Source organism: Cibotium barometz, chromosome 25 (assembly GCF_041138505.1).
Source record: "Cibotium barometz isolate CiBa-2024 chromosome 25, ASM4113850v1, whole genome shotgun sequence".
NCBI classification, from domain to species: Eukaryota; Viridiplantae; Streptophyta; class Polypodiopsida; order Cyatheales; family Cibotiaceae; genus Cibotium; species Cibotium barometz.
In genome coordinates, this window is record NC_141070.1 from 35,295,412 (window position 1) to 35,367,500 (window position 72,089).

At 40.3% G+C, this 72,089-nt stretch overlaps 2 protein-coding genes across 4 annotated transcripts; both read left to right on the forward strand.

Moving 5' to 3' along the window:
• The first annotated feature begins 1,767 nt into the window (after positions 1-1,767).
• Positions 1,768-5,758, forward strand: LOC147624502 (beta-glucosidase 25-like). Its single transcript, XM_086819522.1, has 13 exons — positions 1,768-1,961; positions 2,084-2,150; positions 2,234-2,292; positions 2,458-2,533; positions 2,648-2,719; positions 2,811-2,904; positions 3,461-3,722; positions 3,875-3,990; positions 4,134-4,351; positions 4,442-4,479; positions 4,649-4,772; positions 4,903-5,008; positions 5,188-5,758. Exons 1-13 carry the CDS (start codon positions 1,818-1,820, stop codon positions 5,609-5,611), a joined length of 1,800 nt encoding a protein of 599 aa, XP_086675648.1. The 5' UTR covers positions 1,768-1,817; the 3' UTR covers positions 5,612-5,758.
• Positions 5,759-24,459: 18,701 nt separating this feature from the next.
• Positions 24,460-28,899, forward strand: LOC147624503 (beta-glucosidase 25-like). 3 transcript variants are annotated; one of them, XM_086819525.1, is made up of 13 exons: positions 24,460-24,693; positions 24,802-24,868; positions 24,955-25,013; positions 25,179-25,254; positions 25,369-25,440; positions 25,539-25,632; positions 26,464-26,725; positions 26,877-26,992; positions 27,175-27,392; positions 27,481-27,518; positions 27,677-27,800; positions 27,936-28,041; positions 28,226-28,899. In XM_086819525.1, exons 2-13 carry the CDS (start codon positions 24,835-24,837, stop codon positions 28,632-28,634), a joined length of 1,608 nt encoding a protein of 535 aa, XP_086675651.1. In that variant the 5' UTR covers positions 24,460-24,693; positions 24,802-24,834; the 3' UTR covers positions 28,635-28,899. The 3 variants fall into 3 exon arrangements, with proteins under 3 accessions (XP_086675651.1, XP_086675649.1, XP_086675650.1); XM_086819523.1 differs by having other exon boundaries at positions 24,460-24,671; XM_086819524.1 differs by having other exon boundaries at positions 24,460-24,671; positions 26,515-26,725.
• The last annotated feature ends 43,190 nt before the right edge of the window (positions 28,900-72,089 follow it).

Consider the following 72,089-nt stretch of genomic DNA (forward strand, 5'->3'; position numbering starts at 1 on the left):
ATTTTTATTACGACCCGGATATGTTGGTTACAACACACACTGGCCAAGTTACAATGGAGGAGACGTCCTTGGCAAGACCTCTTCACTCCTTGGCGATCTTCCTTCTATTTTGAAAAAGTTGAGAAGATTATTTTGGGGGGGTTGATGGGTTGTAGCGTGTCCATCGGTGGTTGGTTGGAGGTGGTCCATGCCACAAGAGTCTACTGAAAAAGAAAGGTGCACGCAACCTTCTCGTAAAGTGAACCGCTCCTTTGAGAAGAAATAATTTATCCTACTACATATAAATATATATATTTTGAGGGTCTGTCCGTGTAGTGATGGCCTTGCTCTGCGTGTTTGCCATCGACCCTTTCTCTCATGAGAACAGTATTGTGATAAGCTTGGGAGCGGTAACTTCTCTAATTTTGCACACGCAAAAGAGACGGGTGATCTTAGGCCTGGAGCAGCGGGACATCCCCACCTCCCCCTCGATATCCTTCAACCCATATCCACACGCATAACATTTGACATATTAGAGTAAAGATGACATAACCTCATAATAGTTGACATGTTATATTATGACATAAATCCAGGGTTCGGAAAAGACGGGTTCGCTTTAGCCTAGAACTTGTTCAACTTCGGGAAAATCTTTCTTAAATTCTTCTATGAGAAGGAAATAAAACCCTTTCAAATTTTACGAGTTTTAGTTATATTTTCTAAGTTCACATAGAAAATACCATCTCAAAAATAACAATTTCCTTCTCATTTAGTGGTGAAAAGGATTTAGTTCATTTTCCCTAAAATTGTTTTCCTGAACCCTGCATAAATCTGTTCCAACTCATGGGATTGAGCCCTCCATGTGGGTCCTCTCGTGAATTCTTGTGGATTGTAGGTCTTGACGGGCCTCCCAAAAGCGTCTCTGTGCATCTAGCGGACGGGCAAGGTTGTGGGGGGGTTGCCCCCTCCCGGGCCAGTGTTTATTTTTGAAGGTTGCTAAGCTGCTAATTTTAGCTTTCCATAGAAGGTGCTGAAAAATGTAACCTTGCTAAAGATTTAAAGAAATTGACTTTCACATTGAAAGGGGGTAGGGGTCCGGGTCATTGAGATGTCGTGTGTCAGCATACACAATGTTGTCAAGGGGGGGAGGGGGTTGGGTGGGGGGTAGGGTCATCTAGAGAACGTTTGTCAGCATCCTTTTTAAGGGGTCACTTAGAAAAGAAATGTGTTCAACAGAAGAACATTTTTAATTCATGTTTTTCACACAAATATATTTAGAGAAGGGTGCCTACAATTACAAAGTTTATAGCTTGTATAGGAAAAGTGTGCATTCTAATCGTGGAAAATTCACAGATAAGGCATTTTAAATATAGGTATTGAATGGACGCGATATACATGGTTTTCATATAGTGAACCCCTTGAGATATCCCTTTTAAGAAGGACTCCGAAAATATTGAGCCCAAGGACAAGGACCGCACTCATCCTACCAATGGCATCTAGAAGCGTAAGCGAATTTGGTCAAACCCCTTTAAAGGCGGGCTGGGGGCTTCACCTATTCGTGGTGGACACGTGTGAAGCCCCTAGTGCTCGGGTAAAAAGGACGAGCACGAAGGGAAAGCCCAATCAGGATTTGAGGAAATTCCTGTGAGGTTGTAGATTCAGACACGCGTCCCTGCTGGCCGCAAAACGTGCCCCGCAAACAGTTGGATCAGACAATCGCGAACGGTAGTGTTTGCCTTCTTTGTCGGCCCGCCCCCTCCTATAAAATACATCGCATCTTCATCTTCATCCTCATCCGATCACATTTACCTGCAGCCTCACACATTCAGCCTCACCCATATATGGCTCCCTCGTTTCTTACTTCGAAATCGGTTGATCAATATACTGATCAACCGCCAACTCTCAATAACAACGAGCTTATGACAATTACCCGACGCGACTTCCCCCCTGGATTTCAGTTCGGCGTCGCAACCTCTGCGTATCAAGTACTGATTACGCTGTTTCATCGTTTAATCTGTATTCCCTTGCACACACTTCGCCCATCGATAAGCTTTATCACACATTTTTCTTTGTGTTAATTAATCCTATCATCGCCGTGTTTCCGCAGGTTGAAGGGGCGGCTCTTCTGGATGGTCGCGGGATGAGCATCTGGGATTCTTTCTCCCATATACCAGGTTGCTATTTAATCCTTCGACGAACCCCCTTGATATTTGTTGATTAACATGAATTAAGCTTTGACAAATCGACGCCCGCGCAGGCAATATATACGATGGAAGCACCGGCGACGTCGCATGTGACCAATATCACAAGTACAAGGTTGATAATTAACAACCCTGCAACTAAATATATATATGGCATGTATACTAATGCAAGCAATAGTTTTTCGACACATTGAAGCCTGTGTTTATAAGTGCATGATTGAAGGTTTAATTTTCCGTGTAAAATTGTAGCTCTAATTATCATGAGTCTGACATTGTACAGAGTGACATAGAGCTGATGGTGGAACTTGGCGTCGATACCTATCGTTTTTCATTATCTTGGTCTCGTATTCTTCCAGGTTTGTGGTGGCCGAGTAAAATAATTAATTAATCGCTCTCTACCTCTTCTCAACTTTAATTAGCTTCGTTACATGTTTCATCGAGCTATTTACACACCTAGTGTTGGTTCCCAGGTGGAGCAGGTGAGATCAATCAACAGGGTGTGTCCTACTACAATAAGCTCATCAACGATCTACTAAAAAATGGTCTGTTTCTGTCAGCACAACAGTTTATTAAGTGAATTGGACTTGCAAAATGAGAATATATTTGCTGATTTTGAAAATATGACGATTCCAGGAATCGAACCATACGTGACCTTGTACCATTGGGACATGCCCCAAGCTTTAGAAAACGATCCTGACATCAAGGGATGGAGAACCCGAGAAATCATGTAAGTCGTGAATTGAGAAATCAAAAAGTTAATTTGAATATGTATATTAATATCTATGTAAAGTTAACTAAACGCTAGATTCCTTACTCTCGTTCTTCCATAATATTTCCACTTGTTTATATACACTCTCCTTCTTCCATAATTTTTCCACTTGTTTATATACACCTTGAAAACCAATTCTATCAAGGGATATCTCTTTCTCTTATAAGGCTCTTTACACATAGCGATGATTGCCAATCAAAAGACTTGAATTCATAGCTTGGGCACTAGCCCTTGACACACAAAAAAAGTTGTACTCCGTATGTCACCTAGAGCCCATTGAAGGTTGGGCAGCCAGAAGTGGCTCGACATGGATGGGTATGCTAGAAAAGGACCAATAACCATAAAGCCCCCTTAGGTTTCATTGTCCCACTTTTTCCATTTTAAAACTTGCCTGACAATGATGGCTATGTGTAAAGGGCCTAAGATAAAATAAAGCATAGAACTTGTCTTGAAAACCAATGTTGTCTAGGGTTTTATTGTATTGACCCCTCTCACTCTGTCTGTAATTTTACAGACATTATTTTGCACACTATGCAGAAACTTGCTTCCGGTTGTTTGGAGACAGAGTTAAAAATTGGACAACTCTTAACGAGACCCAGTCGTTCGCCTATGAGGGCTATGGCGTTGGAACGCAAGCACCTGGGCGATGCTCTGCAATTAGTGGCACCATCAAGAACTACTATGTGGGAGATTCTAGTACCGAGCCCTACCTTTGCACACATCATGCTCTCCTCTCACATGCAGCTGCTGTTAAGATCTACAAATCAAAGTACCAGGTATAATCAAAGTAGTAGTATTATTATCTTTTGCATGTCTTAATGGATTGAAAATAATCATTATAAAATCTTAACTTGATTGTTGATGTGATTGCCGTGTGTCATGTTATGGTATTGGCCTTGAGTTGCTCACTCCATTAGTGTAAATACAGGCAGAGCAAAGAGGTAAAATAGGCATAACTGTTAACTCAAGGTGGTATGAGCCATACACTGCTACAAAAGAGGATGCGGGTGCAGCACAGAGATGCATCGAGTTTGAATTGGGATGGTATGCATGGTTTCAATAATTGTCTGGGCAATCTTTTATAAGTGTAACAGATTTGGTTTGATTATGGATGAAAACTTACATAATCAAGGAGCGCAATATTCTAGTCATGCCAAGGAGATAATTAATGTTGCTCTTACAATTAGGTTATTGGATCCCATTTTACTTGGAGACTACCCAGAGTCTATGAAGGCAGGAGCAAGAAGCAGACTCCCTGTGTTCTCTGAGGAGGAGAGGGTTGATTTAGTTGGGAGTTTAGATTTCGTGGGTTATAATTACTACACCGCCTACTATGCTAAAAATACCCCGCCCGTTGAGCCTTCCAAGAGATGGTACTCCACAGACCGACTCGCTGTGCAAGAATGTATGTAATCTTGGAGAACAATTACAAGGACTATAGCATGAAATTCTAGTCCATCTTTATATTTACTTGATGCATGCAATCGATTTGCAGATGCTGGTGTTGACGGACAATGGATAGGAGAGCCTTATGTAAGCTTTAATTACCATTAGAAATATTAATAGCTCCACTCTCCCTCTTTTGATTCATACGTATCCTTGATTTGTGATCAAACACTTTGATCATTAGTTTATAAATCCCTACAAAATTAAAAATGACCTGAATTTTGATCAAATGTCTCCTAATTATTGTTTTCATCAGGGTCCCATAGCTCTACGATGGATATATAACTGCCCTTGGGCACTTCCAAAAATGTTACAATGGATGGAAGATCGATATGGCAAGGAGCAATTTCAAAGAACTCCCATCCTTATCACTGAAAATGGTAATATATTATATTACATCTTTATCACTCCTTATCTTTGAAAATGTCAATATTTAGTTAGCATATTAGAGGTTTGAATCTTCATGCCTAGCTATACAATACTTATATTCTCGATTTTATATGAGAACAGGCACTATGGACATGGAAATTAATATACCTATGGAGGAAGCTTTAAATGACTCTTGGCGAGTGAGATACATGAGAGACACGCTAGTGCACCTGGCTGCTGCTCTAAGGTTCCAATTTTAAAGTGTACACAATAACTTTTCAGTTGACACATTTTAATTGTAGTTGTGAAACATTAGATGATCCTCCTTAATGTAAACACTAAATTGGTGTGTACAATTTTAGTAGCTGTGCAACATTAGATGATCCTCCCCTTAATGTACGTACTGAATTGGTGTTTTGTATACAGGGAGCACAAATACAATGTGCAAGGGTACTTTGCTTGGTCGCTGTTGGACAACTTTGAGTGGCATTCGGGCACATCGTGTCGTTTTGGGCTACACTATGTGGACTACACAGACAAGGAATTGAAGCGATATCCCAAAACCTCTGCCCTCTGGTACCGCGCCCTCATCATGCAGCAACAACAAGAAGAAAGACTGCTTAGGAGCCAATGTTGCTCCCTTGATGCATCCAATTATGATGTGCCCTACAAGACGAGAATCAAGTTCAATAGGAGTTGCAGCCTAATGGCAGGTTCCATGATTTTATTGGATCAAGCCTTTACTTCCATCACAAGATTGCTCACTTTTCTCACGTCCAAGGAGCCATCTGCTCAACTTTTACACACAATCCCTCTTCTTAAATCTAAGGGAAAGCCTCCTTCTAAATAATCATGACTCATGAGGCCAATTCAAACATAACAATGACTCATGAGGCCAATTCAAACCATCTGCTCAACTTTTACACACAATCCCTCTTCTTAAATCTAAGGGAAAGCCTCCTTCTAAATAATCATAACTCATGAGGCCAATTCAAACCATTCAATTTGTGAAGTTATGATAAACATGGGTATATTTTTTATTCCTCTACCTTGCAAAGGTAGTAGGTAATAAATACATTTATTTATCTAACCTTGCAAAGGTAGGTATATAGATCAAACATATTAGTTCTAGACTTAGATAGAGCACTAAGCCTCCAAGTTATGATAATGAGGTTTTATTATTCGTCTACCTAGCAAAGGTAGGTAATTAGTATAATTATTGTACATTTATTTGTCTACCTTGCAAAGGTAGGTATATGGATCAAACATGTTGGTTATAGCCTTAGTCAAAGCACTAACAAAATGGGTAAATTTTCTTTTAATTTTATCTATCTTTCTCTTGTGTAATGGGTTCACTACACCATGTTTGATTTCCCTATATGCCACTATATTGTTTTTTATCCATAGTTATGATTTTACACAAATGCATTTTTGGCTAAGTTAAGGACAAGTCAAGGTGGACCTAGAATTCCTCTCGTATCTAAGGATTTGTAGTATGTTTTTAAAATTGTGATCAATATTAGAAAAAGATTTGTAGGATGTTTTAAAGACTGTGATCCATATTAGAAGAAAATGAATAATATAATACCTTTATCAAAATATAAGTGAATAGGGGTATGAGAGGTTGATTCAGTGCCCTTATTCCCCTTACATGGGCAAAGGGAGGTAACCAATAAAATACACTTTAACCAATCAAATGCATAGACACTAATCGAAGATGATAATGGCTAAGATTGTGCTTAATTAAGCCATCTGAAAAAATGTTAAAACAAGCCCCATCTGAAAAATCTTAAAATTTCAAACTATTGGAAAGTGCACAGCTGCACAGCTGCACGCTGTTCTCCCCTTTTTTGACCGAGTTACTGTTGAATAATGTTTCAATTAAGTTATTTTCTCTTTTTCTAAGGCACCATCTAATCACTAAAATAAGCCTCGATCAATCAGAATTTTTCTAAACAATATAAACATGTTGCTAATCCACTTCCCCTCCTGTAGTGACCACCCAAGTCCGTATATACAAGAAAAATAGGATAGCAACCCTACTCAATCAAGAACCAAGATGACAACTAAAAAAGCAAAAGCAATATAAAAGAATATTGATAGTCATAAGTCCTAGCATGTGCTCCCCCTCATGGCACCCCACGTCGCTTACGCACCCATGGAAAAATCGCCTTGGGGAAAAATTAACTACTACAAGAATCTACCACCCTAGGTTAGTCCACGTCTATTGCATGCATGGAAGCCTTGCTATACTGATCCACAGCCTTGAGCCTCATTAAGAACAAGATGTTTGAAATAAACATGATTAAGATAGAGGAGAGAGAAGAAGAGAGAGATAGTTGGCATTAGGGTTTTCTTGTATTAATATGGTACAAAAAGGTGACATGAAAGTATGTACATAACTTAGGCCCTTGGTACAAAAAGGTGACATTAAGATAGACGAGACAGAAGAAGAGAGAGATAGTTGGCATTAGGGTTTTCTTGTATTAATATGGTACAAAAAGTTGACATGAAAGTATGTACATAACTTAGGCCCTTGGTCAACCCCTAGGGGTGACCTCTGGCCCCTTCTACATGCTTCTCTTGATGTCTACAATGATGAATGATTGAATTGCTAGATGTGCAATGCTTAATCATGACTTTAGGTTTATATATGTGCAAGGAGTGTTGGTCGGCTAGCCGATGCTGCTGTTGGTCTGCTACTTGGACTAATATTCATGAAATTCTTCTATAAATGTTGAGCAGGTGGCCACAGTAAGGGTTCTAGGCGGCAGGTGGCCAGATACTATACAGTGGCGGCATGTTAGCCAGATATTATACAGTGGCCAACATGGCATTAGAATTGTTAAAAAAATATACTATTTTGTCCTCCCACCACATCTACCATTTAAAATGCTTAGTTTATATGGATTTAGTGATGATTAGATTGGGGAAGATTAGTAGAATGTGGATCTAAGGTAAAATTACAAATCTAACGGTTGGGATTTTGTAGATTTACTTTGGAAAATTTGTTATGATTGTTAAACGCCCTATTAAATCAATTGTAATTTAATTCTAGAAAATAAACTATTGAATCTTTCAATATAAAAACTCTAGGGATCAATATACTTGTTACCATGAGTTTATTAAAAAAAAATCTTAATTTGAGTATAGGAAGGTCCATTTTCCATCATCCCAAGTGAAAATTCCCATATTTTTTTCACTCTCCCCTTTTCAAGTCTAAAACCAATTCTAGTTAAGTTTGGAAATCTAGGCTTGGTAAACTTCAAAGCCTAGATATCATGCCACCTTGCCACCTCCACCCTCCATGTCAACATGGTCAACCTAGTTGACTTTCCACCTCATCATCCTAGTCATCATTAATGCCACATCTTCTTGCCACCTTTGCATGCCACCTCGCACTTGATGACATCGCATGCCACATCATGGAATTGCCACAGCAGCCACCATAATAGTGCCACATGTTAAGAAAATGCCACATGGCATGCACGCTTGTGACACGTGGCACTTTCTTCCCACCTTCCTATTTTTTTCAAAAACATATTTTTGAAAAAGTTAATTTAGTATATTTTTAGTATTTTTTTTAAAAAAAGAAATAAAATATAAAATTTTAAATAATAAAATATACATAACTTATTAATATAAAAGAATTTAAAATCACTAGTTTTAAAGGATTAAATTTTAAAATTAGATAAATAATATTATTTTTAAAGTTCATGTTATTTAATTTAAAAAATTTATTTTTTTTAAATTTAATATTTTTTGAAAATATTTTATGTGTAGCAAAAACCTTTGAATAAAATTTAAAAAAATACATAATATAAGAAAATATAGTTATATAATTATAAAACAAAAGATAAATTTTAAGATATATTTATATATATCTAGTAATGATAAATATTTAGACTTATAAATATTTTTTATTAATAATATTGATTTTTAAGTGGATAATAGTTTTCTTTTTATCTTAGTTATCCAATCAATCTTAGGTAGGAAATCCAATGAGATTTGAAGTGGATAACCTATTTTTTCTATATAAACACACATTTCTAATATTATCCCATCATTAAGCCTTTATAATTTTTTCCATCATTAAGCCTTTATAATTTTTTCTCTCTTGCCTTCCTTGAGAACGGGTTCTCAAAGTCGTTGGAGTCGGAAACGTGATAGGACTAGACTTCCTCCTGTCCACCAAGTTCAAGAGGAGGAGAGGAAAAGGGTAGCTCGTGAAAGAAAGAGAGACTGGAGAGCACGTTAATGAGCAACACCTTCTGTTGTTGGCGATGATCTAAGCCTTGCTTCTCCTCTTCCACTTTCACTTCCACTTCCTCTCCCCCCGCCCTCTTCACCCCCCACTATCCATTAGTTTAGATAATCCACATGAACCCGCTCTTTCTAAGCACCCTTCTCTTCCACAAGAACCCACCCCCCTCCTTTGGGCGCCCATAGTGTGGATAGGAAAGCACTATCAAAGTCAAGGGTACATCGTCGTGCCCACACGATCTTCCAATCCTATTTCAAAGACCTCACGCCTTCATCAGAGGCATGCGTGCTTGATGCTTTGATCGATCTGTCCAACATGGCCAACTGTAGGGTGCTTTGTGACATTGAAGATCGAATAGAGAGGGGAGCTGGCATGGTGGTGCTACAAAGTGTTCGTCATTCCTATACAGTTAACAAGAAGAGGAACTCAGCGGACGCTTTGCCTGTTCGACGGGCTATTGTGGTAGCCATAAGTAGCTCCCAAATGAAGGGTAAGGTGAGTGCCACATCTTGCATCCTTTCCATAGCACCACACGTACTTAGAGTGTGGGGTCTATTAGACAACAAAGTTTAGATGCCAATGAGGTTGGTGCTTTGTGGGCGAGTAGTGGTCGTGTAGCTAGGCATGATCTCCTACTAGATGAAACCACTAGAGCCTTGATAGAAAATTTTTGGGAGGAAAATTATCGTGCCTCACCAGTTTTCAAGAAAGCTTTGCGTAAGAGAGCGACAAGAGGAGTGTTCATTGAGCATGGTGCTTGCTTTCTTGAAATGACCCAAACAGATTTGTATTCTCAGTTTGTCGCATCATATCTAGACCTTAAAATTAGGCAAAGGTCATTTGAGGGGTGCAAGACTTGGTTTGTGAGGTACTCACGACAACGTGACACATGTTGTTGTCGCTACCATATTGAGTTCTAACTTTTTTATGATGTGTTTCGTTCTCTTAGTGGGCATAGAGAGTTTTCTCGTAGTCCTTGTGGTTTCATCCACTCTCTTTTGTGTGCACGCATGGAGGATGCCCATTTCCATATGGTGCCTTTTGTGGAGAGCAATTGCACATCTATAGATGGTAGATCTTGATGCAAGTGACCAAGAGATAGTGCCATGGCGACGTTATGAGTATGTGACACACTAGCTCCAGAGTGGTGGGCAGCAGTCCAGGAAGTTGCACCTCATGGACAAACATACACAACGTTGTCACTTCACAGCCACATTTAGGGAGCAAATCTACCCCTATATATTGCACAGTCATTGTGCCAAGTGGTAGGATTGTCAGTTCCGAGCATGCGTGGCAGAGTTTCCTATTGGTGTGGTCGTCTTTGTGGTCGATTTTGCAGAGAACTACACCTTCACATCTTTTCAAGAGATACAATCCGAGTATTACTTCTCTAAGCAGGTAATGGTTATATTTCATAATATTTGTTTTGTGTTTGAGCTATATTGCTTATTTGATTTTTTATGTCCTAATCGTCTCTCTTCCTTACCTCACTTGGTTTCTATTATGGTCCACATTAGCTATCGACATGTAGAGGCCCATGTAGATGGGATAGCAAGTACCCCTAAGGCCCATGCCATTATTTGAGAGCATCATTTCTATATCAGTTGATGATCATTCACATGATGCACATTTTGTGCAACACTATTTTCATCTCCACGTTACGACATTTTGGAGATCATTTGTAGGGCCTTCTAAGAAATTCACGAATTCCTATTTTCTCTCTCTAGAAAAAATGTACAAATATAAAACAACTGAATTTTAAGATGTGATTATTCTACTCTTGCATTTATGAATAGCTGCAAGCTTTTCATAAATTTCAATCCTAATATAACCTTATTCTAATATAATTCTTGTCAGCTTGTCATAAAGTAGTTATACGTATCTTATACACCAAAATAGGGCTCTTTAATGAAGCATTTCACGCTTAGAATTGAAATTCTAATAAACCCCTTGATAGTATAAGCAAGATATTATCACCCTATCTTCACCCTTACACGTAGTCCATGGAGAGCAATAGTGTAAGCAACCATTCTACTAACATGCTTAACAAAGTAGATAATAATAGAAAATATCATCTTCACATTGATCTTGATAGTGAGTATGAGCCCATTCCTCGGGGGGGTCACTATATGTGAATCCTCTATATCACGTGCGTTCAAGGCCTATTTAAAAAGTCCCTTATCTGTGAATTTTTTAGTGAATATAATGTATCCTTTCCTATTCAAATCTGTAAATTTTTTTTAAAATATAATAAATAAATCCCCTCTGTAAATATATTTCTGTAAGTTTTAAATATTTAAAATGTCCTTCTGTTGAACCCACGTGATACTTACATATTTATACGAGTGACCCCCCCGAGGCCCATTCAAAAGCGCAGAAAACAATTTGCAACGCTCTCATCAAATGATAAGGCAAACATGAGAGGGTCTGGTTTGTAGCACATAGATCTTTGGTGTGATGGATCAGTCTATCCTATCAACCCTACAACCGCTTCCCATCCTCCATTCTCTAATCCCACAACTATTACATTTTACAGGAGATGGAGTCAATGGATTGCTAGGATATTGTCAATCCATTACTGCCTATGCAAATAGTGAAAGGCAATACTCTCAATACCAAGTAGCTCAACTTCTTCGTTCAACAGAAGAATGCAAGGCACTAAAATTGAGATGGGAGAAAAATGATATTGAACTTGCAAGACTATGGAAATAGTTGAGGCAAAAGGAAACAAGCGTTAGACTACGACCATGCGGGGGTGGGTCCCCCCCACATGCTCGCAAAGTTTGATCACCAGCGGAGCATGTTTGGGTATGATGGTATGAGGAAGGGTGGGATTTTCCATGGCCTCTCAAGCACTAAGAGACTTCAAAAATCCGCACTAGGTGCTAATTGCTAATCCAAACATGCTCTGATGGGGTGACCAAACTTTTCGAGCATGTGGGAGTGGGCCTCCGCACATGCTTGCAAAGTTTGGTCACCACCATCAGAGCATGTTGAGGTACGGTGTCATGGGATTGTCAACAAACAATATGATAGCCAAAGTATTTAGAAAGACCCAAAAACCATGAATATCAACTAAAATACAATGATCCTCAATAATGAAAAAACTCATAATGATAAGAACATCAACTAAGTACATCAGAAATGATGCAAACTAGACTTTGCGAGCATGTGGGGGCAGGACCCCCCCACATGGTCGCAAAGTTTGGTCACCATCGAAGCATGTTTGGGTACGATCGCATGGGGAAGAGCAGAATTTTCCATGGCCTCTCAAGCACTAAGAGACTTGAGAAATCCACATTGAGTGCTAATTGCTAATACAAACATGCTCCGATGGTGACCAAACTTTGTGAGCTTGTGGGGGTGGGTCCCCCCCACATGCTCGCAAAGTTTGGTCACCATCAGAGCATGTTTGGGTACGATGGGATGGGAAAGAGCGGGATTTTCCATGGTCTTTCAAGCACTAAGAGACCTGAAAAATCTGCACTGGGCACTAGTTGCGAATCTAAACATGCTCGGATGGTGACCAAACGTTCTGAGCATATGGGGGCGGGTCTCCCCCACATGCTTTGCAGAGTTTTGTCACCATCAGAGCATGTTTGGGTACAATGGTATGGAGAAGAGCGGGATTTTCCATGGCCTCTCAAGCACTAAGAGACTTGAGAAATCCATACTGGGTGCTAATTGCTAATCCAAATATTCTCCGATGAGGACCAAATTTTGTGAGCACGTGGGGGCCGGTCCGCCCTACATGCTTGTTGCAAAGTTTGGTCACCATCAGAGCATGTTTGGGTATGATGGCATAGAGAAGAGCGGGATTTTTCGTGGCCTCTCAAGCACACTGAGACTTGAAAAATTCGCACTGGGTGCTAATTACTAATCCAAACATGCTCCGATGGTAACCAAACTTTGCACGTATGTGGGGACAGGTGACCCCCACATGCTCACAAAGTTTGGTGACCATCGGAGCATGTTTGGGTACAATGATGGCATGGAGAAGAGCGGGAATTTCAATGGCCTCTCAAACACTGAGAGTTGAAAAATCTGCACTGGGTACAATTGCTAATCCAAACATGCTTCTATGGTGATTAAACTTTGTGAGCATGTGGGGGCGGGTCTCCCCCACATGCTTGCAAACTTGGGAACATTAGAGCTTGTTTGTGTATGATGGCATGGAGAAGAGTGGGATTTTCCATGGCCTCTTAAGCACTAAGAGACTTGAAAAATCTGCACTAGGCACTAATTGCTAATCCAAACATGCTTTTAGTCACTAACTCAATACATCAAGGCATAATGAAAATAAGCTACCCTAGCTAGTCTGAGGTTAGTCACTGCCAAGAAATCTAAGTACAATGTAAGTGAGCTAACCCCCAGCTAGTCTGAGTTTAGTCACTATCAACGGGAACCCAATCAATATCATCATCTTTGACTGGTGGGGTCAACGTGCATGTCGAGGAGGTTATGCCGGTGTTGCGTCAGGGATTGTCAAATATCTGTGGGGAGGTCTACCTCAAAGGCAGGATCATAAGCTAGTGCTGGTGTACTCGGGAGCTCACGTCCCATAAGCTGCTACAACCCTCTTCCTCTCTCTACGTTGTGCTACTGCTGTAAGATGTCACTATCAGTAAACCCAAAATCTATAATCAACAATGGTACGTGCCTTCCACTGCGCGTGTTTAAGCTCCTCTATTATAAGGACACGCTGCTCATATGAAGCAGCACTGCTGCCAGCACCATCACCCGAGGTGCCACTAGGAACAGCACCACCCACATGCTCATGTGCTATAAGCTGGCTCTCTTCTTGAAGGACTCTCTGGTATGCATCAAACTCGTGTGCACTCCACTCAATCTTTGGAGGCACCTTAGGCTCTTGATCTCTGTCATTGGCGACGTCGAGTCCTAAGTCAGTAGATGATGTAAAATCAAGTGGCTGCCAGTCCTAGCATCTACTTGAGCAAAGCCTGGGTGAAGATCGTCAATGCCAAGAACTCTGTATGTCGCTAGGTTGATGCGTGCTCGGCGTGAGGGACATGCCGAGAAGCGTACCAGCTCCAGGGTGATGCAGGATAAATGAAAAAAATGTCCACATCCTAGAGTATATCCACCAGTATTGTCAATGTCCTTGAGGCATAAAGCGCAGCAGGCCTCGCGGAGCAATGGTGGTGCATCCTGAGAGACAGGTTGTCGAAAAACCTCTGTATGGCCATGGATATAGAGGTAAGTAAGGCACTATCACATCACAAGATCTATAGAACTCCCGAACATGCAGCATCAACTGCTCTACCCTATGCTGCGCAATCCTCTCCATAATCATGTGTTGCTTTGCCTTAGCTCTAGGACTCTCTACCTTAGTCCGGGCCTACTCAAAAAGTAAATCATAGAAATAATTGATTAGTCTCTCTTATTAGGTATTACTTAAAGAAATTTATAACTTTAGACCTTAATTATAACTCTTTTACTCCTTAATCATGTGCTGCTTTGCCTTAGCTCTAGCACTCTCTACCTTAGTCCGGGCCTACTCAAAAAGTAAAGCATAGAAATAATTGATTAGTCTCTCTCATTAGGTATTACTTAAAGAAATTTATAACTTTGGACCTTAATTATAACTCTTTTACGTACAAGAGAGACCTACCTACTGGATGTCAGACTCTCTCACATAGCATGCCTCTGCAGTGGTTGCCTCTGCCGTCTGTAATGCTACTCTAAGATAGTCGATCTCCGCTCTCACCTCTCTCAAGTCCTGAGCGAGTCTCTCACTACCCTACGTGACACAATCAATCATGTCGCTCATTTTAAAAATATAGAAAAGTACATATAAACATGTAAACAAATGACTATGAAAAACCTTAAGAAGTAATAAATATGTGTAAATACCCACCTGGGCGCCTAGTGCCTCAACCGCCGTCGAGACAAAGGCACAAACATAGGATTTGTAGCAGCTACATAAGGCCTGGTGGAGGCTGTGTACCCTGGTCCTAGAGGCGACCTCGACTAGCACTGCCGTCGAGCCGATGGATAGTGTAATCCATATGCTCCCGTAAGACAAACTCTACATATAACTCGCATATAATTGCTTTGTGAAGTATATGGGAATCTGGCGGAAGTTCAGCATCCTCCCATATGCGGCAACATATCGACTATGGATATGTGCCGCCATACGCGGATGCGAACACCATGAAATAGTAAGGGGCTTCCCTGCCCCAGGCTACATCCCACGACTATTAAGGAAAAGGTCTAAGTAGGAGCCATCCCTAATCGGACCAAGCTCACAGACCTCACGATATGTCAGGCCATGTGACACAGGAGCAGTGTGATGGTGAGCTATCCACTCATCTACATAAACAATATCGTGAAGGCTATGAAGGGATGAGAGCATTGCCTCCAACACGGTGTGTCTCTACCTGATAGCCGCTAACTCATAGTCTATCTCCACGATGAGATTCACAATAGACGAGAACGACCCTCCTCGCATGACTCCATGCTAGAACCTAAGCCTAACACAAACAGGCAGGTTAATGTGAAAGGCCAATGTGAAAGGTCCAATGCTTAGTGCTAAGTAGCACTAATAAAGTTATAAAAAAATACTATTAATGAGCCCACTAATTACTAATCCAAATGAAGAGAGCAAGGAGAGCGAACACGACATATGAGAACGAGGCGAAAAAAAACTTTTTGATTTTATAAGGGTGGCATGCATTTTAGGGTTTGCAAGATTAATGCCCCAAATGTACGCACGGTTTTAGGGGTAGTGAGACAAACGGCCAAGATACGCATTTGATTTTGGGGTTGGTGGTGATCGACGGTGGCTGCGATTTGAAATACCTATCTCGTTCGAGATACATGGATGGATTAGATTTTGAGTGAGTACCACGATCGAGGTATGTTTGATGGTCGCGATTAGACTTCATACCTCGATTGAGATATGTAAACGACTTGGAATGGGCGTGAATAGATGAGTCAAATTGTGTAGACGTATCTCGATCGAGGTGTTTCAACTTTGATTACCTCTTGGTATCTCAAACGAGATATGTGGACGCATGATATCACATCTCTATAGCTCGAACGAGATTTTTTAATAGTCGAGATGATATTTCCTTATCTTGTTTGAGATACGTGGATGGTGGAGACGACATTACTGAATATGCTGAATGTACATCTGAGCAGCAAGTCGAGGGGGATCCACTATGGCATTGACGTGGATCAGAGTGGCCTACATATCGCGATTGAGATAACGTGGTGACGGTGACATGTAGTGACATGGATGGTGACTTGAAACCTGGACCTGCTGGCATGGCGTTAGTTGGTATCTCGTTCGAGATATGGGGCTTAGGCTCAAGAGGCACGTGTCGTGTTTTAATTGTTGATGGCGGTATCACGAGATCGAGGTACTCTGCCCGAGTTATCGACGATGTCCCAATTTTAGAGAGTGAACGAAAGTGAGTACCCTCATCTTGCAACCACCCTCCCCATGATTGCTATCCCTTTCTTTTTACACAGTCGTGGGTCACCTACCCTGCTGGAACTGATCATGCTTGTTTCTAGGCCTTTGGAACTTATTCGAGAGCTTAATGATGTACTGGTTTTGAGTACATACCCTTAGGGAATGCTTTCCTCTATCTTCGCATGTTGTTACAAACCACTCCATCTGCTACCCTGTTGCATTCTTCTGATGTATATGTGCACCTCCTTGGGACCTATGCTCCTTAGTGGGGCTAAGCTTGAATACTCTGATACCAATGTTGCATACATGGAAGCCTTACTATAATAATCAACATCCTTAAGCTTGATTAAGAATAAGATGTTGAAATAAACATGATTAAGATAGAGGGGAGAGAAGAAGAGAAAGATAGTTGGTGTTAGGGTTTTCTTGTATTTATATGGTACAAAAAGGTGACAGGAAATTCTGTACATAACTTAGGCCCTTGGTCAACCCCTAGGGGTGACCTTTGGCCCCTTCTACATGCTTTTACAGATGGTTGAACTACTGAATGTCCAATGTTGAATGATGACTTTAGGCTTATATATGTGCAAGGAGTGATAGCCGGCCAGCTAATGTTGTTATCGATTTGCTGCTTGGAAAAATATTCATGAAATTTTTCTATAAATGTTGCTCCTGCTTGAATGTCTTGCCCACACATTTTGGCCACTATCTAGCATCTAACCATCTGCTTCCTAGGACCCCTGAGCTGGCTGCTTGAATAAGGTCCGGGACTCTCAAATGGGTCCTCAAGCCCTTCAACGGTGTTGATGCTGCTGATGATGATGCTCATGATGATGGTGCTACTACTGATGATGCTTTAAATGATGTCATAATTAGGGATTATGTTGTTCATGATGTTGGAGATTAGCCATGGCAGGAGCGTGCACTTTGACAACTTTCCTAGCTAACCCTAGGCCTGTCAAGATTAAACATAATTCCCTCATCATGTTCAATTCACGTCCTTGTAATGAATAAGGAGACAAGACTCAGTAAGCCGGATTCGAACATCCATCCCTAGCATCTCTGCCTCTTACCTAGGACAATGTAAGACTCCTCTTGTAGGCCCTGCTACTTCTTTCTCTCAATCCAACTCTCATCCAAGAGAGTTAAATCCCAATAGGACATCTATTCTTAAAGTGCACCAAGCTCTACCATAACAACCCTAGCATAGACACACAACACAACTCAACTGTCATACCAAATGGAATCTTGCTTAGTTGTTAGCAAACACTAGTTCACTTAATGTCCTAGTGCCATGTACTTCCAATACAATATAAGATCTTCCTTGTCCATTCCTCTGCTATCTAAGACTGAACGGAGATTATATTTTCACATATAACTTGTAGATACTTACGTCTACTTTAGGGAAAGCATAAAAATCCCCATCAATTTCAACGTATGTCCCACGTCCTCGAACAGCCCTTGAAGATAATATACGGCTTCCAACTACATTTCACCTACCAAATTGGAATGAACTTAAACTTGCAATCCCATTAAATCGAGATCTTAAAAAAAGGATAATGGTTATAGCATATTCCACCATTGACATGTCCATGGGTTACACCCCACGTGGAAAATCTACATGACTCAAAAGTCATGTGAATAACCTGAGGGCACTACAAGAGAAGCAAGTATTGACGATGTTTATTTATGGCATTTTAGCAGCATTCACATTATGTTGCTTTAAGCGCCGTTACAAGTCTTGCTGAGCGACGGATAAATGCCGATATAAGCATCGTTGTATAAACATCGCTATAACTATGGATGTAAATGCTGCTCGACGTTGTAAAAAAAAAGAATGTTTAACTTGAGTGGAAATAAAAACATAAAATAAATTAAACTCCAAAAAGCTTGATAAACATCCAAATCTTTTTGAAATAAAACAACAAAATCACCAAATCATTACGAACTGATCAAGTTTACATATGTTATGATGATATACATTTAATTAGTACCACCATCAAATCCATCTTCCAATAAATCCATGCATGCTAATTCGTCTATCTCTAAATCCATCATTTCGATGCCTCCTATATCAATACAAAATCTTGTTCCACTACTTACTTAAAGAATATGTAGAGGTATTATCATCATGGTTTATGACACATAGGCTGGTTGATTTCAATTGATAAAACCAAAGGTAGTAGATCTTCATTTGTATTGCATTCGTCAAATTTTGAATGGGTTTGTTCCATTTCTTGGTCCTCATGGTGGTGATATTTACTATTCATTGCATCTTCCATTGATTGTCCACCATGCATTTCTTCTTCAACATCTTGATCTTGAAATATATGTTTAGATCGAGGAGTGACTTGTATTACATACGACCAATTAGGATCTCTTTGGTTTGGATGAAACATAACCTAAAAAGAAGAACCACAAAATATTTACAAGAAAATATATACAATGCCTTTCTTTTATCTATGGATTCATTAAAATTGGAAATCAGGTGCAAACCTTTTCACAATGTTGTGGTAGAACGTATGTGTCTCTTGAATCTTGCCATAATTTAGTTTTGTCAATTGTAAAAAATCCGCTTGGATTCTTCTTGACGGTTGCTTGAGTACCTCTATATACCACTTTCAACCACTTAACATCAAAGATGAACACTTTGAAACCAATCTCCAAGATGTCTTAAATTGTTCCATAATATTCAAGTTTCTCCGCTATAATATTATTATCTCTTCTACTCGCTTGACTATCTTGGTCAAAACTTGCCATTACACCACAATCATATGTGATTCTCTTGTGCCCACACATTGAGTGGTGCGAAAATGTTGACTTTTTGACCACATTGCATTATGTACTTTATACTGCAACCCAATCAAAAATCTTAAATATAGCTTATATGTAAACAATTTAGTATTCAACATTATATATCTTGGTAAAATACAATCTTAAATATAGCTTATATGTAAACAATTTAGTATTCAACATTATATATCTTGGTAAAATACAATATATGTTAGTTTAATATTAAAACATCTTTACTTACATCATGGTCGCATCCCCTTGCATACTCCCATTCTTCTCTTGTAATCTCCTCTTCCGTCCTTTTGGCATGCTCTAGGCCATCTCTAAGCCATTCAATATTGAAATCCTTTGGAAGAGCCTTTAGGCTGGGTAGGTATGCCATGTGCCTTTGTATTGATCTCTTAAATGCTCTTCTCTTCTCTATCCTTATCTTTCTTGCATCTTCATATTTCTCAATCCACTTTTCCATCACAGAAGTGTTAAGAAGACAAAATGTAATGACCCTTTTGTGCATGGACTCATCCATCTTTTGAATACGTCCTTTTCCATGTGGCACATGTGACACCATTCGTTCATCGTCATCGTTATGCATGAATCTAGGCATAAATGGATCAATTTGTTTCAAATATTTTGAGATGTATACGAGGGATTCTCACACCAACCATCCCTCTGCCATGCTTTCTTCTGGCCTTGCCCTTTGCCTCATAAATCCCTTCAAGGTTTTCATGAAGCGTTCAAGAAAGAACATCCTGCACCGACTATGAACAACGCCACATATAGCCACCTCATCTGCCAACAAATGTACTAGAAGGTGAAATTGAGTTGTGAGCATACTTCTTGGAAAGATTTCTTTAATCATACACACCGCCTCAATTGACTCAACTCGAGCCTTCTCAATGGAAAGCTTTATGCAAAGAGCTTAATGTATGTCTTAGGACATGCATAGACCTTATGCGTTCCTTATCGCTTATGGATAGAGCTTAGAGTGGTAAAAAAGGTTAGAGCGTTCTTGTGTTATTTAAGCTTAGTTGCATTCTTATGTTATTTAAGATTTAAGTATTCTTGTGTTAGAGTGGTAAAAAAGGTCTACGTCCTATCTACATATACGATGACTTGAGTATCCCGAGGATCATTCCATCTCTTAAGGTGAACTCCAATGTTCTTATTCTTCTCATTTATTTGAATTTCACCCTTGGGTGCTGGGGTTTCAAATTTTATATGCATTAAGCTTTATTTGGATTGCAAGCTTTAAGCATATGCATAGAGCCTATGCAAGCCTTATGCAAGTTTTATGCATAAGGATTATGCAAGTTTTATGCATAAGGATTATGCAAAGAGCTTATGGCTTATGCATAGAGCCTTATGCACTCTTGGGTGATGAGCTCATAGTAGTTCCCTAGCCAAAATGTGGTTAGGAACTCATGTACAAGCATCACCCAATTGGGAAAATGATTAGCGACAAACATGCTATAATACTATTGGTCTACCCTCTCATAAATAAGTGTGGGGAGGAAGAGCACCAGAGCCATATTAGTCTACTCCCTCATCTAGATTTGTGGCTATATATCATCATTCTACTCCCTCGTCTAGATGAGTAGGGAAGAGTATGCACCATCCCAATTTTAGTCGGGGGTCCCAAAACATAAGGAAATGCCTAACATGATCTTCAGCCTACTCTTTCACCATGCCTTTGAAGATAGGCAACCTTTCCTTCCTACAACAACCAGAACTCATTAGTGGCCACTATACCATACTCAAGATAGTGTCTATAGGCTTGGTAGCTTAAGGAGCAGCCACGGTAGGAGAAGAAGGGGGTGTGGGGAGAAGAGTATGGGGAGATGGGGGTATGGGAGGAAGAGTAAGGCAACGAAGAAGAGTAGAGGGGAAGAGAATGAGAATAGAGAAGAACTGTGGACTTTGACCTACACCTTACGACAAGATTTCAAAGCCGGAGGTGACAGATCTAGTCTTCTTTAGGGACATGCACTATTAACAAAATCCAAACACATAAAATAGAGGCAATGCAAACATGCATGTTTATGTTTCAAAGTGCTTGGCATGCATTTGATAGACTCCACAAATTTTTAGATATATCCAAGTAATATCTTTTTCTAGCTATGCAATGCAAACGTGCATATATATGTTTCAAAGTGCTTGACATGCATTTGATAGATGGCTATGCACATGCTAACACGTATGCTAACAAGAGTCTACATTTGTTGTGGCTTTAGGTGACCTAGACCATTCAAACCCTAATGGGGATATTACTACTTAAAGAAAACACATTTTTCAAGACAAGGCCGTGGAGGGAAAGAAACCAATGGTTCAAGTGGATACTCATTATGGTCAAATATCCTTTTCATGAAAGTGATGATATAGATAAAACTAGCAACCATGGAGGTTGAGCAAGTGACATGGAACATAGTTCCAATCTATTACATCCTTAAATTATTATATAAGGTTTTTGTTTTTCTTGGCATGGTATATACATGAACAACATTATTTATGAGGATTTTGATTTCCTTGGCATGGTATACACATGAATGACATTATTTATAAGGTTTTTGTTTTCCTTGGCATGGTATACACATGAACAATATTATTTATAAAAACGTACATGTGCTTGTTTGATGGTAATTGAGATAGGTTGTCCATATTGATCCATGATACTAATGAATTGAAGGGGCATTTGATCTTAATTTTTACAAGTAGAATTGAGATAGGTTGTCCATATTGGTCCATGATACTAATGAATTGAAGGGGCATTTGATCTTAATTTTTACAAGTAGAATTCTAATAGGGAGTTTGAATTAAATTGATATAATTCTAATAGGGAGTTTGAATTAAATTGATATCATATACACTTTTAATACATAGCATGTGAACATTGTGCCAATATATAAAGAAAGTCTTGGTAAGACCTTTTCGTTGCTTAGCGTTCTCCTTTCTATTTTGAAAAGGTTGAGGGTGAAATAAATCTTGCAAATGTTGAAAAGGTAAAGGTTTTTTGGGTGGTTGATGGGTTGCACAACGACGAGTCCATGGTTGAATTCTTTTGGTTTTTGGGGGGAGCTAGTGGGTGAATTGCCGTACTGAAAGATAAATGTGAGGCTTGTTGAAATGTGTTACAAGGTAGCAAGAAATGTAGCTCTCAACAATAAGCAAATTTCAAGTGAAACGCTTCTCTCTTGAGAGGAAAATATCACTTCTGTGAGAGAATTTCCAAAAGAACAATTTATCTTACTATGTATGAAGATATATGTAAATACATACACATGTATATCCATATATATATATATGTATTATACACACTCACACATATACATGTAATTATATATGTAGATATATGTATATATATATATAAACGTATATATATATACACACACACATACATATATACATATGTACATATATATATATATATACATATATATATATATATATATACATACATGTATATACATATATATATATATGTATATATTTAGTAGTAAGTACAGTGAGAAAGATTCAAAATGTGAAAAAAAAAAAGCCTTTGTTTTTCCTCCAGTTTTTCCCATTTGAGTGTCACGTCTGGTGAGAATCCCTGGCAGTTAAGCTCGTCACGAGAGGAGCACCGTTTGTAAATCTTTCAAACGCATTTAATGAATTCCGTGTGAGGGGTCCCTGCCTCCGCCGACCTAGTCTGGGAAAGTGTTTGCCATCGCACGAGAACAGTGTTGTGATAAGCGTGGGTAGGCCCTGTTGAGAAGAGACGTGGCCCGTGGGGTGATCTTAGAGGGGCCTGGTTCTCAACAGGGCCCCGCCTCCTTTAAATCCTCCAACCCCTCGACTACACATGTTATAATAAAGTTGACATAAATCTGTTTCACCCAATGGGACGGATGGGTCCTCTCGAGTTTCGTGAATGCTCCTGGATTTGTAGATCCGAGGGCCCACGGGGCTTCACACGCGTCCACGGACAAAGTGTCTACTTGCATCCAAACAGACGGACAACGTTGTAGGGTTCGGAAAAAGACGGGTTCTCTAAAAAAATCCACCTCGTTTTTAGAGAAAAAAGTATCTTCCAAATTGTAGCTTAATGTATCTTTCGAATTATTAAAATTAGTAGCTAAATGTATCTTGTCAAAATTAGTAGCTAAATGTATCTCCCAAATTGTGAAAAATAGTAGCTATGAAGAAAATGCTTGTTTAAAATTGCTTGAAATTGTATTTTTCTCTTCAACCCATGGCGAGAATTGCATTTTCCTCTTCTATCCATGGTGATCCGCATTAGGTTCACTCAAAAATGTTCTCAAATCCTTGGGAGGAGGGGGGTCAATGAGAATTGCATTTTCCTCTTCAATTCATGGTGATCCATGTTAGGTTCACTCAAAAATGTTCTCGAACACTTTGGGGGAGGGGGGGTCAATGAGAGGACATGTGTCAGCATCCTTTTTAAGCAGATAAAATGCACATCCAATAGATAGACAAGGTTGTTGCAAGGGGATGGAGGGGGAGGACATGCGTCAGCATCCTTCTTAAAAGGGTTGCGTGGGGAGCTAGGGTCAATGAGAGGACATGAATTAGCATCCTTTTTAAGAACCACAAAACTGCCGAAAATATTGACCCCAAGGAGGGTTGAACAGAAGACCTTGCCCTACATTTTACACAATCATCTTCTATCTAGAGGACAAAGCTAAAATGATAACCTTGAACCATCCTACATGGTCAAAGTTCAAACCCCTTGTGGGGTGGATGTGTGAAACCTCCCTTTGGAGTTATTTTCGGTAAGATAAGTGGGTACCAATGTGGGAAGCTATTTCCACCTCCGGACATATTTAAAGCTAACCATTTTTTTGGGGTGGCCACTGGCGACTCAGATATGCAAGATGTTACTGTAGTAACAATACGTGGTTTGTTTCCTTTTTGACTCAGGACAAGGAAGAAAAAAAGGGCCACTCACAAACAGATCAACTGTTGACAACACTTGCAAACGACGTAGATTGACAAAGTGTGAGTCCTAACCTAATAAGCCTCTACAAGAGTCCGTGCCCCGCAAGTTCGGGGAAACAGTTGGATCAGACAAACGCCGGGAAACAGTTGGATCAGACAAACGCTCGTTAGAGTCGGCTTCTTGCAGTGGGCCCGCGCCCCCCTATAAAATAAATCGCCAAGAACACACATTCGTGTAAGCATCACATTCTCGTCCTCATCCTCATCCTCATCCTCTCACCTCACAACACCACCCACCTTCCACACACATACATACACATACATATGGCTCCCTCGTTTCGGCATCTGCTTAATTCCAAATCAGTTGATCAATATATTCATCAGACTCCAACTCTAATTAACAACGAGCGTATGACAATTAGCCGAAGCGACTTCCCCCCTGGATTTCAGTTCGGCGTCGCAACTTCTGCATATCAAGTTAATATACCAATTACGCTAGGTGTTTGATTATTTAATCCGTATTCAATTGCACACACGTCCATTCATAAGCTTTATCACACATTTTCTTTGTGTTGATTAATCAGATACTATAGCCGTGTTTCTGCAGGTTGAAGGGGCGGCTCTTGAGGATGGTCGCGGAATGAGCATCTGGGATTCTTTCTCCCATATACCAGGTTGCTTTTCGATGACCCCCCTCGATGTTTGTTGATTAATAACTAGATAAGATAAATTAAGCTTTGACTAAGCGACGCCCGCGCAGGCAATATATACGACGGAAGCACCGGCGACGTCGCATGTGATCAATATCACAAATACAAGGTTGATAATTAACAACCCTGCAACTAAATATATATATGGCATGTATACTAATTCAAGCAATAGTTTTTCGACACATTGCAGCCTGTGTTTATAAGTGCAGGATTGAAGGTTAAATTTTCCGTGTAAAATTGTAGCTCTAATTATCGTGAGTCTGACATTGTACAGAGTGACATAGAGCTGATGGTGGACCTTGGCGTCGATACCTATCGTTTTTCATTATCTTGGTCTCGTATTCTTCCAGGTTTGTGGCGGCCGAGTAAATAATTAATTAACTATTAATTAATCGCTCTCTACCTCTTCTCAACTTTAATTAGCGTTTCATCGGACTATTTACAAACCTAGTGTTGGTTACCAGGTGGAGCAGGTGAGATCAATCAACTTGGCGTGTCCTACTACAATAAGCTCATCAACGATCTACTAAAAAATGGTTGGCTTCCGTCAACATAATTATTTACTAAAGTTAATTAGACTTGAAAAATGAAAAAATACATATATTTGCTGATTGTGAAAATATGCTGATTCCAGGAATCGAACCATACGTGACCTTGTACCATTGGGACATGCCCCAAGCTTTAGAAAACGACCCTGACGTCAGGGGATGGAGAACCCGAGAAATAATGTAAGGCGTGAATTGAACATATAGAAATTTTATTTTAAAAAACGTTGGAAAAAATAAATCTGAAAGTTACAAGTATAAGAAACAAATATCTGAGTTAGGGTGCCTCTCCACTTTGAGCGGCTCCTCTCATCGTGACCGTCATCGCTTTTTTCAAATTACTCTAAAAGAGACTTATGAAGATAGAAACTAGAACAAAGAGCCCATAGACAGTCAAAACATATGTTTTATATAATTGTTTCAAATAATTGACATAAAAGTGGGCTTAGAATCTCAAATAAAGGGTGTTTGGTTTCTTTCTTGTGCTATAGGTAAGATATAGTGATGTCTATCTAGGCCCTGAGGAAAAATTCAAACTCCTCTCTTTTCTCCTTCTTCCATAAGGTTATGATATTTTTTTCATTGTTTCCTTATATGCCTTGAAAACGAATTCCATCTAGGGGTATAAGGCATAGAGATGATTGCTCAACATTTTGGTTTGAATAGCCAATCAAAAGACTTGAATTCATACCTTGGGCACTCACCCTTTAAAGACGCGCAAAAAAAGATTGTACTTCCTACCCATGGAGATGAGGATGCCACCTAGAGCCCATCAAAAAGAGAATCTTGGGGAGGCAAAAATGGCTCCACATGGATAAAGGACCAATTAAACTCCCTAAGGTCCCATTGCCCCACTTATTCTTGAGAGCATTTTGGCTTAGTGTAAAAGGTGTTGGACTAAGTTACAAATTTATTTGAAACTTGCTTGACAATGATTTTATGCCTGAAAACAAATGTTGTCTACAATTTTATTGTATTGAGTGCTCTCTCTCTATCTTTCTTAAATTTTTACAGACATTATTTTGCATACTATGCGGAAACTTGCTTCCGTCTATTTGGGGACAGAGTGAAACATTGGACGACTCTTAACGAGACCCAGACATTCGCCTATGAGGGCTATGGCATTGGAACACAAGCACCTGGGCGATGCTCTGCAATTAGTGGCACAATCAAGAACTACTATGTAGGCGATTCTAGTACTGAGCCCTACCTCTGCACACATCATGCTCTCCTCTCACATGCGACTGCTGTTAAGATCTACAAATCAAAGTATCAGGTATAATCAAAGTTGCAACGTTATCATCTTCTGCATGTCTTAATGGATTGGGAATAATCATTATAAAAGCTTAACTTGATTGTTGATATGATTGGTTGTATCATGTTATGGTATTGGCCTTGAGTTGTAACCTCCATTAGTGTAAATACAGGCGGAGCAAAGAGGTAGAATAGGCATAACTGTTAACTCAAGGTGGTACGAGCCATACACTGCCACAAAAGAGGATGCAGGTGCAGCTCAAAGATGCATCGAGTTTGAATTGGGATGGTATGCATGGTTTGGATAATTGTTTGGGAAATCTTTATAAAGTGAAATGCATTTGGTTTGATTATGGGTGAAAACTTGCATAATCAAGGAGCACAATATTGAAATGTTTCTGTGCACATTCGAATGTGTATGCTATATTCTAGTTATGCTAAGGAGCTAATTAATGTTGATATTACAATTAGGTTATTGGATCCCATTTTACTTGGGGACTATCCGGAGTCTATGAGGGCAGGAGCAGGAAGCAGGCTCCCTTTGTTCTCTGAGGAGGAGAGGGTTGATTTAGTTGGAAGTTTGGATTTTGTGGGTTACAATTATTACACGGCCTACTATGCTAAAAATATCCCGCCTGTTGAGCCTTCCAAGAGATGGTACTCCACAGACCGATTGGCTGTGCAAGAATGTATGTAATCTCGAAAACAATTACAAGGACTATAGCTTGAAATTTAGTCTATCTATATATTTACTTGATACATGCAATTGATTTACAGATGCTGGTGTTGACGGAAAATGGATAGGAGAGCCTTACGTAAGCTTTAACTACCATTAGCCCCTCCACTTCCCCTCTTTTGATTCATACATATCCTCAAGTTGCGATCAAACAATTTGATCATTAATTTATAAAACCTTGTAGAATTACAAATGACATGAATTTTGATTAGATGTCTCCTAAATTGTTTTCATTAGGGCCCGGTAGCTCTACGGTGGATATATAACTGCCCTTGGGCGCTTCCAAAAATGTTGAAATGGATGGAAGATCGATATGGCAAGGAGCAATTTCAAAGAACTCCCATCCTTATCACTGAAAATGGTAATTTATTAAATGATTATTAGCATAGTATATCCTTATCATTGAAATGGAAATATTTTATGATTTGGCATAGTAGAGATTTGAATCTTAATGCGAGGCTAGAACACTTCTATTCTTGGTTTTATATGGGAGCAGGCACTATGGACATGGAAGTTAATATACCCATGGAGGAAGCTTTAAACGACTCTTGGAGAGTGAGATACATGAGAGAGACACTAGAGCACCTAGCTGCTGCTCTAAGGTTCTAGCTTTAAGTCGTGAAGTACATTGGAATTTGTGAATTGACACATTTTAATTGTGGTTGTGTAGCATTAGATGATCCTCGTTAATGTAAATACTAAATTTGTGAATACAATTTTAGTAGTTGTGCAATATCAAATGATCCTCCCCTTAATGGATGTTCCAAATTGGTGTTTTGTGTATAGGGAGCACAAATACAACGTGCAAGGGTACTTTGCTTGGTCGTTGTTGGACAACTTTGAGTGGCATTCGGGCCTAGCATGTCGTTTTGGGCTGCACTATGTGGACTACTCAGACAAGGAATTGAAGCGATACCCCAAAACCTCTGCCCTTTGGTATCGTGCCCTCATCATGCAACAACACGAAGGACCATGTCACCAATGTTGCTCCCCTACACCCACTTATGATGCACCCTACAAGACGGGAATCAAGTCCAATAGGAGTTGCAGCTTGATGGCAAGTTCCGTGATTTTGTTGGATCAAGCCTTTACTTCCATCATAAGATTGCTCACTTTTCTCACATCCAATGAGCCAACTACTCAGCTTTTATACACAACACCTCATCTCAAATCTAAGGGAAATCCTCCTAAATAATCATGACTCATGAGGCCAATTCAAACCATTCAATTTGTGAAGTTGGGATAAATAGGTATATTTTTTATTCGTCTACCTTGTAAATGTAGTAGGTAATTAATACAATTATTGTACATTAATTCTTCTACCTTGCAAAGGCAGGTATATAGAAATTAGGTACTAAGCCTTAGATGGAGCACTAAGCCTCCAAGTCATGAAATTAGGTACCTTTTTTATTCATCTACCTAGCAAAGGTAGGTAATTAATATAATTTTTGTACATTTATTCATCTACCTTACAAATGTAGGTAATTAATATAATTTTTGTACATTTATTCTTCTACCTTACAAATGTAGGTATATGGATTACATTTTGTTATTTTTAGACTTAGTTGGAGCACTAAGTCTCAAAGTTTAACAAGAATGGGAGGTGAAAAATTATTTTTTTAAATCCATCTTTTGGGTTCACTACACCATGTTTGTTTTCCTAATAAGCCACTATATTGTTTTTTATTTAATGCCTATTTATGATTACCAAATGTATTTTGGTTGTGTTAATAAGGACAAGTACTCAAGGTGGACCTGGCATTACTCGCGTATCTAAGGCATGCCTCCCCATCCCCACCCAAAACCTGCATACCAACTTGCATCTCTCTCTCTCTCTCTCTCTCTCACTCACTCACACACACACACACACACGCACGCACGCACGCGCGCACACACACACACACACACAACATCACCTTGTTGCTCTTCTCACCTCTAGCCCCTTCCCCATTCCTCTTTCCACCCTCACACAGATAGATGTGAGGTGGCTGTGCCACTTGGCAACATGGGAGACTACCGGTTGCAACCCTTCCAAAATGGCAAAAGATAAGGATTGGAATTTGGGGCAACATCTACATGGCTTTGGCCTGGTTCATTATTATTATTAATAACTATATTTTGCAATTGTCAACATAATGCAGAATATTTATTGGCTATAACTTTAGCCTTCTAGAATCTATGTAACATATCACAAGGTGGCGACAAAGGTTGGGCAATCCATAGACCTACTTAAAGGTCCCATAAACCTTACTGAAGCCATTCTTCTTCTTACATTTTTACAGGAAGAAATCATTAGATTCAGCTTCTTTCTTACTAAAACAGGGTAGAAAATTCAAAAAATCTGATACCCTGCATGCAATGATGTTCCACCTCTTAGTTACCGTTTGGTCACCTCCATCTCCTAGCTGTGGATGAGCTAACTCGTTCAGTGATGCAAGCCCTAATATACATCAAAGCCTTCTCTACATTCCACATTAGCGAGCCCAATCTATCCTGCAGGCCAGACGGCATCAATCCAGAGCTCCATGACCCTGCATCTGACAGAGGCAGATCCAGCAGATTCTCCACCGGCATGGCACCCAACACTCGGCGCCCACTTTTCCCTCCAGCATGCGGAGGCCTTCCTGGCTGAGGCACAGTCCAATCTTCAATTCCCGATAGTTAGCCACCCCTCCCCAAGCGGCATCCATGCAAAGAGCCATGCAAAACCTCCCTGCCGGCGATTCCTCTCAGTAGATTCTTCACAACCCACTCCACATCCAGGCTGAAGGTAGAGGGTACCCGGTGGTACATCCAGGCTGAAGGTGGAGAGTCCCCGGTGGAGCTCAGGACTCGCGTCAACACCAATTATTTCTCCTCGGACAAGAAAGAGGGCGCGGTCTCTTATGGAGCAGGAGGAACTGGAAGGGAAGCAGCTTGGGATACTGCTCATGGCCCTGCACAAGGACCCGGCCTAACATCTCTATATATGAAAGAAAGAGGGCATGGGAATTTTGAGTAAGAAAATAGTCGAGGTGGAACAGGTAAGATTTTTGTGTCCCTACCATTCCATTTGGCAAAGGAAATTACCAGTCCAAGGTCTTCTTCGGCCTATGTCATGGTCCTAGACCTCCGGCTCTACTTTTGCTCCCAAGGGGGCTGGTCATTGATCAAATCCAGTATCTCTCTGACAACTATTTTAGCTTATGTTCAGAGAAGAGGGTATGACCCTTCATATCCTTGGGGCGGGACAATGGATGATTAGGAATACCCCTCTCACTCTCATTAGATGGACCCCTCTTTTCTCATCAACGAGCCTAGTTTGGGTACCTAACCTCCCCCTCCACTTGTATCCCCTGTTGAGGCTGATCGTCAAGCCCCTTGGGAAACTGTTAGGGCAGAGACCCCACTTGGACTTGAATCCATGCTAACATCCTCAAGCTCTAATCGAAACGGATCTCAATGCTGACCTTCCAGAAGCTCTCTTATCATCAACCTGGGGAGGGATGACCTATGCATAAAGCAACCTATCATATATAAGAATTTAGCAAATGCCTACTTTCAGTGCAACAAAAAGGGACAATAATAATCAAACTCCTCAGCTCAACTGCACTGCTTGATAACCCCCTCTTCAGCCCAATCCCTCAACCCCCAAGACCTTGCCTCCTTAAAAAGGAGTCTCTCCAAGGTTGGTGTGAGTTCAAAATCCTCGATACCTGTTGAAAAGGTGAAAGTGGGCAGGATCAAGCCCATCCCTAAATCCCAAACAATATAATGTTTAGACAAATCCTATCATTCAGCACTCAGGGATCGACCAATCCCCAAAAGTTAAACTAAATCAAAAACTGGATGTTCAAGGAAAAGCTGCACCCGGACTGTCTCTGCTTTCAAGAGGTGAAAGACACGGGAGAACACTTGAGCTCAAAGCTCAATAAAATTTCTAAATAACATTTTTGGTTCTTCACTGACCATACCCATCGAAGTGGGGAACTGCCCTAGGAATCCATAGAAAATGGGAGAAGGGGATAAAGGGACGCATTATTGATCCAGACTGATGGGTAGCATCCAAAATGGTAACTGATCACCCTTGATACATGGTTTCCGTACATGCTTCAGGGCCTGGATGGGGTACCTAGTGAATTCTTTAAAAAGCTTCAAGGAAATCATGGCCCCCCTGCGGTTCTCATGGTATTGATAGAATCCCTCCAATTTGGTGCTTTACATTTGTCCATGAATGAAGGAGTAATTAGGCTCATCCATAAAAGGGGAGAGGAGGACATTCTGAGCAACTAGAGACCTATAACTATGATGTCTTCTACCTACAAAGTGTTTGCTAAGGCCTTGGCCCTTCGCTTGTCAGCACAACTCGATGCCTGGATTAGAAAGGAACAAAAAGGGTTTTTCAAGGGTAGATACATGTTAGATGCCATCATAGCTCTCTAGGAAGGGTTTGAACATGCCCAAACCACAAACCAGGACTTTGTCTTTTTCAAAGTAGACTTTGATAAAGCCTATGATAGATTGGAATGGGATTTCATCCTTCAATCCCTTCAGGGTATGGGGCTGGGTCCAAGATTCATCAAGTTTGTGGATACATTGTTCGGAAATGCCAAGGGTGGCCCTCAATGGAAAAATATCTACACCCTTTGTCCTTAGAAGGTCTATAAGACAGGGATGCCCTCTTCTCCCCTGCTATTGCTGCAGAAAATGCCCTAGGTTGGCTGATAGAAGATGGCATTTTAAAAAAAAGCTTCTTACAAGGATTAACCTTCCTGATGGCCATTGCCAAATGTGTCTTTGGTGCACAATGATAAACAATCCTTAATATCCTTTTGGAACTACCTATAAATTTTTTATTTAGCATCTAGCTCTCAAGTTAACCACTATAAAACAGGTATTAGAACCTTGCTTCAGGAGCCCCCCATGCCATGCTGGATGAAGGATGTTAAGTTATTCTAGAAGGGAGGATTTTTAGACTATTATGTATCCAATGGGCTTTCGAGAGTAAGTCAACACAAAAAATGGGAATGGGTTCTAACCAAAGTGAAATAGAAGATTAACAGGTGGAAGGGACTTCAACAAAGTATGGCTGGTAGATGGTAGTCTTGAAACACATCATGATCTCCTCTACCATTTACTATCTTTCCTAAAACATGACCTGGCAGATTGGTAGTCCTGAAACACATCCTAATCTCCTCTACCATTTACTATCTTTCCTCTGCTGGAGAAGTTCAAATGCTGAACTTAAGGACTTGGAATCCCGATGCAAAAACCTCTTGTGGGGAGAGGATGCTTAGGTGTTCGGAATCCCCAAAGTTGCCTGGAAAGTTTGCTCCATGCCCAAAAACGAAGGTGCTTTGGGCCTACTTTTGATATACAAGAGCTAGCTAATAGAATGGTGGCCAAATGGATTATTAGAAGTTTTCTCAAGTACGAGGAGGACTGGGTTCACATAAATACTCCCCTTTTTGCAAACAGAGTACCCTAGATGGAATAGACTTCCGTCTATGACCTTATTCTTCAATGAAAACTAAGAGAAGCCCTCTCATTAAAGGTATCTAGAAAATTTGTAACAACATGACAGCCTTTCTGGAATCCACTCCTAAATAAAAGGTTCAAGATGGACTTGTTCCACTTGGACTTTATATGGATATCCATGATTTTTCAGAATGGTATTCCTCAGGAAAGGTATCCTACAGCCCATAAACTCTGAAAAAAGGTATTGAAACCTAGAGGGATCTGTGGAGCTTCCAGGGAAAAAAAATGGCTGACCCAAGAGACCTTGAAAGATACGTACAAACTGAATGACGCGGAATTGATCCTGATGCAAACCGGAATAGCTCTATGTAGCTTCCATGAAAAAAGATGGCTAACCCAAGAGACCTTGAAAGATATGTACACACTGATGCAGAATTGATCCTAGTGCAAACCCGAATAGCTTTGTGGAGCTTCCACGACAAAAGATGGCTAACCTAAGAGACCTTGAAAGATATGTACACACTGAATGATGCAGAATTGATCCTGGTGCAAACCCGAATAGCTCTGTGGCAGCAAAAACTTCGCAGCCTTCATCCAATACAAAGAAACCTTCAAGATAAGGGCAATGCTTGTTCCCTACTTCAAAAAGCTTGATCTCCCTCTCCACATCAAATTGAACACCAAGCGGCACTTAAGCTGGGATAGAAGACAATGGAAATTTAGATTCTACAGAATTTGGAACAAGGTCATCCCACATAAGATGTCTTGTCTTTTGTGGCTAATTCTTCACCAAGCACTATGGATAAATGAGAAAGCACACATGATAGGAATTCGAGATAGGATTTGTCCTGGATGCAGGTGAGCTCCTCACCATCCCACACTTGTATCACTTGCCCCACTCTAGTTGTCGTAACCCACCCTTAGAGTGGCCATAACCCACCCTCAGGAATTGAACTGGAAAGAGATGCTATTAGGGAATGCTTCTATGGCTTCATATCTATGGACTATTTCGGTTAACAGGAACATGTGGGTTTTTCATAATGTATCAGGTGATTTGGTTCTTGGCCTAAAACAATTTGCAATTGTGCAGATGCTGTTGAAATTATGACATGACGGGAAACTAAAGCTCACAAGCTCTTGCACACATACATGAATTAAACTCATGAATCAAACAATGGAGTGAGGAGAGAGAGAGTAGAGAAATTTTTCTCGAAGTGGATTGATCAGCAGCAACTCGAGTTCCTCTCGGATTGGCTGCACTTTACCTATAAGCCCTGGTAAATCCTTTAGACGATGTATCACTTTCAAACGAGGTCCAAGTGTGTGGCACCCAAACAAACTAGATAACTCTCACCCAAGTGGTGAGCTCTCTCACACCATACAACAATAGATAGCACACCTATATACCATTAGGAGAAACTTGGACTCAATTTTAGGCTTTCTAAGAAGTGCCAGCTCAGCTTAGAGAGAGATAATTGGAAAGGTCTAAAAATGTCACGTGCACACCCATCAGGTGTACAAGTGGCATGGCATCATCAAGCATTAATCAGGACATCTAAGTATTAGTCAGGCATATATCAGCATAAGCATGGGGGTGTTTCATCACCTTATCAGCACTTTAGTCATCACATGAGCATTGTAAGGCATTTAGCTACATCAGGTCAGCAGTGTTAGCACCAGCCCCGAAAGCAGTATGACCAGCCGACAAGCAATTATGGCATTTATGGCCAGTCGTGAGCATTCAGGAGCTGGCCGACTGCACACTAAGGCTGGCCGACCAGCATCAATTCCCACATATAAATAGAAGCGCATCCTCCATTCAGTCCACCATCTCATCTCAGTTGAGCGCAGATCTCATCCAGTTCAGTTCATAGATCTCAGTCCAGCATCTCATCTCAGTTCAGCGCATATCTCATCCAGTTCAGTTCATAGATCTCAGTCCAGCAGTGGTATCTCCTCAGCATTTCCTTCCCAGGCAACAAGGAGAGAGTCAGTCCATCAGCGTTTGCAGCAGACATCATCAGTACATCTGCGTCTCAGCATCAATTCAGCATCACATCAGTCCCAAGCCATCCCTTCAGCGTTTCCTTTCCAGGAGACAAGGGAAAGTCAGTGGGACAACAGTTCATCCGTCATAGGCAGCATATTCAGCATATAGTTCATCATTTCTATCATATAAATAGAAGCGCATCCTCCATTCAATCCAGCATCTCATCTCAGTTCAGCGCATATCTCATCCAGTTCAGTTCATAGATCTCAGTCCAGCAGTGGTATCTCCTCAGTGTTTCCTTTCCAGGCAACAAGGAGAGAATCAGTCCATCAACGTTTGCAGCAGACATCATCAGTCCATCAATGTCCATCAACAAGGAGAGAATCAGTCCATCAACGTTTGCAGCGGACAGCATCAGTCCATCAGCGTTTGCAGAGCAGACAGCATGAGTACATGTGCGTTTCAGCATCAGTTCAGCATCACATCAGTCCTCCCAAGCCATCCCTTCAACGTTCCCTTCCCAGGAGACAAGGGAAAGTCAGTGGGACAGCAGTCGATCCATCATAGGCAGCATATTCAGCATATAGTTCATCATTTCTATCTCCTAAATAGAGGGAAGCTGGCATCGAAGGGTGGGCCTTAGCATTGGAGCAAGGAACAGTCCTCAGCATCAGCATTCAGCGCCTATTCTTCTCATCCCGAGAAGGATATTCATCTAGGACAGCATCATAGATCTATTTAGATCTCATTGTAACCCATTCATCTAATATAGCTGCATTGCATTGCATTGACACTATCTGTCTTTTCTTAAGCATCATTAAGTGCAGTTTAGTTAGCCTAAGGTTGTGTTTACAATGGTCAAATCCCTCACATGACACATTGGTATCAGAGTGTTATAGGGTAACCAGGCTTAGATCATTTTCATTCAGTCAGACATCATGTTAATCGCTTCCGCACAGTTAAACCCAGTTCTGCAAGCCACCCTTAGGGATTTTCCCTTAGGTATGCATTAGTAACCCATCCATCTGCATTCTTGCACAGCATATAGGGTTGCACATGGCTTGCATAGTAGTCATCTTAGCAGTCAGTCTTGCATTTGCAAGGCATACATGTTTACCCATGAATTCTCTGGGGAAGAATGACATCCATCATCAAAGGAGTACATAAGTTTTGAGCTTCAAGTGGGAGCAGCATGGGGTTCTCTTCCATAGAAGAAGACGGAAGTTGGCTCCAACATCGCCTTAGGAAGTTCAGAGCTTCAGGAAGAACGATGGAGATGGTAGGTGAAAGGTTTCCACTGATAGGTCAGGGGTGACTCACGTATTTCCAAGAAGTTTTATTAGCATTTGCCATTCCGTTCCCGTAGTATACAAGTCCTTGGCTCAAAGGTTTCAACTCCTACAGTCGACCTCAGTCCCGACAGAAAGGGGAGGCAGTCGTTTTAGTGGAGAAGGATCACCAGAGGAGTCGAAAGGTTGCCAGGTATACCACCCAGCACAGTTTAGCAGAGGGGAGTGTCACGTGCACACCCATCAGGTGTACAAGTGGCATGGCATCATCAAGCATTAATCAGGACATCTAAGTATTAGTTAGGCATATATCAGCATAAGCATGGGGGTGTTTCATCACCAACATCAGCACTTTAGTCATGAGCATTGTAAGGCATTTAGCTACATCAGGTCAGCAGTGTTAGCACCAGCTGATAGCAGTATGACGAGCCGACAAGCATTTATGGCATTTATGGCCAGTCGTGAGCATTCAGGAGAGCTGGCGGACTGCACAGTAAGGCTGGCCGACTAGCATCAATTCCCACATATAAATAGAAGCGTATCCTCCATTCAGTCCAGCATCTCATCTTAGTTCAGCGCATATCTCATCCAGTTCAGTTCATAGATCTCAGTCCAGCAGTGGTATCTCCTCAGTGTTTCCTTCCCAGGCAGCAAGGAGAGAATCAGTCCATCAGCGTTTGCAGCAGCTGACAGCATCAGTCCATCAGCGTTTGCAGCAGACAGCATCTGCCCCAAACTTACGATACTGCAAGCACAATAAATAAGTACTTTTATTGTATAAATTCATGAAAGCAGAACATAAAAGACAATGCGTACATATCTTTAACTCACATACATGGAAATCACAACCATATGCAAGCTCCCCCTCCTCATCATCACTTATTGATTCACCATTGCGCTTGGCTTGTAGTATGGTTTGCTCGAGCCATTGATTAGAAGGAAAGTCTGGAAGAAGTGCAAGTTCTGCTGGGTAGTACGATAGTGTGCGGCTTGTTTGACTCCTTCTAAAACTCAAACGAGCTTGGTACCTTTCAGCCCTGATCACCAAGTTATATCTAGTCCCAAGCCATCCCTTCAGCGTTTCCTTCCCAGGAGACAAGGGAAAGTCAGTGGGACAGCAGTTCATCCATCATAGGCAGCATATTCAGCATATAGTTCATCATTTCTATCTCCTAAATAGAGGGAAGCTGGCATCGAAGGGTGGGCCTCAGCATTGGAGCAAGGAACAGTCCTCAGCATCAGCGTTCAGCCTATTCTTCTCATCCTCGAGAAGGATATTCATCTAGGACAACATCATAGATCTATTTAGATCTCATTGTAACCCATTCATCTAATATAGCTGCATTGCATTGACACTTTTTGTCTTTTCTTAAGCATCATTAAGTGTAGTTTAGTTAGCCTAAGGTTGTGTTTACGACGGTCAAATCCCTCGCATGTCACATTGGTATCAGAGCGTTATAGGGTAACCAGCGTTTGATCATTTTCATTCCATCAGTCATTCACTCAGACATCATGTTAATCGCTTCTGCATAGTTAAACCCAGTTCTCAAAATCTTGCAGCCACCCTTAGGGATTTTCCCTTAGGTATGCATTAGTAACCAATCCATCTGCATTCTTGCACAGCATATAGGGTTGTACATGGCTTGCATAGCAGTCATCCTTGCAGTCAGTCTTGCATCTGCAGGCATACATGTTTACCCATGAATTCTTTGCTTGGGAAGAATGACATCCATCATCAAAGGAGTACATAAGTTTTGAGGTTTAACTGGCAGCAGCATGGGGTTCTCTTCCACACAGAAGAAGACGGAAGTTGGCTCCAACATTGCCTCAGGAAGTTAAAAGCTTCAGGAAAACGACGGAGATGGTAGGTGAAAGGTTTCCACAGATAGGTCAGGAGTGACTCACGTATTTCCAAGAAGTTTTAGCAGCATTTGCCATTCAGTTCCCGCAGTATACAAGTCTTTGGCTCAAAGGTTTCAACTCCTACAGTCGACCTCAGTCCCGATAGAAAGGGAGGGCAGTGGTTTTAGTGGAGGAGGATCACCAGAGGAGTTGAAAGGTTGCCAGGTATACCACCGAGCAACAGTTTAGCAGCAGAGGGGAGTGTCACGTGCACACCCATCAGGTGTACAAGTGGCAACAAGTGGCATGGCATCATCAAGCATTAATCACGACATCTAAGTATTAGTTAGGCATATATCAGCATCAGCATGGGGGTGTTTCATCACCAACATCAGCACTTTAGTCATCATGAGCATTGTAAGGCATTTAGCTTTATCAGGTTAGCAGTGTTAGCACCAGCCGACAACAGTATGACTAGCCGACAAGCATTTATGGCCAGTCGTTGAGCATTCAGAAGGTGGCCGATTGCACAGTAAGGCTGGCCGACCAGCATCAATTCCCACATATAAATAGAAGCGCATCCTCCATTCAGTCCAGCATCTCATCTCAGTTCAGCGCATATCTCATCGAGTTCAGTTCATAGATCTCAGTCCAGCAGTGGTATCTCCTCAACGTTTCCTTCCCAGGCAACAAGGAGAGACTCAGTCCATCAGCGTTTGTAGCAAATAGCATCAGTACATCTTCGTTTCAGCGTCAGTTCAGCATCACATCAGTCCCAAGCCATCCCTTCAACGTTTCCTTTCCAGGAGACAAGGGAAAGTCAGTGGGACAGCAGTTCATCCATCATAGGCAGCAGCATATTCAGCATATAGTTCATCATTTCTATCTCCTACATAGAGGGAAGTCGGCATTGAAGGGTGGACCTCAGCATTGGAGCAAGGAACAGTCCTCAGCATCAGCATTCAGTCTATTCTTCTCATCCCAAGAAGGATATTAGGACAGCATCATAGATCTATTCTTCTCATTCAGTCTATTCTTCTCATCCCAAGAAGGATATTCATCTAGGACAGCATCATAGATCTATTTAGATCTCATTGTAACCATTCATCTAATATAGCTGCATTGCATTGCATTGACACTATCTGTCTTTTCTTAAGCATCATTAAGTGTAGTTTAGTTAGCCTAAGGTTGTGTTTAGATCTCATTGTAATCCATTCATCTAATATAGCTGCATTGCATTGCATTAACACTATCTGTCGTTTCTTAAGCATCATTAAGTGTAGTTTAGTTAGCCTAAGGTTCTGTTTACAACGGTCGAATCCCTCACATGTCAAAAAAAAATCCAAAATTGCATTTCAGCTCATTTTCATCCATTTTTAAATATTATTCTCGATACATTAAAATAAGCATAGAATATTGCTACTTTCAATTAGTTTTTTGATGTGGCCGCATTCATAATGTAAAAAAGTAGCTTCAATGATTCAATTCTCTTGAATATTTGATTGGATGCATGTAAACCTTGTCAAAATGAAGATTTCGTAGATTTGAGGTAGTTATGTATGGAAGCTTCAATGATTGATCTACCAAAAAAGAATTTCACGCTCGTGGGGGTTTTTCAAAAAACATCCTTACTGATCGAGCTATTCCCTTTTCAACTCGCTAATCTTAAAAATGACGACAAAGAACATTAGCTTTGCAAATGAGAACCTTGATCCTTATTTAGGGATTCTAATTAATCCAACATCAACACATGGAGACACTCAAGTCAGTAGTAGAAATGGCGCACAAAGAAGAAGATATGATGATGATTACCATCTTCATGTGGACATACAATCTCAGTACCATCTCAGTACCAACCACTGAAGAAACACAACAAGACATTTGATTTATCCCATGAGCAAAAAGAAGAAAGGAGGAACAATGGAGAGCGCCATTTGGACTTGGGGAGACTGATGGATCAATGTATCCCAAGGATCCATTTACAAATGCACCACCTCCATTTTCCAACATTACTAACCTATTACATTTCATAGGTGATGGTAGACAAGGTTTACTGGGTTACGCTCAACACTTGGAAGCAAAAGCAATAGTTGCAGAGAACAACAAAGGGATTTACTACAGAAGGAAATTAATGAAATAGAACAACTAAATGGGTTGTATGCACAGAAACTTATGGCGAACAAAGAAACAATTCAAGACTTAGAGAAGAAGATCGATACTTTGAGGACAAAGGACACAACATTAGGGCCATGAAAAGGAGAAGGCAACCTAGCAACATAGAGAAAATAAAAGTTGGAAGTGGAGGGATGTAGAAGCAAGTATAGGCTATGAGGTGATGTAGACTCTCATTTCATATATATTACAGTTTTTAATTAGGTTGTTTCATATATATTATTGTAGACTCTCATTTTATATATATTACTGTTTTTCAATTAGTTCGTTTGTTTGAAAGTAGGCATTAGTAATCAGTGATGTTTTTCTATTTGTAGATCTTTACTTCATCCAGAGTCCAATGTACATTCCAAAGCCAATTGGTGCAATTGGGGATCTTTTCAAGACAACGGTTGAGCCTTCTCCTTTGTCTGTTGCAAAATGAGATGGATGAACATATCCTTCACCATCTAATGTCATGATATTGCCAGAAATAATCTCTTCATAATCTTGCTCCCAGTCACCAAGAATAATCCGAGAGGTCTTCATGATTATGCATTGAACATTAAGGACAGTTCAAGAGCACGGTGCTGGGCATGTGCATTGTATAAGAACATATATAGTTTTTCTACGCAAGTCTCTTCCGCCTCGTCATCTGAATATAAGAGAATATCCAACTCATTCACTGACATGCCTAAAGAAACATTTCAGTCAATTAGGACAAGCACACTTAATACACAAGGGGTCAATACCAAGAGATAAGGGGTTTATGCGATGCTTGTGAGCCCCTTGTCGCTTTAGTACTAGGCCCGAAAACAAAAGAACACAAAAGGGGGCCAGTACCAAGTCATAAGGGGCTTACGTGATGCCTATGAGCCCTTTGTCGTTGTTAGTATGCACTCAATGCCCACCTCTTATAAGAAGGCATGTATTTCACTTTGATGTATAATGCACATTTATTAGGCCCCCATTATGAAGAGTAGCTATGGTGCATATGTCTTTAGTGGGAACCCCGGCTTAGACGTCGATTGGGTCATTATTGTGACCATTGATGATGGTTAGGAGATGGTTAAGACGGGAGTTTGGGGGCGAGAGCCCCCGAGGTGACGGTATGAGGAATATTCCCTCAGATATACCAAGTCCATCATTAGTGGGCGGTGGTCGGTGGTGGGCCGTGTTCTTGATACGCAGGCGTTGACCATGTCTATGCAGTGTAACCGCCCTCGTTGTATACACGTCTACCACATCGCTTATAGTACTATATATGGACATGCCATGAGCTAAGGCATCCAATGCTTGTGAGTATCCACCCCCTTCTACACTTCGTACCATTAGGAAATCAATGGAGTCTTTTTGGGCCCTTTAATTTGCCATTGCCTAATGGAGGTGATTAAGAAATAGACAAATAGGGAGATTACATGTGGACTGAAACCAATGGTTTGTAAGAGCCTAGAAGGTAGTGGTCAAACTTAGAATAATAGGCTATTGAGAAGGTTGTGATGCGCTACCATATTGCCAAGCAACAGTTGTCCATTGCGTTTCCTTACAGGCGATGGAAGCTTACAAATGGAGAATGGGAGGCGTTAGACTCCGACACAACCTCTACAGAAGAACAGGGTGTGCTACATATATCCATGCAAGGTGGGGATGTAGAAGATGTTGCTGTGAATGATGACTGGTCCCTTGCCAACTTACGCGACTACTTAGTTCTTCGATTCTCACTGTGTGGTCATTTTGCTTTTATAATCAATGGTAGAGTAGTGCGCAAAAGGCAGGAACGATCTTTTCTTTGTAGAGAAATTACTTTCCCTGGCTGTGTAGTTATCAAATAACCACTGGATATGTAATCTTGAATTGAAGTAAATACAATTTAAATTTTTTTGCCTCACTGTCTTTGTCACGTAGGCTGTAATGCCTGTGACCGACCGCGGCGGCAGACCGGATGGCCATATCCGAGGTTCAGTGGGAGAGGCCGCCCATGCGGAGTCATGGGCGGCCAGGCTAGTGTGGACGGTAGGCCACACACTATATAGCCTAGGGGATGAGGGGCAATCCTCATTCTTCCTCTATGGTTGGGTGGTGAGCCAGAGGCCGTCCCCTCTTGTGGTAACGCCCGTAGCGGCGTTACGGGAATGTAACATTCTTATTAAGGTTTTTCAATTGTCTTGTGCAAGTTTTATTTTTTTGTGAGTGTAAGGTTGGTCACACAAGCATCTGTGGCTTGAGCCACTAGTAAATTAGAAATGACCTTGCGATGGAAGGATACGTTCTTGCTTTCGCATACCATTTTTTAAAAATTTTTTGGTACTTAAAATTTTAAAAGTTTTTAAAATTTTTATAACAAGGTCGCCCATTTATAAACGATACTTTACTCATTTTTATCAATTGACAATTATCATTCTCTCCTAACACTTGCTCTCAATTTCGCACACCTTTGTGTATCACACACTCTCTATTTCTTGCAATCACTCATAGTCATGGCACCTCTACTTGACGCACTTATTGCATAGCTAGGAAAGCTTGAGTTACTTCATAGGGTTGATGAGATCGTCCCTATGTTTGAGGGAGCAATTGATGTGCGTGCAACAATGCATCTACACGTGGATTCTTTTACAGATGTCATTCAGTATATGGATGAACACATCAGCACGTACTCCATCATGTTTGAGGGTGATGAGGGCCTATGGGTTCCAGTTGACCTCATCAAGTTCATATTCAGGGAAGACAAGAATTTTAGATTTCGCCTAACAAGGTTTTTAAAATCCCTCACAGAAAAGGACTACAGGAATGAGGAGGAAGACTTACTCTTGGATCTACAAATGGGCAACATCGGCACTTCTTTCCTGAGCTGGGACATGGTGTTGGTCCTTCTGTTACAAGAGGGTATGGCGAAAGAAAGTGGCAAGGAAAAAGAAAAGGGCAAAGTAAAGCTAATGGAGCAGGTCCAAGAGGCCCATGCTGAGGAAGAGAATGTTACAGAACAATGGGAGGCCTCAATGGCATTGGTGGCTCTACAAGAGAATGTCCTCGAGGAGGTTCCGGACCTAGTTCTAGAGGGGGATGAAGTACTTGAGGAGGTCCCAGACCTTGTTATCATGGCCAATCATTATTGATGGGAAAGAATTTTTATTTTTGGATGACATTGCCAAGACACTTGGGTTTCGCGAGGATGAGGCACTGTCTATTATTGCCGTGAATGCTGGGGGTCAAGACAAAAGAAAAGTGAAAATCTCTTTTGAAGATGACAACCTCACAAAAGCGCTTGCATACGATATTGGTAGCAGTTCCTTGGAAGATGTAGTGGCCAAAGCGCTCGTTGAAATAAAGCAAGATGTGCAATTCTATGAGAGCGTAGCTGCCTTTGAACCACACATGCCCTTGGTTGCTGGCGATGCTCAAGACCAAGGAAGCATAAACTTGACAAATGAGCAACTAGTTGCAAGTGACGATGCAACTGAGGTATGTCCTAACTTCTTAGTTGTAAAGCAAATTATTTTTAGTTGTATCATTTCACGCTTCCTAACTTCTATATTGACATGTTGACAGACTGCTTTTGAAGTGGACAAGTTTGCTATGCGCGTAGGAGGAACGCGACCAAAGTCGGAGGGTCGAGATGCATCTCTTTGGCACTACATACCTGCCCTCAGAGCCGACATAGTGCGGGTTTTTCATTTAGACTATTCAGAGATCGCCTATGCCGAGCTTCTAAAATGTAAAGCACTGCAGTCTTGTCGGAGAACCCCTTAGCCTCGAACATAAATAAATGTATTTTGGTAGCTCGGGAAGCTGCCTTGTATTGCTTTACGGGCAAGCATCCCGGCTCAGTTTTAGGCCATCGTGCCCTTTCTCAGGCTCAAGGAATCAATGAGCCGAGTGATATATTCCAAAGCTTAGGCCAGAAACCAGCCTCTAGAACTCTCTTTCCTGAGCTCTTCCAAGAGCTTATTAAAAAGATGTAATGTAAACTTTTCTTCCAAGTTTAATAAATTTTTTTTGTTGTGCATTGTAAGTTGTGATTTTTCCTGGCATACTTGTGATATACCATTTCAAGCCTCGCAATTTTAAGATTTTGTTCATAGAAAATATTGTTTAGGATTCATTTTAAATGTGATTGTGATTAAAAAAGTAATCAAGATTGGGTTAGAGCGGTACAAAAAAATGTTGTATTTATAGATGTATACACACTCACATATATGTATATATATGTACATATATGTATATATATACATATATATATGTGTGTGTGTGTGTGTGTGTACCTATATATATATATAAGATTCTGGGGCTATTAAAAGATATATATATATATATATATATATAAGATATATAGGATATATATATATATATATATATATATATATATATATATATATATATATATATATATATATATATATATATATATATAAAAGACATAAGATATTATAAGATTTTGGAGCTATTATAAGATATATATAAATATATAATATATCTTATATAAATATATAAGATTTTGGGGCTGTTAGGGCACCTAAAGGGCCTTATGAGCCTCACCAGACAAAAAATATCAAAAAAAAAAATGCCATGTGCGCTACGACGCGAAAATCAACAGTTTGACCTGGTCAAACTAGCGATTAATGCGCCATAGCGCACATGGCATTTTTTTATTTTTTTTTGATTTTTTTGGTCTTGAGGCTCATAAGGCCCTCTATAAGGGTCTCTAGGTGACTTTATAGGCTCTACCTTTTTTGTATATATAAATATATATATATATATATATGTGTGTGTGTGTGTGTGTACATATATATATATGTGTATATGTATATATATTTGTATATGTATATATATATGTGTGTATATATGTATGTGTGTGTGTGTGTTTTTTCCTGTGTGTATAGTGCTTTTATATTTTTTTAATGAAATGTTCATTGGCACTGAGCATACAAAAAAAATTGGACTCAACAAAGAATGTAACACAACTCAAAAAGCTTTCATTAATGCTACAAAGAAATTTGGGAACATTACAAAATTTTGTAGGGAGAATTACAAAGTGGGTTAGCCTATTGAGGTAGAAGGCTACGCTCTAAATGTAGACGTAGGGCTAGGGACATATCTACAGGCTTCAAAGTAACTCTCTTGGCATGTACCATAGCCAGCACTGAGTCTTCAAAAACAGAAACTACAATATCTTCAGCAGCTTCTTGAAGAGCTTCAAGAGCTGTACTCTGTATACGATCAACCCTGTCAGTAAATTTTTCCATTGTTTCTCTCACCAGTCGAGAGAATGGTGCCTTGGGGATGAGAAGATCTGTGCTTTTCTGATATTTCCTAATCTATCGTAGCGCGACTGTCCCTGGCCTCCATTTTCTCTTCTTCTTTGTAACTGGTGGAGGCGGTGGTGGTCTTTGATTCTCCCACGGTGGTCGTTCAGACCTGAACTTCTTTTTCTTTTGTGCATGCTCTTCCTCTTCTTGCTGGTCCCGAAACTTGCCCTCTATTCTTTTGCCACACTTCTTGACTGGACGTCTGGATGTTGTGGCTGCTTGTGGCTGTGCTTGGCTTGCCCTCCTTGCGTCCTCTTTGGGCTGCTGTCTCTTTTGCATTTCTGTCTCCCAAGTCGCCCTCACAAGAGCAAACTCTTTGTCAATGGTATCTTTCGTGATGCCATAGGACAAGAGCTCGACCTCCCTGTTTTGTAAGATAACCTCTAGCTGTTCTAGGGTGTCGGCCTCAATAACAATCTCCGGTGGTTGCCCTTGACCTTCCTCGGCTTCTTTTCGACGTTGCTCTTCTTCTGCTTCTCTACTAAGCTCCGCTTCTTCAGCTTCCTTCATGCGTTGCGCTTCTTCGGCCTCCTTCCTGCGCTCTTCTTCTCTCATCTCCTTTGCCTCTTGCTCTGTTACTATAGGTAGATTTGTCCTTTTTGCTGTAGCAAGTAGTGGGCCGAGTTGATCGAAAAACCGTAAGTCTTGCTCCTGTTCTTCTGGCATGGCCTAGGTATGTATGAGTGCAAGAGATAGTGGGAGGGCAAGAGAGAGTAGAGCACGAAGAAGAAATTGAAATGTGGTGGCTATAAATGAAAAATGACTTAAATATAATTTTTTAAAACTTTTAGAAAATTTAAAAACACAAAAAGATTATAATCAGAGAGTTTAAGCCCATGAGGAACCACACCGATGCTTGCTTGCTACCCACTGCCGTAGTCTCTCCCTAGCATTTGATCTGTTGTATCCTTCAGTTCTTCTTGCATAAAAAGTTTTCATTATTTGACGCCTAAGAGACAAATTATGGTGACTTTTCTGCCTTTTTTTGCCAACCAGAACGCGATAGAACCAGTTAAACATTTCATGGAGCGCAGTACTCTTGACTTTGCCACCACCATGGCGAGTGCCCTTAAAATACACGGCCTTTGCTTGGTAATGTGATTTCTCCATGCCTTGATTGCTCCAAAGTGCTAAAGAGCCATATCTATCGAGAAAGTATGGCCCATGTGCATACAATATATGCTGCATAGAAAATTACAAAAAGTCAACATTCAAGCTCCTCTGAGAGCTCTTTAATCCTCTGCATCAAACTATTGATCTGCTTAGTCGATGCTGCTTGAAGCTGGTCGAAGGCAAATTGTGTTTGCCTCTTTTCAGCTGCCTCATCTAGCCACAACATGTGTAATCTCCTACAATAGCCAAGAAGCCCATTGAAACCATCACCAACAAACTTAAGAAAACTTGTAATGCTTTTGAATGGTGTAATCTCCTACAATAGCCAAGAAGCCCATTGAAACCATCACCAACAAACTTAAGAAAACTTGTAATGCTTTTGGATCTGGTGGATAAAGATTTCCATCAATCCAAAGATCAATGGCCTTTGCTCCTTGCATTCGAAGCTGATCATATGAAATATTGGGTGCAACATGCCTACTGCGTAGGGTTGCGTATTCTGTCTCCAAATCAACCAAAAGGCGGATCTTAGAAGGCTTATTGGTGATGTCTTGTAGTGCCATCTACAAGAATGTAGGCTTGTAAGCTTGGGTTGAATAGGAGTGGAAGGAGCAGGATATGGTATCAAAAAATAATGGGAAGAATGGAGATGAGGGTTGCTTCTCTAGAGCTGCATTGTGGATAGAGAAAGAAGCCAGAAAGGGAGCCAAAGAAACATAGAGAGGGTTGGCAATGGTGAGACGAAAATGCAAAGGAGACAATGCATCATGGGAAGCTTCTTTAGTGCAAGCTATGGCTGCTAAGCAATATAGAGAGAGAATACATCATGAAAAGGTTCTTCTGTGCAAGTCATGGCTACTACTGTGGGTTTGGAGAGAGAACCAAGTATTGTAGAGAGAATGCTCCTGGTAAGCTTCTTCCTTGCAAGCCATGGCTACTACTGTGGGTTTGGAGAGAGAAGGCTCATTTAGGAGTACAGACCTGCTAGCTATGGAGAGAGGACCAAGTATTGTAGAGAGAATGCTCATGGTAAGCTTCTTCCTTTGCAAGCCATGGCTACTACTGTGGGTTTGGAGAGAGAAGGCTCATTTAAGAGTACAGATCTGCTAGCTATGGCTTTTGGAGTAGAGAAAGACGCTTTTTTCCATCGAGGAGTGCAGGGCGTTTTAGAGAGAGGGTTTAGAGAGAGAAAGAGATCTGGTGCACACACAAAAAAGGGGGGAAGAAAGTGACAAATTTTTGGAATGTTTGGAGTTCGAAAAGGTAGAGAAGGCTATGATAACTCACTGACAGCCCATTACAAAGCTTTAAAGTCACCTAGGTGGCCAGATCTAAGAATATCTCCTTTTTTTCATTTTTTTTTGTTTTTGTGAAAAATCAAATATATGCTTTTAGGACTAGGCCTCTAGGCTTGGTCAAAGATGGATTAGCATTTTAAGTATTTCACTAAACGTCCAAATTAAAGGGCCCAAGAAGACTCCATTGAGTTCCTAATGATACTCCATCGAGAGTCTGTCTAGATTGCCATCTAAGCTCTAGTTAGAGCACATGGGTGGATAGCACCATTACCTCCCTCTAGATATTTTCTCTCTCTAGACCAAAACAGGGTAAAATAGGACCTTTCTTTTATTTCAGAGAGGGGAATAATTATAAGATCAGAAGGGGAGGTTTTTACACCTGCACACCTCAAAAGCCAAAGGGAGGAATCTTACATCCTACCCCACTTAAAAAACATGAGTTGTCCTCATCTCGCAAAATTAGAGGAGAACTTTTTTTCTTAAGATCCAACTGATTCTGGGGTTCCTTATAGTCTGGTGAACCCAACAAAATCCTGGGATAAATATCCCTTATATAAAACTCATGATTAGATAATAATTCACTTAGATCGTATCATTCAAATCTTTATCATGATAATGGTCCATTAGATCGAATTTTCTATCTGAACAGTCCTTCATGGAAATTTTCAATTATACAGATTTTTAATTTGACATCCCTTAACTTGATCCACTGGGTCAAGTGTTAACATTAGCAATCCGCCAGCACAATCCACTAATCTCATAGTGATTTGCTGAAGTTATTAATGTCATTCCAGCTACAAACATCATCACAGGGACTCGTCCCATTCATCCTCATTGTGGTTTTGCTTAGTTTATTACATTTCAACCAAAATTTAGGAATCTTCATTTTTCAATCAGAATCCAAATCAACTCATCAGTTCTCAACCAGAATTTAAAATCATATCAACCACATTCGAATTTATCATCTGGATAGTATTAATGCTTATAATTTCAAGTCTTAGATTTACATGTATATACTGCTAGAGCTGCAGTTATACCATCGTGGTATATACGGGTAGTCACGGTTCTTGGAACTATAAGGTAAATACCATCATGTCTAGGCCTCAAGCAAGTCAAGGATTCCATACAATTGCGGTACTTCCATCTGAAGACCCAATTACCAATTTACAAATTTTAGTTTGAATATCAATTCGTATGAATTTTTTCACACAATTATAACCTTTTATTGCTTCTTCATAAATTTTTGACATTTTTGGCTTCTCGGTTGATCCTCATTAGTCAATTCGCTCTGATACCAGCTGTAAGATCCCTGTCCCCATCGTGCAACAAATTTAGGGATGCTAGCAGTGGAAGTAGCACTTCTTGCGTGGGGTAGGGTCCCACACTCAGGGCCTTGCCCACCACCACGGATATCCGGACAAGAGACTAATCCATCGGTTCTTCCAAAACCAATCCCGAAAAAACTTCCCTTACCCGGAAAGCAGCACGGGCGATTCCTCAGGGGGGATAACTTTTCTCTAACGTAGTCAAAAACCTTAACTAACTGAACTAATCTAACCAAACCCGTAAGTCCCAAGTCAAATCAGGGAAAAGATTGCACTTGGATCATAGAGACCAACGCTTTTTTCCTCATTGAGAGGCATTGCCGTTGATTCTTTTCTATAGAACAATTTTTGTCCGGGATTTACTTCATCTATGGTAACAGAATTGAGTCTCAATTTAAGGATCCATCAGTCCAGCATCCAATCCCGTGGGTTAGCCAACCGTCCACAACCACTGTAGTGATGGGATCCAATTAAGAATTTGGTTAGGTTTTGTCCCACAACCAATGTAGTTATGGGATCTAATTAAGAATTTGGTTAGGTTTTGTCCCGAGTACCAGGGAAAAGATTTCCCAGGACCCTTAGCCGGATATTCATGCAAACTTAAAACTACAAAACTTTGAAGCAAAACTTCACAAAACCAACCTTCTCTTGGCAGCTTCTCCTTGACGATGATGAAGACTCCATAGCCTTCATAATGCTGAAATCTCCATTTTTAGCTTCATTAATGATGCAAGACTCCCCTTACATCCAGACTTGCAGCACTTTTGCAATCTCCATATTGCAAATCTCCACTTCAATTGTTGATGGCGAAATGTTGTTGCAAACTCCATTGCAACTTCCTTGGGTAGCTTCAACCTTCTCCAAGTCTTCAAATCTTGATGGGCTGCTTCATAATCTCTCTCCAAATGCAACACTAATGATAATGAGTGTGCTAAATTTTTTTTCCTAATAAACTAAAAATAATGCTTAATCATAACCAAGAAAAACTATACATAAATATCCACTATGTCCAAGAGCCTACTGATACCATGTTAATAATCCAAAAATGGGATTGATCATGGTGAAGGACATAGATTAAGCAATATAATTAAGGTAGATTAAACCACACTAAAAACTCCATGAGAGAGAGAGAGAGAGAGAGAGAGAGAGAGAGAGAGAGAGAGAGAGAGAGATTGCACACTCAACACTTAATTCTATTACATATCACAAATGAACCATACAATGATATACGCTTTCTAGCCTTATCCCACTTTACATGTCATCATCCATGTGGCAACTCCTTTTCCACTCTTTTGGTAACACTCACACACCATTCAATATTACATGTGGCATTCCTATCTTGCCACAATATCTTGCACCTCTAGGGTGCTTTCCCACATACATACAACACCGCGATTACATCTCTCAACAATTTTCTAGTAGTGCATAAACACTATACATAGACGTTGTCTATGTGGAAATCAACTTTGTTGCAAGATGTGTAAACTATTCTTGGAAGAACCCAAGAACTTTTGGAGAGAGGAAAGTGTAGCTTTCCTTAAACTGTGTAAGGTCAATTGAACTTTACCACATTATAAAACAATTTGCTAAAGACTTATAAGAGTTGTGCAAATTTATTGAATTAAAGTCCATGTGGTTTCTAACCACAAGAGAAAAACATCTTTGATATGTAGATCATGCAAAGGAAATCCTTGAATGTTAGAGCACATTTATTATGAGGATTTGAGACCTTCTGGCATATACTAAATGATGTTATTCGATGCCTTAGTAGAAATTTGTGTTTCATTAATATCTTTCATAGTTGCACGTGGCAACTATGGTTTGGTGTTCCAAATGAAACAAGAGTGTTGCATGTTTCCTTGGTCATAATACGTAAGGAAAATATGTGTTGTGTGTCCTGCTTTCCTTGCCGTAGTACTTAAATGATGTGTTATGTGTCATGCTTTCCTTGTCGTAGTACTTATGGAAGTTACAGATGTAGATGATCATACGGTCTACACACAGACACTTGTTTACAACTTTTTGAACCGTTTTTGCAAACGAAAACTCTTCTTGAAGGGAAAAGTAAAAAGGTCAACATTTAACTAACTAATAAGATGTGAAAACATATGAGTTTGAAAGGCTCTTTATTAAACATCTCTATAAACTATATGGCCTACCCCGCAGATATAGTATTGGGTAGAGATAGAAAGTTTGATAGTCATCTTTGAAGGAAAATCTTCAAAAGTTAAATATCACTCTAAATAAGAGTGAAATCAACCATCCGTAGATTAATGGTGGTCAAACTAAAATCCCAACAATGAGGTTCTAGAGCTTATGCTTATGCATAGATGAATAATCTAGTGGAGAGGAGTACCTCTTACTTTTGGAATCTATTTTTTGTTGTTCATGACTAGATTTTCTCCATTTACGTTATTTTATGGACTTTATTCTAGATCTCCTATGGCTGTAGATCTATGCAAGGAGAAGAGTCAACAAGTTGGTAGCATAGCATGGTAGCATAGTCTACAAATGGTTGGTAGCATAGTCTATAAACTTGAGTAGTGGGAGAGCTCTCAAGTAAACCTAGTTTTTTAGGTCAGTGGCATGTAAAAACAATGTATCACAATGTAGTTTGTCTTAAAGTTGCAGTCGAGTCCTTGGAGTTGCGACACTTCCACAGAACCAAGTAGAATTGTTATAGGCAATTGTTGATTGGAAGGATAGGTTAGAAAAGAGAACAACTCCCCAGCTTGTTTTTGCAGACAAAAACTCTTTAGAAAAGGGGGGGGGTAATGTCACGTAGCCTATAACGACATGCATGGGTTGCCCCCGTAGTAGTAGCGATGGAGCTTGACCGGACATGGAGTCCACATGCCAGAGCACATGTGGTGAGTGTGTTTGGGGTTTAGGGGTGGGGTCAAAGGACTATGGGTAGCTGTGGGCTATTTGGGGGCTAGTGTGGACAGGTAGCCACTATATAAGTTGGTAATGTGGACACTTATCCACATTCCTCTATGGTTGGGCTAAAGAGAATGTGGGGGAGAGGGAGAGCTTCAAACCTTAGCAAGCAAACATGCACACACAAGAGAGAGCAAGACACAAGAGAGATGGATAGTTGAATTTTCTTCTATCTCAAACTACTACAACATACAAGGGTTGGTCCATAATGTGAACCCGACTAAATGAGCTGGCGCTATAACTATTCCAGTCTCTAGTAATCCAAAATGGCTGTCACACAACATGTCATCCCACTAGCTACATATCACCCATAATGTCACCAACCAGGCCAGTGGGTGGTGATGATGCGGAAGCTATCACCCAAACAGGTCATCAATGTCCGCTGTGCTGGTAGTACTAGTTGAGCTCGACAACACTCCCCCTCGAGCTCAAAACTCCACACACACTGCACTCAAAGTAAGCTCCTAAACCTATGGAGATTCTCTGTGCCCAATGCCTTCGTGAAGATGTCAGCCACCTAATCCTCTATGCTAACATATACCAGATTTACATCTTTTGCTAGAATCTTCTCCCTCACAAAGTGATAATGCACCTCAATGTGCTTCATTCTAGCATGATATATTGGGTTACTGGCCAACTCTATGATGTTTCTCATGTTGTCACAATGTATGACAATTGCCCTATCTACCCCACGGGCTCTCCCATGTCACTAAGTAGCTTCTGAAATGAAGCTACCTCACAAGCTGCCATAGCAGCACCCCTATACTCTCCCTCTGTACTCGACAAGGCAAGTGTGCTGCTTCTTACTACTCCAACTCATCACAACAACACTCCCAAATGAGAACATAAAACCACTGGTAGATCTCTTGTCTGCAATACTACCAGCCCAATCAGCATTTGTGTACCCATGCAACTGTATCTCTGTACAGCCTCATAGAAAAGTTCATAATCAATTGTGGACTTTATGTACTTGAGGATCTGTCTATTAGCCGCATCCAAGTGTGGCTTCCTAGGGCTTGCATAAACTGACTCACAAGTCCAATAGCATAGCTCAAGTATGGCCTTATAATGGTCATGTAGATCAAACTACCCACTATGCACTTGTATGTAGTGGGGTCCTCCAAAATCTTACATGTATCTGTGCAAAGCTTTGTGTTCTGCTCTAATGTCATTGAAATAGGCTTACAACCTATCATACCATACTTGGACAACATGTCCCAAGGCCATACTGCTTTTGCAATAGCAAAATGCCATGAGGTGATCTCACCACCTCTATGCCCAAGAAATACTACAGCTCACCCAAATCCTTCATCTGAAACTTTTACTTCAAAAGCATCCTAACATCATGTATGTCTACATCACTATCACCAGTGATAATTAAGTCATCTACATAGATGACTAATAGCATGATCCCTCTATCTGTCTTTTTCACATATAGTGAAAAATCTACATTGGATATCTGAAATCCAATGGTAACAAGATACTCCTCGATCTTGTTTGACCATGCTCTGGGTGCCTGCTTCAAGCCATACAGGGCTTGTGCATAACCTGCACACAAAATCTAGATGTGCATCACTCTCATAACCTGGATGTGCATCACTCTCATAACCTGGTGGCTACATCATCATGTACACTTCTTCTTGCAAATCACCATGCAAGAAAGCATTCTTTACATCCATTTGATGTAAAGACCAACCCTTGGCTGTAGCCATAGCAATGATAGCTCTCACGGTTGCCATTCTTGCAACCAGGTTGAATGTCTCCTCATAGTCTATGCCATAAGTCTGTACATAGCCCTTAGCAACCAATCTTGCCTTGTACCTGATCACTGAACCATCAACATTGTGCTTGACTTTATACACCCACTTACATCCAATTGCCTTCTTTTCCTTAGGCAAAGGCACTAACTCCCATGTTGCATTTGCATCCAATGCTGCCATCTCCTCATCCATGGCATCTTCCCATTTCTTATTTCCAATTGCCTACTCAAAGCAAGTGGACTTAACCTCTTGTATTGCTTTTACCATTTAAGCATAATGATGGGCTGTATATCCCTCATATCTTAGCTTGTCCTCAACAGGGTATCTAACCCTCGTAGACCTACGTACACCTGGATCACTTGCTAGGTGTGTCCTCAAAACAGTCATGGTTCTCCTTATACCAGGAGTAACCACATACGGAATGCCAAGCTCCGCATCAAGGCTCTACTCAGAGCCACTAGAGTCACCATCCACATATGAGTGACTTGCTGCCTGCTGACAGATCAGGCACAAAAGGTTGATCTACCTTTTCCTTCCCTTTCGGTGATACATGTGTACCTGCATAATTTCTCAGCCTACCTGACCATGGGCTAACATTCTCGAGGACTCCCCAGGTCAACTCAACACCTATGATCGCTGCTCTAAATGTGGTGCAACATTAGCACTTCTTACATCTACATCTTCTGTTGCCTTCACTATACTGGTGCATACCAGCTACTCATCTCATCGAGAAAACATCTCTGCTTACTCGCATCTCACGAGTGGTAGGGTTATAGCATCTATAACCTTTTTGCTCCATAGCATAACCAATGAAGATGCATTTCTCTGCCTTTGGATCCAACTTTGTTCTCACTTCATCATGAACCTGTATATATGCAATACACCCAAACACTTTCAAGTGAGACACATCCGATCTTATGCCTGTAAACTTCTGTTCAAGAATCATACCATGAATAGCTGCAAGTAGTGGGTGTCCTGTTCATAATGTACATGGTAGTTGTTACTGCTTCTGCCTAAAAGTAATGTGGCATATTCTTTTCAGCCATCAAGGCACGTGTCACTTTTGTGTTTTTCCTTTCTGCAACACCATTCTATTGCGGAGTGTACCTATACGTAAACTGCCTCTTGATTTCTTGCTTTCTCAAGAAATCGCTGAACTTAATGGAGAAATATTCTCCCCCACCATCTGATCTTAGGCATTTTATTTGCATGCCTTTTTCCTTCTCGACCAAGGCTTTAAATCTCTGAAAGGAGCAAACACCTCACTTTTCTCCTTCATGAAATAAACCCATACTTTCCTAGTGTGATCATCAATGAATGTAACATAGTACTTGCGACTTGCAATTGTTGCAGTCTTGGTTGGTCCCCATACATTTGAATGTATGACATCCAATTGCCTTGCACTAACATGCTTTTCATGTGGGAAAGTATGTTTGGCTTGCTTACCAAGTTGACATACTTCACATACCTTATGCATACCATCAATCTTAATCTTTGGCAAACCTGTAATAATATTTTGGACCTGCATAGACTTCAGTCATCGCTGTACATTCACATGACCAATGTGCTTGTGCCATATGTCAATATATGCCAATGACACATGTTCCATGCATAAACATGGCTACCTTTATCTCAAGCATGTTCATATCCAAAGTAAACATCCTGCCATTTTTGTTACCCTTTGCAACCAAGCGACACTTATTTTTGAAGTCTTCCACAAAACATCCTTGAGGATTAAACCTCACTTGTAGACCTTGCTTAACCATTTGTCTAACAAAAACCAGGTTCTTTGTAATATTCAGAATATGAAATACATCAGCCAAGTACTTCATTTTGTCATCCTGCAGCATAGACAATGGCACTTTACCAACATGCGCAATGGGATGCGTAGTATCATCACCTGTTTCTACATAACCTGGTTTTTCCATTTTTTGTATATCTCTAAACCACTTAGCATGATTGGTCATGTGGTTAGAGCTTGCAGAATCCACATACCATATATCTTGACATCCTGACACATCCCTTGTTGTTATGGAACTAAGCATGTGCTGCATCACAAACAGCTACTCGCTTCTATCATCCCTTGTTATGGAACTAAGCATGTGTTGCATATCACAAACAGCTACTCGCTTCTATCATCACCTCCATGTTTGCTAGATGATGCATAGTTGCCTTGCTGCAACTTCCCACTTTTAATGTCATTCTGCAACTTCCTACTTTTAATGTCATTCTGCTTTTTATAGCAGTCCTTTGCCATGTGTCCTAGTTTGCCACAGTTAATAGCACTCTATGCTATTTGTATTTTGATTTATTTGCCAACCACCTCGGCCTATTTGGTGTAAGATTCCTCCCCAGCCTCTTAAGATGTCCAACATCTTCCCCTGTAATCAAATCCCTCTTCAGAAATATAAAAGATCTTGTTTCTACCAATTTTGGCCTAGAGAGAGAAAATCTTTTAGAGAGTGATAATTCAGTTTTTAAATATTTTTGGATAGAAAAATACCTCATCGTATTAAAATAAGTTCCCCTGAAACAGAAGTTCAAAAAGATTTTTAGAAGGTGCATTAGAAATTAAGTATAATCTGTTCAAGAGGCATTATCCTAGGGGTGAAGATTTTTTCGAAATTTTAAATTAAGGTTCCTATGGACCAATAAGATTCATCCAAATATAGGGAGGAGATAAATAGAAGAATAAAAGAAAAATCTCCCAAAAATGAGTAAATATTCACATAAGATGAAGAGTTGACTAAGGACAAGGTTAATAGTTAAAAAAGAAAGATATTTAGGTGAAATGATGCATTTTTGACACCTCAGTATGGGGAATTTTCCTCATAAAGGAGGCACCTATTTCACACGCTTAAATGAGTTTTAAACTCCCAAAATAATGAGATATTTTTATCTCTCCTCTCTCCTGTTTCAACTAGATCCAAAAAGTGAGCAAAACTGACCCAAAAATGGTCAAAAATTGACCAAACTGATCTGGAAAATTTTAGAATCAGTTGGCTTGGTTAGAAGCTCACTTTTTCCTATAAATAGAAGCCTTCCCCTTTGTTGAAACTCAATAGTGTTTTGCATTGTTAGCCTGCCTCTCCCAAGTGCCAAAAACAGTGAAGTTTACTCATAATTCATTAGTTTTTGACCTTCCCTCTTCCAAAAGATTGGTGGCCACTCTTGTTTCCAAACAAGAGTAGAACCCTCAAACCCTCAAACCATCAAGCCAAAGGAAAGCTCTCAAAATTCCTTCGTAAGTTGGAGATTCTTCTCTTTTCCATTCCTTTTATGGTTTTTATGATTTTTATCTTCTCTAAATTGAATGGATGTTATGCCTCATTAAAAAAAAGGCATTCCCCTCTCTTCTTTAGTAAATCCAACGATTCTTTATCCTAGATGATTGATTATTGGATAAAATCAAGTTTTTCATAAATGTTTCTCTTAAATAAGTAGAAAATGTTTACTTTAGAATGATTAATAATACTCTTGGTGAACTTCTAACTAACTTTAGTGAATTAAAAATTGAAAAATGATCAGCCATACAAAGGAGGTTGTGGCGAAATTTTTTAAAAATTAGTGAAATAAATTTCATCTTTTATTCATCAAAAAGAGTAATCCACATCGTTAGAGTATTCTAAAAGTGTCATTTTCATTCATGCATAGAAAGATACATATTGAATAATTTTTATAAAAGAATGATTTTTAATAAAAATTCTATGAAAGATACTTATTGATAAATTTTTTAATTATAAAAGTGTTACTTTTATCATTATATCTATGCATAAAAGTATGCATAAAAGAATATTTTTTAATTATAAAAGTGTTACTTTTATCATTATTAATTCTATGCATAAAAGATATTTTTTATATATTAAAAGTGTGATTTTCATCATAAATGATTTTTATGCATAAAAGATATTTTTTATATTAAAAGTGTGATTTTTATCATAAATGATTTTTATGCATAAACCTATGCATAAAAGATATTTTTTTATATATTAAAAGTGTGATTTTCATCATAAATGATTTTTATGCATAAACATATGCATAAATGATATTTTTTTATATTAAAAGTGTGATTTTTATCATAAATGATTTTTATGCATAAACCTATGCATAAAAGATATTTTTTATATTAAAAGTGTGATTTTCATCATAAATGATTTTTATGCATAAACCTAAGAATAAAAGGTATTTTTTTAAAAATTAAAAGTGTGATTTTCATCATAAATGTTTTTTATGCATAAACCTATGCATAAAAGATATATTTTTTATATATTAAAAGTGTGATTTTCATCATAAATGATTTTTATGCATAAAAGATACCTTTTTATATTAAAAGTGTGATTTTCATCATAAATGATTTTTATGCATAAACCTATGCATAAAAGATATTTTTTATATTAAAAGTGTGATTTTCATCATAAATGATTTTTATGCATAAAAGATATTTTTTATATTAAAAGTGTGATTTTCATCATAAATTATTTTTATGCATAAACCTATGCATAAAAGATATATTTTTTATATTAAAAGTGTGATTTTTATCATAAATGATTTTTATGCATAAAAGATAATTTTTATATTAAAAGTGTGATTTTTTATCATAAATGATTTTATGCATAAACCTATGCATAAAAGATATTTTTTTATATTAAAAGTGTGATTTTCATCATAAATGATTTTTATGCATAAATGAAATTCTTTCATGATAAAAGAGTGATTTTCAACATAAATGTTTTTTATGATGATAAAAGTGTGACTTTCATCAGAATTGGATTTTATGCATAATAAGATGCATATAGAATCTTTATAATTAAATAAGGGTTCTCCTTAATCCTCTGTTTAATTTTCACAAAAATTGAAAAAATGAATAAGTAGATAATCTGTGAGAAGAAATGCTACCGTTTCATATTCACTAAGATGGTAATGAGAAAATTCAATTAAACTATCGAAGTCGGAGATCGAGATAAATGATTATTTTATTCCTCCTAAGAAATTCATGTTTTAGAAATCTGTAAGCAAATATTCGTCGAACAAAATTTAGAAAAAGAGAAATTGAAATAGTACCTTTCGAGAAAGATAGTTTAGGAAGAACCTTTCCAGACCCAAACTCTGATTCAGACTATTGACCAAGACTTAATTCCTTCGTCAATTTCAATCAGACGATGTGCCCAGTTCTGAAAAAATGTACTCAAATCCCCCACCGAATCTGAAACTAAGTTAAGACTTTTGATTTTGATCTGAGGATCAAGTTAATAGAATTCGAGGAATTCTATTTGGAATTCAGACCTTGATCTAGAAGTATTGGGATACGGATTTAAGATTTATTCATGGTATTTAAAAAAAATCAAAACTGTATACTTGCATAGAAACCCTGTTTTCTTAAAGGACTGTCTTATGCCAGAATGCTGGAGGGAGCATTTGGCATATATGTTTATCTAAGGGAAGTTCGGTTGCAACAGCTGACGGGGAGTGTTCGAGGTGCAGCTCACGCGACAAAAACCTACTCAGGTCTTGACTAGCCTGGGTATGGTGAAAAATGGTGTGCTTCCGGTACGGTGGGCGAGGGCCGACGAAGCGGTCCTTGAGTGAAGTACCAGGACACCTAAGGAGGATCTTGGAGGGTTCTGACTAGGCGATGCATGGGCTCGCGGTGCTTAGGACACCCATTCGTATGTCGAGGAAGATATATATATGTTATTGTAATTTGTTTTACTGGATCTCGTTTCTGACCAGCTGGTCCCAACGAAGAGTCTAGAGTGGTACTGTTTTTGTGAAACAAGGGATTGAATGGAAATTTTGAGTTATGAAACCTGTGATCATATCTGTTTTGTCAATGGATTATTTTTTTATATATTAAAGTTTTAAAGAGGAGTGTGTGCGTATCTGTTTTCTAAAGCTAAAGTTAAGAAAGGCAATTCAATTATGGGTGGGTGAGTACTTGTTTGGTTCTACCGATTCCATTGGTAGGGTGGTGGCTAACCCATGGGCCGGAAGGGGTAGGGCTAGAATCAGTGGAGTTTTAATAATCAAACTGAAAAATCTTAGGATTACGCTAGGATTCGAGTAGCTAGTTAATTCCCTGATAAATTTCTCAATTGGGTGGATCAACGGCTATGCCTGATCTTGATTAGGAAAAAAGCATTGAATTTACTCAGATGATCAAATTATATCAGCGATAGTTTCCTTCTATCTGGTTTACTCAGGTGAAGGATAGTTTAGAATTGATCTCGTTAGAAAACTCGTTAAGAAAAATTCAAAAAGGTGGAATCATCCCCGCTTTTCGGGCATGGGAAATTTTCTCGGTTTTGGTTTTCGGAATGACCACCAGCCTAGTCTCGTGCCCGAACATTCGTGGGTGAGGCCCCAAGTGAGAAACCCTGCCCCGCGCACGAGGGGACTCCTTCCGCCTGTCAGCTACTACCGGGAGTCCGGTGCGCGAAGGGGGCAGAGGGATCTCACAGTTGGTATCAGAGCCTTGTTGAAAGCTAATAAGGATAAACAAATTCTACACCTCTTCTTGTTGCAAATCCCCATGCAAGAATGCATTCTTTACATCCATCTGCTGATGTAAAGACCATTGCTTTGACGTAGCCACTACTATCACAACTCTCACTGTTGCCATCTTGGCAACAACTGGGCTGAAAGTTTCCTCATAATCAATGCCATATGTCTGTGCATATCCTTTGGCTACCAACCTAGACTTATACCTATTTATGCTTTGACGTAGCCACTACTATCACAACTCTCACTGTTGCCATCTTGGCAACAACTGGGCTGAAAGTTTCCTCATAATCAATGCCATATGTCTGTGCATATCCTTTGGCTACCAACCTAGACTTATACCTATTTATGCTTCCATCATTGTTATGTTTTACTTTGTACACCCCAATGGCTTTCTTGCCTTCAGGCAATTGCACTAAATCCCAAGTCTCATTTTCATATAGTGTATTCATCTCCTCATCCATAGCTTTCTCCCAACACACATTTCCAACAGCCTCATCAATGCATGTGGGCTCTACAACCTGCACAACCTTTGCCATGTATGCATAGTGATGTGCCACATAACCATCATAGGTAAACCTTTGCACAGGGTTTTTCACTCCCCCCTGCTCAGCAACTCTGCGGAGTGTATCTGCATGTAAATTGTCTCCGAATACCATTCTTCTTCAAAAATTCAGAGAACTCATTGGAGAAGTACTCTCCCCCTCCATCTGACCTCAGGCACTTTACATATTTCCCTGTTTGCTTTTCAACCAAAACTCTAAAATTTTGAAAGTGAGTGAACACCTCACTCTTCTCCTTCATGAAATATACCCACACTTTTCTTGTGTGGTCAATTGTAGCCTCCCACAGACATGGTCTTCGTAGACCCCATACATCTAAATGCACAACATCTAGTGCATTTCTGCTCACATATCTGTTACATGGAAATACATGCTTTGTTTGCTTTCCAAATTGGCATGCTTCACATATTCTCTGCATACCTTCCACTTTAAACTTTGGCAGCCCTGTCACAATTCCTTTAGTCTGCATAGACTTTATTCTCTGCACATTCACATGTCCAATTCTTTTATGCCAAATGTCTGTGTCTGCAACAATTCTTGAACCATTTGCAAACATCGCAGCACTCATTTTAGGCATGTCTACATTCAACGTAAACATTCTGCCCACTCTGTTGCCTTTTGCAACCAACCTGCACTTGTCTTTAAAGTCTTCAACATAACAACTATCAGGGTTAAACTGAACCTGCAAACCCTGCTCAATCATCTGGCCAACTGAAACCAGATTCTTTGTTATGTTTGAAACGTGAAGTACATCTGCAAGGTACTTCACTTTGCCATCCTGCATAGACAATGGCACATCTCCAACATGGGCAATTGGATGAGCAGTGTCATTCCCTATTTCCACAAAACCTGGTCTTTCAAGGTTTTTCATCTCCTTGAACCACTCCCCATGACTTGTCATGTGGTTCGAAGCACCTGAATCCACATACCATACATCATCTTTTTGTGTTGCTTCAACATTTTCAGACATGGCATTCACGACATGCTGCATAACAAACAACCTTTCATTATCCTCATTGTTTCTGCTTGAGGATGCATAGTTGTTCTGCTGCACTTTCCCATTTTGCATGTCAGCCTGCTTCTTATAACATTCTGCCTGCACATGTCCAGGCTTACCAAATAAAAGCATTCACGTGCATCATTATATTGCCTTTACCAATTTCCACGTCCTCTTTGACTCCCCCTACCTCTAAATTTGCCTCTTCCACCTGTGTGTTGTTGATGTTGTTGTTGTGTATTCTGGGACTGTTGTTGTCACTGCTCTGCTGGCCATAATTCTAATTACCTATTCCACCACCTCCTTGACCGCATCCACGGCCTCCTCTACCTCGTCCTCTTTCCTGAACTTGTGTAGAAGGCCTGTTGCTTTGAACTGTTTTTGTTTTGTGAAGACTGTTGGTCTTCACCCAAGCTCTTCTCTTCTATAATCAGCATAGACACCAAATCTGTAAAGTTGGGAATGTTTTCCCGAGTCTGAATAGACATCTTGAGTGCCTTGTATTGTGGCCCCCGAGACCACGTAGACAGACTTCCACCTTATCATCATCATCTACTACTGACATACCAATAGATGCAAGGGATTCCACAATACCCTTTATCTTCAATGCATAGTCATTCACAGACATGCTCTTTTTCTCCACCGTATGAAGTTCATTCTTCAACTATATCTTACTATGTGCCTTCGTATTTGTTTCATAGAGTTGTGCCCAATCATGGTGTCCTGTATACTAATGGAGAGCCAATACATAACTTTCCTGGCTCCTTGGTTCCAATCTTTAAACTCTTTCACATCTGCAGCGCAGTCGGATTTATGTCCCCGGTGCCTCTGTATCCTCACCTTCTATGTAGTCCCAATAGCCCTTTCCCATCAGGAAATTCGTCAACCTGAACCTCCAAGCATGGAAGTTGTTCTTATCAAGCTTCTCAGCCACAATCTGGGTTATGCCATCATTTGACATCTTGCCAGATAGACAAATTTACCAGAAATAGCACTCTAGTTTGTCATGCACAAATTGCTGTATTTTCTGCCAGCGGTACTGTAGTACTCTCAAATGTCACAACCAGTGACTTCAATATGCATACATACACCCAATGGCAACTGTTTTGCCTCAAAGTTTTGTGTTTGAGCATGGAAAAATGCTCAATGTATAAGGGTTGCTTGATGGGATGGAAGAATCCCAAGGTTCTTTGCTTCCAAGCAAAGAGTGGAGGAGGTGCATGCTTGTCAAGATGATGGCAAGTGAGATGGTGAACTCAATGGAGTTCACATGTGTGTGCATCGAGAAGAGGATGCACTTGTTGATGTTTGCTCAATGAAGGAGAGCAAAGAAGGGGATGGAAACCTTGGCACTTTCCACATGTTTATGCACCTTGGTTCTTATGAGAAACCAAAATGGAGAAGCAGCCTTGAATGGATGCATGCATTGAAGGAAAAGCATGCTGATTTGGAAGCCATGAAGGTCAATGGTCATGGAAGACCTCAACTTGGAGGTCTTGGAGAGGCAAAGTAGCAATGGGAGAGCATGCAAGGTTATGGAGTTCATTTGGGAGCTCACAATGGTCATAGCGATGGCTGTTGGAACCTTGGAAAGAAGGGCTTGAAGAGATTCAAGCAAGACATATGAGACAAATTGGAATGTGTCTATGCAGGCAGCAAAATAGAAGGCAAAGAAAGGCTTGTGGCTAAAATTATTTGGCATCTAAGAAAAGCAGCAAAGCTATTGAGAGCCTTGAATTTGAAAGGAGAACCATTAGATATGGACAGTAAACAAGGAGGCAGTAGAGCAGCATTGGCCACAAGGAGTAGGAGACGAGACTGGTTCGTGTGTCTAGCAATGCAATGTTGAACAAAGAAAGCACGTAAGAGAAGATCGTGTACAACTTGTGATTGTCGCCTACTGTAAAGGACAGAGAAGAAGAGTATGGCCAAGCATGGGCTATGGCATAGAAAATCTCCACTGCAGGGAATAGCCAGCTAGAGAGTGTGACACAGACAAGAGTCCAAGGTAGTATAGCAGCTAGAATCAGCAAAATTAAAAAAGGAAGAAGCAGTAATATCAGTAGAAGGATGATTATGAGAAGAAGCAGCATCAGTGAGGTGGTGGAAGCAAGCTGACTGACGCCCAAACAAGGTGGTGGCGGCTATTGTGGCGACCTCAAGTGATAGCAGCGGCGTGAAGTTGAAGAAGTTGGAAGAAGTTTTGGCAGGCTTGTGTGGAAAGTGGCCAGCTATAGCCACCGACAAAGACAGGTAGACATGCGCAGGCAAATGAAGACTCGTACACAGAGAGGCAGTACCCGCCATAGCTATTGTGCATAGGTAGCTGAGGAGAGAGAATGCGGCCAGCCACACAAAATTAAAGTCTTGATAAGGCTCTTTAACCCTTAGAATTAAGGGTTGACTCACACACCCTCATTCACATTTAAAAAAAAAGGATAATATCCTATCCCTAAAGGATTACAAGTTCAAGCTCTTGTTCAAAAGTGAACTTGTAGATGATGTTTTGAAAACTCTCTCCATGTCCCTGAAAAATTGGACAAATGTCGGCTTGAAACAAAGCCGTGGATGATTTTTTTTACATTGGGTCTGTTGTCTAGCTTCGGCAAAAAATGATTGTATTTTTTTTACCCATGATTATGAGATGGGTAAACGTACCCGAGCTTGAAGCTCAAAACGAGATGTGTATTCACCCATGGTATGAGGGTAACCATGCCCGAGCTCACCGAGAAGCTCAAAATGGTTGTTGTGATATGTGCATGAGTGATGCACGTGTGAGGTGCATGCACATGGGTTGGTTCCCACCCGAACTTCCATGTTCAAATCAGACTCAGTGGTTCCGCTGTGAGTGAGTCGGCTCAAAATGGACTAGGTGTCTAAGATGGTAGACATGGGCACACATGTTTTGTTGATGGACACTCCAATGTATCATTGAGGGGGAGTGTGAAAAGATAGCGATTGCGTTTGTACAATGCTACATTGATATGGGTGATGGATGATGGGTGAGTTGTGGAACACCTCGATTAAGAGGGGGTGTTGAGAGATGTAATCACGGTGTTGTGTATGTGGGAAAGCACCCTAGAGGTGCAAGATATTGTGGCAAGATAGGAATGCCACATATAATATTGAATGGTGTGTGAGTGTTGACCAAAAGAGTGGAAAAGGGAGTGCCACATGGATGATGATGATGTGTAAAGTGGGATAAGGCTAGAAAGCCTATATCATTGTATGGTTCATTGGGAAAGTGAATAGAAGAGATCAAGTGTTGAGTGTGCAATCTCTCTCTCTCTCAATTGGAGTTTGAGAGATGCAGGGGGAAAGAGAGCTTGAGCTCTCGCAAGCACACACACACTCACAAAACCCTAATAGAGAACACACAAGGTGAGAGGCTGAAAATCTTCTTCTTCTTCACTCAACACTCAACACACCATATACAAAGATAAGAGTACACACAATATGAAAGGTACTCAACCAAATACATACAAGGGTTCTCTATAGTGTGAACCTAGCTAAATGAGCTGGCGCTATAACTATGCCAGTCTCTAGAATGGCTGTCACATAGCTTGTCATCCCACTGGCCGCATATCACCCATGATCTCACCAACCATGCCAGTGGTATAAGCGTGGGGCCTATCCCCCAGGCGGGTCAGTGTCCACCGCCTCACTAGATGAGCTCGATATCTCAACAATTCTTGTGTACAGTAAGACACAGAAAGAACACATAGAGCATTTGTGTCTATTGTTTGAGTTGTCGAGAGCACAAACTATTTGCAAAGAAGAGAAAATGTGAATTTTTTGAAATAGAAATTCACTACCTTGGCCATATTATATCCGTCGATGGTACACGGATGGAGCCAGAAAAAGTAGAGGCTATTCTTAAATGGCCAGCGCCATAAAAAGTAGAGGCTATTCTCTTAAATGGCCAGTGCCAAAGAATCTCGAGGCATGTCGGGGTTCTACCGACAGTATCTGAAGGACTATGCAAAGATCGCAGTCTTGTTGACCAGTTTACGGTCAAAAACTAAAAACATTAGTTGGAGGGAAGTCCAACAGAAGAGCTTTGATAAGCTCAAGGTGACCGTAGTAGCAGCTGCACCTGTTTTGACTATTGTCGATCCAAATGAGACGTTTGTCTTGGAAACAGACGCTAGTAATGAGGCCATTGGGGCCGTACTTATGCAAAGGGGATGCCCAATTGCATTTGAGAGTAAAAAGTTAGATCGTGTGCAGCGTAACTACTCGACTTTTTACGAGCGAGAGTTACTAGTGATAGTTCATGCACTGAAAAAGTGGAGACACTATTTATATGGTGCTCCTTTTGAGGTTCGAACGGACCATGAAAGTCTGAAATGACTTTCAAGTCAAAGTGAACTGAAAGGTAGAAAAGCTCGGTGGGCGGAGATTCTATAGGAGTTTGACCTTCAGATACGTTCCCAGAAAGGTAAGTATAACGTGGTGGCAGATGCACTTAGTCGCATGCCACAGATTAATGAACTTAGTTTCACAGTCTTCAAGAATGATTTCTTGGAGTCACTACGTGGTTTATGTGAGCAACATGATCCATCTTTTACAGAGGTTTGGATAGTTTTGGGTGTTAGTGATCAGTTCATTCATCAAATGGATGGAATGGATAAATCCTTTGTTGAAGCTTGGAAAGAGTTGGAAAAACTCTTTGGAGTGCAAGCCAAGTGCTTCAAGATTAGCCTGCTAATACAATTCTTTGAGCTCAACATGATGAAAGAAGACTCTCTCTTGCGGCACATCTTAACCATATGAAGAGTCAATGAACATTGATGAAGATATTTGCATTGCTTTGTTGTTTAAAAGTCTACCACAAGAAGACTATGGAAACATAGTCACTACACTCACCAATATACCATCTCCAAAGTTGGTTGACATCATTGCATCCTTGATGGAGGAAGAGAAGAAGATAAAACAAAAACATGGAAGAATCCATATTTTCTCCCATAATGAGGCCTACTACAAAAAGAATATATCCAAATGATCTACCTCAATAAAGGGTACATTTAAAAACAAAGCAAATGGTAAATGCAACTTTTATAGCAGGAGGCCAGGGCACTTCAAGAAGGATTTCTACATCAAGAAGAATATCTCTACCAACCTCGTGGAAGAAGACAATCAATAAGAAGATGAAGACAATACTGCTGAGGTCTCATATGAGGCCAACCTTGTTGTTATTGATAATGAATGGGCCTTCAAGGCCAACTCACTTACATCCTAATCCATTGTACTCATTATATTCCTTTTGAATTCCACTTACTTTGTAAACCTACAAACTAGAGTGAGTTCCAGTTTGGGGTCATGTACGTTGTCACAAGGGTGGACAAGTCATGAAGCATCCCATGGGCTACTACTAGGGGTTGGGTTCATCAATTTGCAATAGAGCATAAGCTTTTTGTCAAAGGTTAGAATCTCCGAGTAGGTGTACACTGTGCCAGTTAAGGTGAAAGAATTCATGGATGTAGAGCATAAGCCTTTTGTCAAAGCATTAGGAACTCAATGGAGTCTTCTTGGGCCCTTTTATTTGGCAGTTTAAGGGAGTCAAACCTTTTCTCTTAAGAAGAAACGTTTTCTAATTTGAAGCTTCAAAACGGCTACTTTATTCGAATTTAAATTTTGGAGAAAAAATGGAATTTAAAATCTAGCGGATAAAACCATATCATGTAACATATATATGGAAAGCTCTTGATGCATAGATCACGGATCTATAATCTCCGCTCAAATCGGAGCTTGTATGTAGAAGTTATGGAGGTCCGAAAATTGTAAAATTGCCCCCCCTTTTTGGGGGGGGGGGAAGTGCACCCTTTGACCACTCTTACACCTCTCTTACAAACCCATGGTTTTTGCTTACATGGCGGGCTCCTATTTGTCAAAAAGTTAAACGTTTCCATAATCTCATGGCAAATTAAAGGGCCCAAAAAGACTCCATTGAGTTCCTAATGGTAAGAACCTTGTAATAGTTGTAAACTATGCCAGATAAGGTAAAAGAATCCATGAGGTGTACTAGGAGCATTAAAGGTCACCTCCTTTGTTGACTTTGGAGCATTAAAGGTCACCTCCTTTGTTGACTTTGGAAGCTAGAATCTAGGACACGTGGAGGTTATAATTGTGGAGAGCATCATTGACTTGATAAGATACTAAGTATGATTAACATTTGCTAATCCATCTTATACTCAACCTATTTAAGAGACACACATCTAATGGAAATATAACTCTCACTCTCCCATCTTAGTGTCAATATGCTCATCATTATCTTAATCATATTGTGATTAGACTAACCATCTAGATTAGCATGTTAATTTTTCCTAAACCATGAGCATTCTCATCATCTATGAGTCACCATGAATACACCATGGCGGCATAGTCATAACTTGAGGAATCACTTGCCCACTTACTTGATGTGTGCTTTTGCCACACGTGTTGGAGCTGGGGACTTGCCAAGCACCGTGTGCGAGCCACGAATGGTTGCAAAGCACACAACCAGGAAACCAGCAAGCTCAAAACAGGGAGAAATGGTGTGTCACTCACCGTTCAGACCACCGTCTCGTGAAGGATTCTCATGCCGTGTGATGAAGAAGGAGCCGTCGTCACCACCCTGCCGCCTCGCCGGTAGCCGTGCCACCATGCAATGCTCGATCGCTACACACACACACACACACTCTCTCTCTCTCTCTCTCTCACACACACACACACACAGTGGAGAAGGAGATGGAGAGGATGAAGCAGCAAGAGCACTTCTTGTATTCAACACTTACAGAATGAGAGGTTTTAGGTTACATTTGACTTCTATATGTGACCTGGCCATTCACACATGGGCGCCCACACATGGCCAGCCGATCGTAACCCTTATCCTGATGAAATTCGAGGCGCGCCTCTTATCCGCGATCACCCAATCCACTTACCCTTTACATGTGGTGCCACGACAAGCCCGGCCCATGACTTAGAATACGTAAAATAATTATATGATGTGAAAAGTAATACGTCTCAATGTCCGCCACCCATAGGTTAACATGCCCCCTTCCTGATGTAGATTCCATCCTTGGAAGCTATGGTATGGTAAACTCGACAGGGTTTGTTGGGGAGATTTTATCTGTAAAACAGGGAAGTAGAGTGAAAGCATGCTTGGTCTTCAAAAGATATAGAATGTATCAAAAATAAAATCAAGCATGTTAGACCACAATGGAAGTATGCCATGAGAACTTAGTTTAAGAGGTCACATTAAGGAGCTAGCGTAGCAAATTAACAGGAGTTTAAAACTATTGAAAGTAATTCAAGAGTTAGCAAGGTGTCGAAGGTTAATCAAGGTCTACAACTGGCCTAAGTCAAGTAAAATTACCAAGCTTAATAAATAAACAAATGACCACAATGTGTCTATTCTAAGAACAAGCTAATCCCAAGAGCCTAAGGACACAAGAAACATAAGGGTTATAGGAGTCTTGCCTTTATTTCTTTTATGCACGTGATAATTTTTACAAACAATGGCGACCTCCCTAAAGCAAAACTAGCATCGAGCCTAGTGCCATGTTTACCACAAGACCTTCTCCAGGAATCTATTAGCTTACCTTAGGCAAGGCTACTCCCTACCAACCTAGGACATCGGTCTGGAGTGGAATACTCCTCGCCTACCAAATGTCAATAGGGCGATAGGCCGACATGAAAGCACATAACAGACTTACATTGCAATTTTTTGTAGGCCTTTCTTTTTATTTTTTTATTTATCTCTTTGGATTTTCGCTCCCAAATTATCATGCGTTCTTTCATCCTTTCGACAAAGGAGTAGAAGCTATGTCTTAGAGGTCAAAACACACGACCAAGTTGTTCAAGCATTAAGATGGTTTTAACTCTACCCCTTTCGACAAAGGGGTAGAAGCTATGTCTTAGAGGTCAACACACACGGCCAAGTTGTTCAAGCATTAAGATGGTTTTAACCCTAGACCTAAGACAACCATATTCCAAGGTTAACTAAAGACATCACGCATTCCCAAGAATTTCTAAAATAAGGTTAAACTCAATCAATGATTTACACTAACATCTTAGGCAACTTCAAAAACTAAGTAGTGCTTGACAAATTCCATGTGGTCATGCTTTGCATTATAGTTCATGCAATTAATTGAACAATAAAAATGAAAGAGAGTGGGCATGGAAGAATTACATATGTATTTTGGGGATCTCCTTGATTCGATGAGAAATGCCCGCAATTTGATGTAGATATCCATGGATGAACATTGCGGCAGTCCCAAGACTATGAAAGCGAACCCACCTCAAACTTTTTAACCTGTACAATTAAATAACAAGCACTATACCTCGAGAGGCACATTAGTGGGAAAAAATAAGGACTCATTTAAGGACACAAAACTAGAAACAACTTGAAAATGCTAACCTACCTCCCAGTCCTCACCACACTAATACTGAGGATCAAGGTAAGAGGATGTTGTAGAGTCCTGGCTATAGCCCTAAGGCTAAGCCTCTATCCGCATCATCCAAATAAATAAAATCAGCCTCGGTAGTGCCATGAGTCTCATCCGTTCATTCATCATCAGATATATCTTCTTCGTCCTCCCATCCACATAGACTCGTCAGAATGTAACTATGCAAGGATAGTCATCCTGTGGAAAAGTAAAGACTTGGGCTATCGGGGATACGTCCTCTATACGGAGTAGGGGTCAGTCGTCGTGGTCAATAAGCGAATTAGCCATTCTAATTCCTCAACATTTCCCTCGCTGGCTAGTACATCTATATGACCCAATTTGGTTTTAATTATAGGATAGCACATGTGAAATATCTGAGAAAGGTATAGATGATACCTCTCACCAAAGGTGGGAGTGGATGAAGTATGTGATGCTCGTGCATGTGCCATATCTGCAAACACAGATATAGCATCAGTAGGTTCATGAAGACAGGTCAATCTTGTTTCTAATTGTGTGCGGATAACTCTCCTCTTAATGTACTCTTGCTCTTTTTACTATATATATATATATATATATTCTTTCTTTTCTTCTTTTTTTTCTTTTTTGTGTATGAAGCTATATATATACATTCCTCCCTTAAATTTGGAAGTTACATGGTCAGGGGAGAAGGTTAGGGAGGAAGCAATAGAATGTCGAACGTGAGTACATGCTCCCCCTTCCTTGGGTAGATCAATTTTTTTGCAAATGATGTTGTAGCCCCTTGGAACCAATTTGTCCAGTGGGTTATAGGTGGTGATGTGTGCAGATAACTTTTTATCACCCTTGTGGCCACATCAACAAGTTGCAGAGATGGTAGTGTACGCTCCCATGAACAAACAGAGAATATGGCTTCCGATGATACATTTATAAGGGGAGACATAGACTCATTGGTTTCTTGGTGGGTATTGACAAGGGTAGGTGTAGAGCATGCCGAAACTTCTATATCAACATGTGAATGGCAAGAGGAGCTAGAAGCTTCTTGTGACTCCCCCCTTCCGCTAGGTGGTATCGATCGATATCGTTTGGGAATCCAAACTAGCTAAGGAAGGAGTGGTGTGGAGTACTCCGTTACCTTTCCCTTACCACGGTCTTGAATTGTCATTGGGGTGGCAACATTTGGCTTACAGGATTTTACAGGCGATGCAGAGGAATTCAGCTTATGTTTAGGGACCCAAATTTGGTCATTCCCTTCGTAGTACCCTCAAGGGCTGCTAATAATATTTTAGGAATCCAACGTGATGTTACCTTGCCTTTTCTAGGGCGGTAGCTACTTTCTTACTACCTACGAGGCTTCTTGTGTCTGAACGAGATTGAGCAGTAGAGGTAGCCGTTAACAAAGCTTTTGGTACCCATTTGTATGTACTCTTTGGTAAAGTAAGCGGAGCCTTGGGGATGACACTGCCTATCTCCACTCTTGGCATTGAAGCGTTAGAGGGGTGGCAAACAATCAAAGATGATGTAGCCACTTGACTTTGTGATTTTTCCTTATTTAGTGTTTTGTCCAGAGTTGATGACTTAGGTACGGGACCCTAAGTGGTCAGGCTGAGAGCTGGTTCTTGTGTTGCAATGCACCTGGTTGCCCAATCAATATTGCACTTGGTGGCTAACATCCATTTGCACCCTAAGTTTACAGTTCCCTCCATGGTACCAGCAGCA

Excerpts from the sequence above, each read along its gene's own strand:
- LOC147624502 (XM_086819522.1), top strand. The coding sequence starts at position 1,818 with ATGGCTCCCTCGTTTCTTACTTCGAAATCGGTTGATCAATATACTGAT. Across the intron at positions 2,720-2,810 it reads CAACGATCTACTAAAAAATG|GAATCGAACCATACGTGACC; the intron begins GTCTGTTTCTGT and ends TGACGATTCCAG. Across the intron at positions 2,905-3,460 it reads TGGAGAACCCGAGAAATCAT|ACATTATTTTGCACACTATG; the intron begins GTAAGTCGTGAA and ends GTAATTTTACAG.
- LOC147624503 (XM_086819523.1), top strand. The coding sequence starts at position 24,519 with ATGGCTCCCTCGTTTCGGCATCTGCTTAATTCCAAATCAGTTGATCAA. Across the intron at positions 25,441-25,538 it reads CAACGATCTACTAAAAAATG|GAATCGAACCATACGTGACC; the intron begins GTTGGCTTCCGT and ends TGCTGATTCCAG. Across the intron at positions 25,633-26,463 it reads TGGAGAACCCGAGAAATAAT|ACATTATTTTGCATACTATG; the intron begins GTAAGGCGTGAA and ends AAATTTTTACAG.